General features: G+C 35.5%; 1 protein-coding gene across 1 annotated transcript; it reads right to left on the bottom strand.

The window, feature by feature from the left end:
- Nucleotides 1-19,060: 19,060 nt before the first annotated feature.
- LOC140143981 (uncharacterized) lies at nucleotides 19,061-46,963 on the bottom strand. Its single transcript, XM_072165812.1, has 3 exons — nucleotides 46,890-46,963; nucleotides 20,505-21,246; nucleotides 19,061-19,084 (listed from the first exon to the last, which is right to left on the bottom strand). The coding sequence occupies exons 1-3, from the start codon at nucleotides 46,961-46,963 to the stop codon at nucleotides 19,061-19,063; spliced, it is 840 nt and encodes a 279-aa protein (XP_072021913.1).
- Between the last annotated feature and the right edge of the window lie 25,126 nt (nucleotides 46,964-72,089).

Here is a 72,089-nt window from a genome sequence, read left to right as displayed (position 1 = left end):
GGGCCAACGTAGTGTTGCTATCTGCGTTAATATACATGTATCTAACGAACCTTTTATATGTATGTATACAACGTTGTTTGTCTTGTGAACTGTCTTTTTGATATCTACACCAGATAAAGCAAAGGCTTGGTTTTATGTGACACGTTGTAACTTTATACTGTTATTTTCACCACCACTTTAATCTTGTACGTTTAATCTGTGGTGATATTTAATACGATAATTAAAAATTATTCCTATTACTTTTGTCAAGAATCACTATAAGCGTCTAACTATAACATGGAACAGGTAAGTCAAAATAGGTATTGGCATGGAGATTTTAGATAATATTGGTTTATGAAGAAGACGTACTTAACCATTTTTACAAATTTAAGGCCACTACACCTGAATTCACATACCGATTTTGTTTTTTAAGTCTTGTACTTTATATTATAGCCTACATTTAAATAGAAATGTTTGTGTTACGGTATAATCTTTAGTAAACGATATCTTGGTAACAGCATATGCGTGATTACAAAACAACATAGATATTAGATAGGTCATGTTACATGTATATATTTGTAACAGTATTTTCTTGGGTTGTAAAAAAGGTACACAAAATTAATACAGAGTGTTCCTATTTTATTAAATTTCCGCTAAATAAACAATGTATTCAAAACTAATGCTACTTTATCCGTTTTAAAAATGTATTATTTCGAATATTAATTTTTGTTTCATTTCCCTATACCGTAAACGTTCGCCTAATGGCGCTATTGGATTCTTAGAAAAGTGAGAGCGCCCTCCTTGTAAAATCTCAACAGCATTAAGGATACGTGTATGTTAAATTGAGCAACCTGGACATAATGCCTCAGAAAAAAAAATCGTGACATGACCCAAAACTTTAGGTCACTAAGTTAATTGCTAAAGCAGCAAATGTTTTGGGGGTTTTCAGGTATTCTTTCTCAAAGTGCCATTGGACTTAATTTGTAAATCGATTCATACGTTATACCTAACTCATTTTGGTAAATCTTTCTATAACATTGCAATTTCTTCATATTTTTTTAATATTCTTCAGTTCAAAATTACACCCTTCTGCTGTCTGACCCGTTAGCTCAGTCGGCAGTGGCTGCGCCTTGCATGACGAAGGGAACTGGTTCGAATCTTGCTTACTGCCCCCACTTTTATGTGAAGAAGGGTCAAGAAATGTTTTTGGATTTTGTCCCCATTTTACGAACGAATATTGTGACTTTTTTTTTATAATTTAATTTTAATTTTCTAATTTTTTGAAGATAAATAGGCACTGCGAACAAACGGCAACAAAAACCGCGGACAAAATTTGCTCCACCTGCTACCTATCAATGCGTGATATATTCCACTACATTTAACAGTTAAATGACCTTTGAAAAATAGAACGGCCTCAATGTTTAAAATTGTGTAACTACATTACTTTATTCATTTGCATTATAAATGATCAGCTATTTTTTTTTCTTAAAAGGATCGAACCCAAGAAGATCAGACCATTGATCATATAACTATCAGACCACGAAGCTTGTAGTTACGTAACTCCGTGGTATCAGAACCAAGCACTGTTTGTATGGCGATCATTACGATCACGCTATTTTGGGATGCCTTTTTTGTGTACTTATTGTTTCGATCGTGGTTCATTACTTAAGCGCGTGATCCCGTTGACATAGTAACATTACGTAACTTCGATACTGAATAGTTGTTGAGTGCACATAATATGGAAAGCCATTGGGGTATTGTGTGCCTTCCAAAGCGCCTTATATCATGTTCTCATTGTGTTGTGGAATCCTAGCCAGTATTCAATGAGTGTCAGTCATTTATCTACACAGGCCTTGCATGCGTTTATCGATTGGCTCCAAACAAAGGATTTGAACCGGTTTCTTCCCCGTAATCATGGTGCAGTACAGTCCATTCAATCAAATGTTGTCATCAACCTATTTGATCGTAGTGCATTTTGTTATGTGTGTGAGACCAGAGAAGATGAGAAAAGAGGAGATCGCTCGAACATATAATCCGATTACCCACAGTTAACCTCTATTCACTTTTCTTTGTTTGGGGTACTTAAAACACCACTTGAAACTTCTTTTGTGGTAATCTGTTCATCCGCCACACGCTCGTCTGATTTGGTAGTTCTCTCCAGTGGAGAAAATATTCCACACACAGAAGTACATCGTTAAAGTCCCAATTTTGCAGTCAAATCATGCTTTTTTGTTTAAAAAAATAATACTAACTAGGGTGACCATGATTTTTAAACGAGTGAAGAAGCATTATATATATTGCAACTCCCATTAAAAAATCAAAAAATTGTTAAGTTATGGAAAGTCAAGCATAATTAATTTTCCAGTCAAATTAATATAAGGTCAAAGGAAAAGAAATTTAAATGATAACTATTTGAATATTTGCGGCAGTTTACGGAAACATAAAACCAGTGTAATCAGTAATTCAAACTCGTGTCAGTTTCTCCATATACTCCCGTTTTGTGTCCAAACGTGTCCAAAAATGCTATTTGGATCCAAAATGCGGGTCTTTTTCACAGGGATCTCGGGTCAAACTTAGCAGCCAGTCATGCCAAACAATACAGAAATTATATTTCGCGGTCAACTGACGTAACAAATTGATATCCGGGCATGCGTCGTTTAGAGCTAGACAGTCGTGACTCGCAAAGCCACTTATCGTATTAGTTGATCAATCGGATTAGATCATTGTTTCCATCAATAGGCGGATGCACACATTATTTATTTGATGTGGGCAGCGAGCGACCTCCTCTTTTATCATCTTCTCTGGTGAGACGAACTGTCGCGGTAGATGCAATCATGCTTTTGTTGAATGCATTTGAGCAGTCCGCCATATTTACGGGATGATACGTCATATGCACAACCACTATTGGTCGTTGTATGATTTTGTTCGTTCACTCATTCAAATTGTATTTAGGCCTATATCATTTGAAGACTGAGCCTATTATGATACATCCTCCGTGGAACAGTTTCTAACAAATATAGCTAGGGATTATTGGAGCAGAGGTTATCTTTTGAATCCTCTTAGGTGGCTATTATTTTTTTTCGGAAGGGGGGTCCCAAATTTAGAAAAAGTCTGCGTCAATAAAATTGTGCACCCCCTAAAAAAAAAAAAAAAATTGTATGATCCCCAACCCAAAATTGTATTGAAATCAGTCTTTTTTAATAAAATAAACACACTATCTGTGGTCATCGTGTGACTCCTATTTTTCTTTCCAAGAATTTATGACTCCTGTATATTTGGGACCCCCCCTTTCGAATAAAATGATACACCTCTTATGACCACTGAAGCATAGGCAAGGACACCCGCGCGAATTGAAAGACTTGTCGCTCGCGACAGTTCGTCTCACACACATAACAAATGCACTACGATCAAATAGGTTCATGACAACATTTAATTGAATGGATTGAGTTACTATATACAACGAAAAAGAAACGATAAAACCTATAGAAAAACAAATAATAGAAAAAAAGACACATAAAAGATAAAATAATAAAAATATATAAACAACGTTAAAGATAAAATCAAGAAAATAGAGAATAAAATTTCCTCAAATCAGAAAAAACATTGACAGACATCATAATCTGTCAGAAATTACTGCATGAGATTCGAACCATCAATCTTCTCCACACGTTCTCTTTATCCTCGCACTATAGTCCAATGCTCTGCTCACTGGGCCACAACGTATCAGGTGAATGATTACCGCATTATCATGAACAAGTTTGTTTGATCTTGTTCATAATTGTATGTGTCGATAGGTTTCACCCTTTAACAACACGTATCCTTAATGATCAGTGATAATAGTCGGCTTTTACAGGGATGGCGCTCTCTCATTTCCATGAACTCTATAGCGCCATTAGGCGAACGTTTACGGTATTTGCTGTGGTGTGAGACATAATACTGTCATCCTTAAACTGGCGAAGTAAATGGTGTACACCAGGATACTTCGAATAATCTTCAAGATACACTAGAAGCAACGTCTAACAAACGCTGAACTATATGGAAACCTTCTTAAGATAAGTAAGAACGGATTCGATTTGCCGACCACTGTTCAAGGAATGAAGAGTTGGTATCCAAGCTACTTCACCAAAGTCCAAAACCTGTCAAACTTGCTTAAACTTATGTCTGTCTTCTCAACCAAGATACTGGCCTATATAGAAGCTACAGGAAATGCAGAAAACAAAGCTGTAAATGGCTGGTGTAATTCGAGGACAACATCTGTATTAACCAAACAGGCATAATATATACATCATCATGCATCAAAAGTCTCGGATTCGGTAATCGGTCAGATTTCGGTGTCAGAGCTCTGCTTATAACTTATATTACTTGACAACTATGTAATAAAATGTGATAAACTTCATGTTGTCATCGTACTTCGATTATTACAAAGGGATATTAAAGACCGGGATATGTGATGTGACTTAAGTTTAGTAACATAATTGCCACTCACATTGTACTGTCACGTTATTAGCTCATGAACGCATAAATCACTACAATGAAATTCTACTTAATTTAGTACCCTTTGCTAGATATGAGGCCAAGACCGCTTGTCAAATGCCTTCAACTACTTCAGATCCATTATACTTTAGTTTTAAAACTCTACTTTTGTTTTCATAGGCGCTGTAAGTATGTTTGGAGACCTGTGTACATTTGTATTGTGAAAGGTCTTCTTTACAAATACTACAAGGTTGTATTTACAAGTATCTGTATCTAATGAAAAAGCTAAATTGGTTACATCTTATCAGTTATATATCGTCGACTTTAAGCATACTACTTTACATTGTTTACTTACACATATGTGAGTGGACGCGGCGAATCAGCCGTAAACTCGGCAAATTGTATTTTGAGTTAAAGTGTCAAATGTATGTGAAGGTCGTATTCATAGGTGTATCAATTCGTTGCGACAAGTATCTTATCAAACGCTGTTTAAATCAATCAATAATACTACTGCTGAAGAGGATAATAAGCTTCTACCTATTTCTATAGAATAGTTCTTGTCTTTGTTTGCTTTGGCTAAATCCTGTTCAAGTGGTAGATAACAAAGCATTGTATTTTATCTAGGTATGTATAATCAACAATGAACAATGAGAGGATATTTCTGAGCCTCGTTGACTTGGGTATTATTTGAAATGACCGCCAATTATGACTGTTGGATATTTATTACCAGAAATGTAGAAAAAGAGACACTTGTAGAACCGATAAAAAATACAATTTTGTCGAAGGAACAGAGTTCAACAAATCATAACCCCGCTTTTGGATATCGTTTGAAGTCAAATGATATACCATTTTAAAGCTTATGGTGTATATTTTCTAAACACGAAATAAAACAAAATTGACCGGGGCCGACTTTACGGCTGATTCGCCGCGTCCAGTCACATATTAAAGAGTATCATTTACATCACTCAACTATTTTCCTAAAGAGCACCATCTTAATGTTCACTAGCGTCAAGTCTTTTCTAACACCTAACCTTGTGGTTGTTAGTATTGCACTGCATGCACACAATTCTTTTGTCATGCTTTTATCATACACATCAGTTTATTGTGTGTTACGAGCAGTAATGACTCTAAGCCGATATCACCTTTAACCCACATTCACTTCAGAAAGCACAACTAAATACACTGTTTGATTAAGTTAACAATATCTGAATATGTAATGAAACGTATAATATGATTTACAATGGTTCTTCACATACACAAACATGAATACACTTGATACATTAGTCGTTCTATACTGAATTAGTAAATCTGTAAATTCCCTAGCCGTAATTGCTTATTTCTTTCACTTCTATCTTTTTTAATCTATCAATTGGGGTTTTCCACATCATGCAATACAATGTTCACATTGAGACACGTGGTGATTTCCAATATCTAAGAATAGATATGATTGAATTTATTTTTTTGCTCAACAAATTGTCTTTATACACAAATTCTTGCATGATTATTCCCATCTCTCATACGTGTTATGAAATAGCTTTCAATTGTAAACAAACATAAATGATCGAATCAAATTAACAGTGACTTCTTCGTAAACAGAAATACCACCCTGGAGAAAAATCACTAACTCATGATAAATTATTGAAATATCTTGAACTTGTGACTGAAAATGTAAATACTTTTTTGGAACACCAGTTTTGGCACGATTTTTATCACACATGACAATATTCCAATGTTACAAACTAGTGCGTGTCATTCATGGTGGTTAAAATCAAAATCTGGCAAACCAACCCAAAAATATCTTTCATCCGACATAATTAAGGCGCTTGTGATTACACCCAAATGACTTAGCAAATCGTAGATCCATCCTTTGCACTCATTTTAGTGATACTAACTTTAAAGTCAAAGTCGACCATTAGGAGGAGGTGTTAATTGACTCCCACCATAGGGTTTATGGAGTAAAATCCTTTTGGGAAAGTAATCTAAAGAGGTATGAACTTTGTAGCGGGGTCATAACATTAAGACGCTCTAACGACATAACGTATGTCATGTTTGTACCTATTTGGGTATAATAAGCCCAATCGGCATTGGAAGTTTGCAATGCATTGTAGGACAGTTTTTGCAGTTTTAGGACACTTTGTCCTTTGACCTTTCAGATAATTCAGAAAATATTGGGTTTTTGTACGTACAAAATATAATCTAAAATGTTTTACAATATTTAAAACAAATATGAAAAATATTAATATTTAAAAATTAATTATTTGGTATTTTTAATGATCAAAATTATGACAATAATAAGAAAATTAATAATAATTACGTCAATTTTCCCGACATGTCAGAGGTCAAAGTGTCTCAAAACTGCTCTCAAAAACCGGAAGTTAGAATGGCGATTGGGCTTATTGGAAAGAGAAGTAGGTTAGTCACTCGCTAGCATGATTCTAGGCGATTGGACGAAATTGCACAAATATCGCCTATTTGGGTATAATCAAGTAGAGCTTCGGTCTATTTGACTTTCTACGCTTGGAGGGAGAAAGGTGATCATTACAGTCACCAGTCGCGTGTTTTATCCTTGAAACATTTTCTGACTTTAACTCTATTCCAAAGCTGAATGAAATTTACTTACTTATTTTTGCCAAACTTCTAATTTGGCTATTGATACTCAAAATGTCAGTTAAGACTTTCTTTTACTGACCCGTCGAGATTAGTTTTGCATACGTTTTCTCAAAAACTTTTTTCTTTTAACAAGGGAAGCGAAAAATATTTACTTAGGCAATAAAAAAAGATTAAAAGTAATGAAAACGGGTGTCAAATTTGAGCTACAATCAAAAAGAAAAATATACATTATTAAACTACTGTCTACGTCTGATGCCTCTGGTGCTCCCACTTTCGATGTAAGACTCAATTTAGTGAGGATTACAATTTTAATTGAGTTTGAAAGTATCATATATGTACTTAAAACATACCGCGGTTTTCTTCAAACATAGGACCCGATAAGATATACGAATAGACGAATCAATAATAATGCATGAGCATATAAAACTATCATTATGCATTATATTACCGAGTTGGGTGACTTGCTTAGTGAGTAAAGTAATACTATAGAGTAAGTTTGTGGTTATTTTTCACGCTGAAGTACTCGGGTATAAACGGAGGGCGTATAGAAAACGGGAGGCACAATACCCAAATGCTCGTGGAAAATCTTAATGCATTGCCATATTTTAAAAACAAGCGCTTAGACGCTGTCATCGTTAGCTAGCTAACAGCTACTTACGATAATTAACCTACACGATTTCTTCTAGTTAGCAGTCCACCGACAACCTGTTGTCGTTGGTTGTTGTAAAGTGATAATCGTGTGGTCGAACATCAATGTTAAATGAACAACTTTTGTCAAACTGAGCCAGGTCTGTATATTCTCTAACATTCGATATTAAGCGTCATAGTAAGCAAAAGGTACCAGTAATGTTCACCTCTGTATATCGTAAACAAAGAACAATATGGCAAAATTAAAATAAGCAGCAAATATACAGGGTGTATCAAAATGATTGGTACCCATCAATTTCCATATTATTCTAAACAAGACCTCCACAACAAAATACAACATAGGAGCTACTTTATTTATACATAAATGTTATGAAATGTCATAAAACTATAAATTCTGGGCATTTCAAGAGGTTCCAAGGTTGCTTATTAAAAAAGCAGGCTTGTCAATAAACACCAAAAACTTTGGGTACCAAACATTATAATACAGCCTGTATGTACTCTTAAGCTCTGATTTGGAAGAAACGTTGATCTAAACCATAATTAAGAAATTAAATCAAAAGTTGCACTTTTGTGTTCTAATCAATGAAAGCACGACGTAAGTTTTAACCTGCTAATCAATGGAAGCACGCCGCTAGTTCTCTTGTCCGAGCAAGCTTTATGTGCAAATCAATAGGGCATACAATGGAGCAAACAGTAACTTTTAAATTTGCATCTTCTTGGGGTATTTGGATCGTCGTGGCTCTGTTTCATGAACGATTTAAACTCTTGAGGTGTCAAATTCTTCTTCTTATTTGGGTATTTGGATCGTCGTGGCTTTATTTCTTGAACGATTTCAACAGGTGTCAAATTCGTCTTTGTTTAGGATACACAGGGTGTGAACATAACTGGTACCTTAATTCGTTTGCTTAATGTATATCATATTTATACCGATGGATAGAAATGTGTCTCCTGTATAAAGTACAAATATTTTCCACATAATATCGTTATGTTGTCATAATATGAGCGCCCCACGCAAATTTGGGAAAATCTCGTTATGCCTAATATTCTTGCTTTTAAAGCGCATCAAGGAAGCCAGTGAGGAGAAAGACCTTCTTCTAAGTGCCAAGAAAACTAAAGTAATGGTTATTGATAGGAATGGACCTAGAGAGGGCTTTTTGATACATGGTCAAAGATCGAGAAGGTTAAACAATTTTGAATATGCATTGTGTGTGTTTATGCCTACACACTAAGCTCACACTAGTGGAAATGGTGGGGTATATCAACACCTTTTTCATAACTAAAGGCGCTTATATTTTACACCCAAATGCTTATCGCAGATGCATCATTTGCACCTATTTCAGAGATGAATTCCCAACACCATACCCGGTCATTCATAAGACAAGATAAGCATTTGTTGTTTCATACATACAACTATTTCAATTGGCTTCTCACATTTGACTCACAAATCCTCTGCAAAAAGCCCACAATCATTGCTATTGAACTTCAGGTTAAGGGGGTACTACACCCCTCGATAAATTTGTGTCTATTTTTGCATTTTTCTCAAAAACTAATAGCACACTGGTAACAAAAGTTATGTATATTATAGGGGCAAGGAATCCAATTACTACACTGGAATTTCAGTGACCCAAGACAAGCGGTTCGTTATTTATGATAAGAAATAAGGTACCGCTAGGATGTACCTCATTTCCTATCATATATACTGAACCACTTGTCTTGAAATTTCAGTGTAGTAGTTGGATTCCTTGCCCCAATAATATACATTACTTTTGTTACCAGTATGTGTTATTATTTTTGGAGAAAAATGTAAAAATAGTGACAAATTTACCACAGGGGTGTAGTACCTCTTTAAACACGCATTGAGTTAAAAGTTGAAAATTAAGAACCATTGGGTTTATTGTTCAAAGCAAACACGAATGAGGGAAATAACTTAACTGCGACAGCAGCTAGAGGTATGTACACATTGCTTTAAATAACATATCTAATGAAGAGCATGCATTTAGTTTCCGGGCCTTAAAGCATTGACAAGCGTCGTCTTTATCAACGAGTGGTTATGGCGGTACTCTGCAACAGGAAATGTAAATTTTCCTGCTGGATATCCTCTTTGATAAGGACTCTTTGCAAATCGTTGAATAAATCAACTTATAAAGTGTTGATAACTGTAGATACCTCGATATACAGTTTTCAAATGGGTCAAAATTAACTGTAAAGCTTGTAAGCCCCAACATAAAGTATTTTTTATCATACATGCAACATGGAAATTGATCAAAACCAATTAATTCAGGAGCTTGCACTATGTATCACAGCAATGCATATAATGCTAAAGGTTGATATATGATGCAACATGATTTGCCAAGGGCAACATCGTCTAAAAATTAACTTATATACTATGCGCCAAATGTAACTTCATCAGATTTATGAACTATTTACATTTAAAGTTCATTTACTCCGGGGAAATTTACGATTGGATGGGTATTTGCGAATCGTAGTGTATTTTATTCAGTGCTGGTTTTAAAGAAATTAGGTAATTATATACATATGTTGTGCTCATCTTAAAAGCCATAATGTGTGATTTTGCCCCACAGCGACGCCCTCAATTTTTGTTGAATTGCTACTTTTTGCATAATTGTAATGCCCAATGGTGTACTAAAATACCACGTGAAAGTATAAACCTGAAGATCTTTAATTACAGTAAAGTGTAAGTTTTTATATTAAAACCGGAGATCCCCGGTTCTATTCAGAGTTCACCGAACGAGTGGTGGCTAAACACATCGGGTGCTTGTGAATTGTATGCGACGTATAAACTGTGTGCATATCGCTATTTGTCTTACGTCTTGTTTGTTCGTCCTAGCTGTGTAAAGCCACGCCAATATTCACGATATTAATAATATGAGCGGCGAGCTAATACACGCATTGTAGGCGCTGGAATGAAACAGCAATTTTCTTCGTTTTACCTCATTTGTTTAGCTCAAAATTAAAAGGAGACAATGTGATCAGTGAAACTATCATTTAAATAGGAATATATTCTTTATGCAAATCACACATTATGGCTTTAGTAACTTTATCTCTGCAATAACGCTAAACATAATAGAATCCTATAAAATATTGTGACACTTAATGCTGATTTAGTTCCAAATCGAATTGATTGAATTGGAAATGATATGCAATTAGAACATATTTTTCAGGAATAAGTCAATATATTTACCCAATATGGTTGGTATGAGGCGTGAATGTAAATTAATCGGAACATGAAAGCATTGAGACAATGCAACTATAGCTCCAGGGTTTTTAGACCGTCATAAAAATATAAAAACGTGAATGTGTTCTGATTTTTATGAAGTAGGTTGGCTTTAATAACTGTTCACCATGCTTTGTTTGTCTTGGCGTCCTATTGCTTGGTAGTCTAAATATGATGTATTAATGTTCCAAGAAGTCACAAATCAATATTTTGAAAGTATGTGCTTTTCAACTCAAAACGTACCACAAAATGAAGATAGACCCTCACATAATTCAGAATTTTATATTATGAAAATTTAGTTTTACATTATAGTTCTACACTGCCTTTTCGTTAACGCTTTTGTAGGGGCATTAAGTAAAACTGAGTAAAGAGGGGGGGATATCAACTTGAACGTACAGGCTCTATCAAAATGATTTATACCCATCAGTTTTTGGTGTTTAAAGACAAGCTTGTTTCTTCAATATTCAAGATGGGATTCTCTTGAAATGCCCAGGGTTTACAGATTGATGACATTTTATAACATTCATCTATAAGGAAGGTGCAGTGTTATATCTGTGGCAGTGGCATAATCACAGGAAGCTGATGATAACAAATATTTTGATACCGTTTGATACCGTCTGTTTTCTCGCTATCATCATTTATGAATCAGAATCCAATGGCTCAAAGGCAGTAGAATCGCTAATGGTCTCAAACATTCATTTTTGTTTCGCACCTTCCCCCAGTGATATGGAAATACAAAAATATTCACATTTTTCCCAAAAAAATACATGCCAATTCATTTTCAAATATTGCATTAGAGATTTGTTTTACTTAATGCATTATTGGAGAATCAACAGCTCTGTAAAAGTAAATATTACATATAACCGCCGTTCCTCCACAGTGGCTTAGCGTCATATTGATCTGATTTTTTTAAAAATCCTGAGTGCCGAAAGTGCCGAAAAACGGCTTGTGCCCCCCCTCCGCCCCGGTTCCCCCCCCCCCCCATCATGGTCGGTGCCCCACCCCCAATGTGATGACCCACGCTACGCCACTGCAGGAAGCTACCTCGTCCTACGATTGGTCCTTTAGTTATCTAGGTATTATTTATATCTCTGGTACAACGTACGTCTAGTGCAGGGCAATACATTCAAAAAATAGTACTGAACCATCGCTATGGTAATTAATCGTATTACATCACCATTTCTACAGGAAATTTATTAGCCATGTTCTCACATTGTTTTATCGGCGTGCGTTATTACATCATAAAATCGACCTACATTGCCGGTGTAACAAACAAAACAAAAGTTATAACGGATGTACTAGGCCATTTTCCCTAGGTTTTATGTTTTGTAAATCGCCCAGAGGCTATTTGCGTTGGGCGCTATATTAAATCTCTCATTATTATTATTATTATTATTACTGTGGTTTCTACTCACTTACTCCTTTGTTTTTACTGATTTAATTTCAAATTATTTGCAATTACCTAGATTAAATTATTCTTGCTACATGCTTTATTTACAGATTTTGTTTGCTTAGTGATACTAAGATTTGCAGTTGCTGTTGAATATGGCTTGGTAGTTGCCTCAACTGTGTCAATTATGCCTGTGACGAAAACATTTCCTACTTAAAATAGATCATGTGAATATACCGGAAAATATATCATAACTGCGGTACGTCTTTCTATATATCTTTGACATTTCGCTATATTTTCACCTGTTCATCTTTAACCTTGCATTTCTTCGGCTGTCTATAAGTATAAGACCAAATATAGATATAGCTTATTTAAGCAATATCTGTAGAGTGTTTAGAATAAAGTCCATACTTTGGCCAAATTAAGCATGACAAATTGTTGCTATACATAGGCCTGTCATATGTATGAAAGAACAACTCAAATTCATCCTCTGTGTTTATTGAGCATGTGAAAATAGCATGTGTGAAAGAACCACCCAAGTCCAGATTTGAGTCTTGTAACACATTGATTGAAATCCAGTATGTATAAAAGTCCACTTGTAACACATTCATTGCTGGAGAGTGAAAAAAATGGGTTTAATAAAGGAAAGTGTGTGGTTTATATTACATGGCAGTATGCTTATCAACATTATACATACATGTGTGCTTTATTTTGTATTATCTTACAAGTGGTAATCTCATTCCAACATTGTTGTCTTTGTATTTGATTAAAAAAACCACCGAAGTCCAGCATTTAAAATGAACCCCACGAAGTCCCTGAAATGCTAATCGTCATACCTAATACAGTTTAACCCACTCATGTGCACGTTAAACTTACCATATTGACCAGGTAAATCTAACTGAAGGAATTAAAATGATACACAGCTTTTTTTCTCAAAATCACTTCCCATGGACTTGGGTGGGTTTTGAATTCATGTGTTCATATATAAACTCATCCCAAAAAGAAAGTATCCAGTTTAATTTTGGTCCATAAGTCAAAGAAGGGGTGTTAAATCAAAACATACCAAAAGTATGTTATATATAAATTTATGCCGCACAGTTTGATACCTCATTTGTCCAAATCGATGGTGAGATTAATGACACAATGACTATTTGAATGCAATCACCTCAATTATAAAAGTTGCAGTAATTGATATTGATTTGGTCCTGCTACTCAATATTCATTTTGTTTTACTGAGAGCATGTGCCGCAGATGTCTGGCAGCAGGAGGACATACCAGATATTGACAGTGACGTGTGAAGGGTAAAACATTGAGGAAAGAGTAAAAGAGTATCTGTATTCAATAAAACACATGAAGTGAAGTCGAACAGTCTTAGTCCGTCTCTGTTATGGTGTACCTTTATGAAGAATCTTGAGAGGCAGGAAAGCGACATCAATAGGAATTACTGCAACTTTAAAATCCTGGGTAGGTGCATTCAAAAGGTCATTGTGTCATCAATTCTGCATTGATTTGGACAAACGAGGTATCAAAATGTACGCAATAAGTTTATCTGTAACATACTTTTGGTAGGTCTTGATTTAAGACCCCATCTTTGACTTATGGACCAAAATCAAACTGGATACTTTCTTTTTGGGATGAGTTTATTTGCAATTTATATGCGGTTTATAATTGTTTTGTTTTCTTTATGTACATTATGTGTTTAAGAGACGGGTGTGTGTATGTATCAGACACTGCGTGAACGCGGTAAGCGTGTGTGGGGGTGCGCATGTTAGCGTGTTAGCGTTTCCTACATGTTTGTGGGCCTGTACCTGAAATGAATAGTCCGTTTGACAGCAGTATTATGTAACACGATAGTTTAGCACCGCCATATCATTTCGGTCGCCGTTAGGTTTACATATACCATTCCACTAACAAAATATCAGCAATTCAATCATTTAAAGAGTACGGGTAAAACAAATGAGGAAAAATGAATATCGATCTAGCACATCTGAGATTCAATACCATTCACCATAGACAAGTAAACTGAAAGTGATTTCCTTCAACACGTACAGCTATTAGCAGTATTGGCATTCTCAAATTTGAAAGCAAACTTGAAGATGATGTACTTAATGGAAGCATTGTTTAAAAGAGAAAAATTAAAATAACGAATTTTTGTTAACATATTAGAACTAATTAGTTGATTACTGAAACTCGTGTGTTTGTATTGCGTTATTTGAAAAAAAAAAAAAACATTGCCGGTATTCCCCAAGATAGATTTGTATTCCATTTTAGGATGCCTGCCTTTCTGATTATGGAAAAGTACCCACTAAAGTGGTTAGTGAATTAGACTATGCCATAGTTTTTTATGGTCGAGATGAGGGAATTTAAAATAATCAGATTATTAATATTATAAGAGTCCAGAGTTATGATACTAATTTCTGAAACAAAGTTCGAAGTACTTGGCTTAATTGTTATATTACGGAGAAATAAGTCTTGTTTAATTTGCGCTTTTTTGTTATTTTTAGCTTATTATTTGCATTAGCTTATTTTTTTATTGATCTTCTTGTCGTTGTCTCACTTTATATTCTTACTTTTTTCTCCTTTTTATTTTATTCTTTATTTTTATTTTTTGTTCGTTCTTCTCTCGTTTTTATTCTTATAATGTGACCGTGCATTATACACATTGATGCACTGCTGGAATTTTCCAAAACGTTTGCTCTGATTGTTTCTCGCTATCTAAGAGTCATTGAAACTTTTTCATTTGTCGACAGATCTGTAAAGGTAAAAGTTGATCGAATAATCGGCGAAGAAAGACAGACCGAATTCACCTCAAGAAGTGCAACGGCAAGGACGAATTTAAGCGACAACAAAGGTAAACATAAACCACATCAAGCATAGATACTTCATGTAGACTTTAGTCAATTCATGTTAATTCGAGTGCAGTTAATCCCTAACAACTTTATAAGATACTCTGTCTCCTGTGAACACGGATTCTGTAATTTTGATTCAATACTTTCATGGTTGCAGCAGACAGTCTTGCAATACGGTTTGGTTTTCAATATTTACTCTTGGATGTTGCAAAAACACCATATCCGCAGGTGTTAGTTGAGTTCATGTGTCTGCTTTTAACCCACGTACCTTCATTTTATTTGACAGTTATCTAACCTAAGCACCTTTGATTTAACCGTAATATGTCAAAACAAATTTGGGTTGTTTCCATGGCAATGCCTTTATTTAGATATATCGAATCCACTTTGGAAACATTTTAAATCTTCTCCCATTCTCGCACGGTGTATTCAGCTGTATTCCAATAACTATACACATTTCATTGGAGATGAAGCGCTTCATTATTTTATTTTAGGTGGTTTGTGATACTATTAAACACAATGTACACATAAAAGCATATTAAACTTGGGCTAGCTTCGTGTGCGTTTTGTTCTGGCTCCTAGCATCATATTTTTTCCAATATTTTCTCTTTGTTTTTTATTGCTCAAAGGAACTCAAATAACTCGTATAAAAGGTGCATTGTTATGGTCAATGTGTACATCAAAGCGCATTTGCAACAAAATAACAATACATGTACAGGGTATATCAAAATTAGGTAAACAGATGCCATCAGACTAAAAGTATAATATATTTGGCCAAAATGCTTTAGTTGATATCTTAGTCACCATAATTGTTTGGCAATCGTGTGATTGCTTTGAAGCACAAAGAGAATGGCCTAAGATCTTACATCTCTGGATTGTCTTCTTGTATGCTATCTGTAATCAAAGGTTTTCATAAGTTCTCATGCAGACCTCCAGATACGCAGAATTGCACAAGTTGGCATCCTCATCAGGACGGACGTCTGATAACACTTGGTGTGAATACATGTTCAGTAGAGCATATGCATACATAGGAATAGTATTCCATGCCTGATTGGCCATTTGGAAGACTATTACTGTAAATTACTGTGGTCAAACATGTGATTTTCATGTTGCGTTGATTTTAATTGACTACTTCAAATTCACTATTAATTCCGGCAATTGTTACGCGGTTCGTTTTAGCTTCCATTATAAGCTTACTTGAATCTGAAATGTTGACAAAAACAACACGAAGGTCATTGGACTCTAACAACTATTCTGTTAAGCTGTACGCTTAAGACTTGATATTCTTCGTGTTTTAAGGTAAATGAAATAATTGAATTGAGGTTCACTGAACGCAAAATAATCTAACAAAATATTAATTAGCTTTTCCTTTTCGTTTTTTGCCGCTAGAATACCACGTGTATCGTCTTTCGTTATAGTCTAGACACACAGGCTGAAATTTTATCTAGATTGCTGTCAATGAAGGATTACATTTTGACCAATGAAATCAGCCGTTATTTGCTCTTTCGTTCTTATGATACTTGAAACATTTCATTATTGGATAATACTTTTACCCAATATTATGATTGACAGATAACCGATGTTCCCTGATATATTTTTTCCCGATTTGATTTTTAAACACGATATGGATAAAAATATGGTCACACGTCAAAATAGCTCGTGTTATTTTCACATGAAATCTAGTTTCATGACACGCTTTGGTTATACGTTGCTATCATTCTAGATCATACTTGTTGCTCTTTAGGTACAACAAGTGAGCATTGAAAGAACTTTACAATGTTGGTATTGTTCTCTTGCATGGTTCCTTTAGTGAACGGCCCGTTTCTTCATGAGTGATAAAATGGCATGTGTCTCATTACAAGTGGATATAAACATATATGTGACGTGCCATGTCAAAAGGAGACACTTTTGGGCAGGTTATCAATTTTGAGGTTTTTACATATCTTAAGTATAGAGATATTTTGCTCCACAACGCCATTTTCCCCAATGAAATCGGACATTCCTAAGCAAAGATACTGAGTTCGTAAGTCTTGGTATTATAAAATTGGAAATTGAGATATCGGCCTTTAAAATATTATTAGTAGGAATTACCTTGAAAAATGTCTCAAAAACACAAGATGCCAGTTATATTCCAGTCTGAAACTATCAGACAATATTTTAAACATTAATAACATTACAAATTCGCAACAAACCCAAATTGTGAAAAAAATCACCCCGGGCAGATTTTTGGCTATATCTCCATTTACGATCCTGCCCAAAAGTGTCTCCTTTTGACATGACACGTCACATATATCATACATCCGGATCCAGGGACCTCTGATCATGCTGATACCTATATTTTATCTCTATAACCTTGGCGGATATTAATTTAAAAGCGTGCAAAGTATATTTCCTTAGCAACGACTATAAAAGGAAGAAACGCTATTCACTTTTTGCTAACTATGTTGAGCATGTGTAGCGGTGAACTAAACAACGTCGGATTTTTTAAACTAATAGGTTCTAAACAAATTTGAAACGAGATATTAAATACAGGGGTGGCAATATTTGCTTACGCCTCAAACTTTTATTTTCCCTCACCAGTCAGGTTAAAAAACTTCTGTTTTTTTATCTCTTTTTGTCATATTTTAGATATTATAAAAGTTCCAAGAAGTACTGCTTTCTTTGTTTCAATATTTAAATCTTTATTTTGATCTTTATTTTTTTTTCTACCCTATATGAAAAGATTACTGACCTTCAAAATCAATATACATTACTTTGTTATTCACTTATGGAGGTTTGAATCTTCTTATTCATGTTATAGCTCAATACCACTCGCGCAACTGTGTTACATAACACGACGTTTGCACCTCATTCCGATATGTTCTATTCATTTAATGATCTTTCGGTTTGTACGGAATGCAAGCAACTCCTGTTACACTTGTCCATGTTCAATCAATATTGGTGTTCGATAACATAGATATAGAGGCCAGATACTAGTTAAAGCAATGGATATGGCATACTGCTCTATTTGTGTCAGTTTGTAGCAAGTATCTTTGAAACCTAGTAAATATGAAACTGAATAAACCGTCACTTTCTATACTCTATAGCCAAAGGTACATACTTCTTTACAATTCAGAAAAGATACGGTAACATCGGCGTTAATTTTGAACAAATGCAACTTACTGATACTTCTACAACGAATTTATTAGTCTTCTTCGCACATTGTTTCATCGCCGTGCGTTATTGTATCATCAGTCGACCTACATTACCAGTGAGCTAAACAAAACAAAATTATAACGGATGTAGGCCTACTGTGTTTTCTACTCACTTACTCCTTTGTTTTTACTGATTTAATTTCAAAATATTTGCAATTACCTAGATTAATTTATTCATGTTACATGCTTTATTTACCGATTTTATTTGCTTAGCACTACTTAGATAGTCTATTTGCATGAACGTATGTAACTCTTCACTTTAAGACAAGTACCAATCCGGAAGCTGCATACGATTTTTTTTCAAATCACATTAGATTCGTTCTATGCAGGTTTCCGTTATGTCTGCAATAGTAAGGGTGGTTTTGCACGAGCGATAAAGATAGATCAGCATTTTCAGAAGTCACTATTGGTGCATGAGAGCTCCTAACGTTTTATTATACAATAATTTGAATTTGAAATGACCAATACTTACCCCGGTGTCTAGTAATAGGTTTCAGCACTAGTGTTTTGCATTACAGTTTTTGTTGAATGCGACGTGGTCATTGACTCAACTGTGTTAATTATGCCTGTGACGAAAACATTTCCTACAGAAAATAGATCATGTGAATACACCGGGAAATGTATCATGACTGTGATACTTCTTTCTATATTTTTGACATTTCGCTATATTTTCACCTGTTCATCTTTAACCTTGCATTTCTTCGGCTGTCTACAAGTATAAGGCCAAGCAATATGTGTGATTTAAGAGTGTGTTTAGTGATATATATTTCCGCTTATAAATGGCTTTGTACACAGCTTAAAAAGAAATATTTGGTTTAAAGAATATCATTCCCTTCGTGCATACTTTTTCCTAGTTCTGGGCGCTAACTGATATTTATCATAAAACATAATGGTATAGTTTATAATTATCAGATTATCATTCATATTAGAGTGCAGAGTTTTCATACTAATAGAGGTTATCCACTTTACTAATGTGTGACTTCTAACTAAAGGCGATGGTTCCCCTAGTATTCCGCATTCAAACCAATTCAATGCACGACCTCGGAGTTACCTGCATGACTTTGGCGTACTATTTTGAACAGTCTTTTTTTTTAAACTTCTTTTGAAAGTCCTAAACAAGGTATAGTAGTCGCTGATATGATACGCAGCTTATAGAACACGGATAACCTCTATTATTGCTGAAACAAATTTGGAAGTACTTGGCATGTTATGTTACGGAGAAATAGGTTTTGTTTAATGTGTGTTTTTTTGTTCTTTTTTATTACTTGCATTAGATAGTCCTTTTCTTGATCTTCTTGTCGTTGTCTCACCTTTTTCTTCTTAATTTTTCTATCCTCTTTATTCTCATGAAATAGATGCATTTGTAGGATTGTAAAAATTAAACTTGATTAGATTTTATGATTGACAAATCCAAAAATACTCACTAGTTTTAGACTTTCGCCAGCTTGGCTGATGGCTTCTTCAGAATGACCATTGGGATCCACTTATCCCGCGGGATTGACCGCTGCTTCCGGCGATTTTCCGCGTCCCTCGGTGGCTTAGTTCTTATTAGTGGATCGTATACATGGTCTAGAGAGTAACTCCCGATGTCCCTGCTGACTGTTCCCCCCTCCCCGCCTTCTAACCCAAATTGTTTCTCTGATAAGTCTAGTTTGTTGGTTTCCGTCTTTCTCTAGTAACTTAGGCTCATCCCAATTCGTCGGTCGCAACACATAGTGGCGTAGAGTGATTTTCAAAATTTTCCGTTTCACATAGTGGCGTATAGGTTTAGAGCTAGCTATTATCCTATAATATTTATTCCTTGTTAACTATTAAAGATACAGTTTAATAGTTTGGACCTTAAACTTCAATTACAAATCGAATCGGGCCACTGAGAGATGACCGTGGAGGAGTATTGACTCCGTTACTAGTACCATATCCTTCAAAAAAGTTTTGATCGGAAACATATTTTGTCCTTCACGTACGCCACTATGTGTTGCGACCGACGAATTGATAACATGGTTCTCGATTGCGATGTGCTCAGTTATCGCGGATTTGTTTTGTTTTGAGATTGACATTGTTCTGTTTTTTCTGGTGTATTTTCTGTTTGCAACTTTTTCCGCATCTTTCTGGTGTTCCTTTAGCCTTACTCCGAAAGGACGGCCTGTCTCGCCAATGTATAACTTGTCGCACCCTTTGCAACCAATCTCGTAGACGACCCCACTAGTCTTGATGATGTCGACCTTGTCCTTTGGGTGAACTAATAGTCTTTTAAGTGTATTATCGGGTTTCATTGCGACGGATATTTTGTGTTTGCGAAATATTCTCTGTAGTTTTTCCGACAAACCTTCCACGTATGGGATTACCACCATGCCCTTAGTTTCTGTCTCCTGAGTGGTGTTCTTTTGCTCTTTGTTCTTCTTCACTTCCACTTTACCTTCTACCTGTTGTTTTGCCTTATCAAACGCCCACTTTGGATAACCGCAATTGGTGACTGCCTTTCTGATTCTACTCTCTTCTACCTCCTTATCCTTGTCTTCCGTCACGATGGAATTCATTCTGTCGAGCAATGTCCTTATGACGCCGATCTTTTGATGAAGTGGGTGTTGTGAATCGAACTTTAAGTATTGATCCGTATGAGTTTTCTTTCTGTAGACCAAGAGCTTTACTGTTCCATCTTCCTTTCTCACAATCAGCGGATCTAAGAAAGGGATCTTGCCCTCGCACTCTTCCTCAAAGGTAAACTTTATGTTACCTGTGGTGTCAACGGTGTTCATGTGCTCCGTCAGTTGTTCTGTAGTGCCTTTCTTAATAATCTCCAGAACATCGTCGACGTAACGATGCCATAGCCGGGGTTTACATTCTAGGCGATGGCCTTCTTCTCCAACCACTCTACGAAAAGGTTAACGATTATCGCGCTAACCGGACTACCCATTGCTGCGCCGAATCTTTGTCGCTAGATCACCCCTCTGAATGTGAAGTAGGTAGTTGTTAAGATGAACTCTAGTAAGTCCATGACGTCACTGACAGTTAAATTTGTCCTATTATTATCCTTTTTATTTATTTTTTTGTTCGTCCTCGTTCGTTCTCGTTCTTATTCTTATAATGCGCCAGTGCATTATACTCATAATACACTGAAGGCATTTTCTATAACGTTTGCTCTTATTGGTTCTCGCTATCTATAGCGTGTATGAAATTTGCGATTGTGATTTGTCGAGAGATTCGTAAAGTTAAAAGTTGCAGTACATCGAATAATCGACGAAAGACAGACCAAAATCCACCTCAAGATGTGCAACTGCAAAGACGTATTTAAGCGACAACAAAGTGAAAAATAAATCACACAAGCATAGACAATTCATGTAAACTTCAGTCAATTCATGTTAATTCGAGTGCAGTTAATCCCTGACAACTGTATAAGATACTCTGTCTCATTTGAACACGGATTCTGTAATTTTGATTCAATACTTTCATGGTTGCAGCAGACAGTCTTGCAATACGGTTTGGTTTTCAATATTACTCTTGGATGTTGCAAAAACACCATATCCGCAGGTGTTAGTTGAGTTCATGTGTCTGCTTTTAACCCACGTACCTTCATTTTATTTGACAGTTATCTAACCTAAGCACCTTTGATTTAACCGTAATATGTCAAAACAAATTTGTGTTGTTTCCATGGCAATGGCTTCATTTAGATATATCGAATCCACTTTGGAAATATTTTAAATCTCCTCCCATTCTCGCACGGTTTATCCAGCTGTATGCCAATAACATATAGCGCTCCATAATAGCGCTTCATTATTTTATTTTAGGTTGTTTGTGATACTATTCAAACACCATATAAATATAAAGGTATTTTAAACTTTGGCTAGCTTCTTGTGAGTTTTCGTTATGGCTCCTAGCATCATATTTTTTCTAATATTGTCTCTTTGTTTTTTATTGCTTAAAGGAACTGGAATAACTCGAATAAAAGGTGCATTGTTATGGTCAATGCATATTTGCAACAAAATAACAATAAATGTACAGGGTGTATTTAAATTAGTGAACAGATGCCATCAGACTAAAAGTATAATATATTTAACCAAAATGCTTTAGTTGATATCTTAGTCAACAGAACGCCTTACATAATTGTTTGGCAATCGTGTGATTGCTTTGAAGTACAAAGAGAATGGCCTAAGATCTTACATCTCTGGATTTTATTCTTGTAGGGCTATCTGTAATCAAAGGTTTTCATAAGTTCTCATGCAGACCTCCAGATACGCAGAATTGCACAAGATGGTATCCTCAGTCAGGGCAGACCTAGTACTTTGATAACACTTGGTGTGAATACCATGTTCAGGAGAGCATATATCTGCATACATAGGAATGGTGTCCATGCCTGATTGGCCATTTGGAAGACTATGACTGTAAATTACTCTGGTCAAACATGTGATTTTCATGTTGCGTTGATTTTAATTGACTATGCGCAACTACAATTCTTCAAATTCACTATTAATTCCGGCAATTCTAACATTTATTCTGTTAAGTTGTACGCTTAAAACGTGATATTCTTCGTATTTTAAGGTAAATGAAATAATTGATTTGAGGTTCACTGAACGCAAAATAATCTAACAAAATATTAAATAGCTTTCCCTTTCCGTGTTGTGCTGCTAGAATAGCACGTGTATCGTCTTTCGTCATAGTCTAGACACACAGGCTGAAATTTTATCTAGATTGCTGTCAATGAAGGTTTACATTTTGACCAATAAAATCAGCCGTTATTTGCCCTTTCGTTCTTATAATATGATACTTGAAACATTTCATTATTGTATAATACTTTTACCCAATATTACGATTGACAGATAACCGATGTTCACTGATGTATTTTTTCCCGATTTGATTTTTAAACACGATATGAATAAAAATATGGTCACACGTCAAAACAGCTCGTGTTATTTTCACATGAAATCTAGTTTCATGACACGCTTTGGTTATACGGTGCTATCATTCTAGATGAAACTTGTTGCTCTTTAGGTACAACAAGTGAGTATTGAAAGAACTTTACAATGTTGGTATTGTTCTCTTGCATGGCTCCTATAGTGAACGGCCCGTTTCTTAATGAGTGTCTCATTACAAGTGGATATAAACATATCATACACCCGGGTCCAGGGACCTCTAATCATGCTGATACCTATATTTTATCTCTATAACCTTGGGGGATATTAATTTAAAAGCGTGCAAAGTATATTTCCTTAGCAACGACTATAAAAGGAAGAAACGCTATTCACTTTTTGCTAACTATGTTGAGCATGTGTAGCGGTGAACTAAACAACGTCGGATTTGTTTAAACTAATAGGTTCTAAACAAATTTGAAACGAGATATTAAATACAGGGGGTGGCAATATTTGCTTACGCCTCAAACTTTTATTTTCCCTCACCAGTCAGGTTAAAAAACTTCTGGTTTTTATCTCTTTTTGTACTGCTTTCTTTGTTTCAATATTTAAATCTTTATTTTGATCTTTATTTTTTTCTACCCTATATGAAAAGATTACTGACCTTCAAAATCAATATACAATACTTTGTTATTCACTTATGGAGGTTTGAATCTTCTTATTCATGTTATAGCTCAATACCACTCGCGCAACTGTGTTACATAACACGACGTCTGCACCTCATTCCGATATGTTCTATTCATTTAATGATCTTTCGGTTTGTACGGAATGCAAGCAACTCCTGTTACACTTGTCCGTGTTCAATCAATATTGGTGTTCGGTAACATAGATATAGAAGCCAGATACTACTTAAACCAATGGATATGGCATACTGCTCTATTTGTGTCAGTTTGTAGCAAGTATCTTTGAAACCTAGTAAATATGAACCTGAATAAACCGTCACTTTCTATGGCCAAAGGTACGTAGATACTTCTAATTGCAATTCAGAAAAGAGACGGTAACATCGGCGTTAATTTTGAACAAATGCAACTTACTGACGGAAATTTTCGTGTTATTGTGTTAATGTTTTACTGTTGATATGTGTTTTTTTTCTCTTATAAATCTCGATATGTCCATCAGCATCTTTCCTTTAGGCTTTTTTGTTTAAATATGGTATTCGATGACTATAGAACATAATTTAATGACGTGGATTGGTACTGCCATCGCCCTCGGATCTAAATCTAGAACACTAAGACGCTCGAATTCACCATTAAACGAACTATGGCTACTTATTGACAACTCATTTTGCAAAAAAAACAAATGACATTAACCTTAACTGAACCTCGAAGGTAGTAGGACTTGTTGACCGCATGACAGAATGTTGGTACATATTCAGGTATTATCATTGAATTTACGCCCCCAAAGCTGTGTTCACAGAGGGCTACGTGCCCGGATGTCAGACCGCTAGACTCCACGGTTGTTTGATGTGATCATTTATTAGTTTTTCAAGCAAAATATCATGTACAACCCAATTTTAGGCTTTAACAGCTAAAAGCGGTATCATGCTAATGTATACAGATGCTTCCGAGTCATTTTCAACTTTAATTTCCCCTTATTTACAATATTAATCACTTTCACAGCATTTTTTAATGCTTTTTCGGAGATAAAATGAATCCATTTATGACAAGATTGGTGGCGCTATTTAGTTACTGGACATTACTCTGTCAAGCTTTTAATACAAAAATCCTTTTATTTCGTTTTTTTTGCTTGTTACACCTCCATCTGTTTTAATGGCAGTATTGATTACCTACCCCTTGCAAATTAAGAAATACGATTTTTGATAAATAGCGCCACCTATAGTTTGCATTTTCTTAATAATGAAGCCAATTCTATATACATCAAACAACCATGACTCTGAATGTGAATGTAACCCAACCTACAGCAAATTGTGCAAGCATTTTGTAACAATCGTAAAAATGTTTCACCTGGCTTCATCTTGTTTAAAGTCAATACCGATACAACTGAGTTAAGGGTAAGATTCTTTAAATTCTTATTGCTTTTATTTGTAACAGGTACCCGAGATATGTATGGTGATTGTAAATGACTTTCTGCCACCCACACCGTTACCTTCTTATAACTTACAAACCTCTCACCCGATTCCTACCCGATGTAGGTGCGAACGTTAAATTGTTTACCTTGTGAACTACGTCTTTGATATTTACACCAGATAATCCCGTCGAGAGGAAATGCTTAGTTCTATAACCGTGTTGTAACTGCATGTATACCTTTATTTTCCACTACATTAATCCTGTATGTTATTACGTTGTGATGTCTAAAGCGATGTCAGATCCGTTTCATCCACGTATCCTTTTGTTGTAGTAGTGCTATGAGCGTCTGGCACCAATTCTCTTGACGAAAATCCTAGCAGATATCGAGATAGAGATCTTGGATACTTGGATGGGTCAATAAGAATGAAGGCATACACAATGCAATATATGAAGGTGTTTACAACAAGCTCGTCCAAATATTGAAATTGGTTGCTTACTAGAGTCACGTGAAATAACTCTACTGCATGTGCATAACAAACAACTCTATTAATGGGCAGAATACTGGGATCAAGTCGAGCCTAGATAAAGCATGAATGAAGACTTTAAAATTTTGAAAATTTACCATTTGGTCTTGAAATATAAGCCCCTGTATCCTCTCTTGTGAAATTCAATGAGCTCAAAACTTGCTTGAGTCGAGTCTCCGTGGAAACGTTTGGATTACACACCAATAGAACCAAAACTATTAAGATCATGCAGTACACCTACCAGCAAAGAAAACAATGGCGGGGGAGAGCTTGTCGAGGTGCAGAACTTCAAGTACATTGAGGCCTGACGAAGTGAATCAGCAAAACATATTAAAATATGGGAGGGCAGAGAGTACGCTCACAGAAATCCGTAGCTCAACATCGTATAACTTTCTACAATTGGAGAGTCTGTTCTGTTCACGAAGTGAAGAGCTGGTATCCAGACTATTTCACTGGACACCAAACAGGCAAAATGAATCCTGGAAGACCTGCCTTGTCATACGCTCATATGTCGACATACTGACCTGGAAGCTACAGACCTTAGGATAGAAAACCATGAAAGAAAGCTGTCGCTCAAGGACAACCTATGTATCAAAAATCTCGGAACCGGTATGATGGTGTCTAACCTATGCTGCTTATAACTTACATTACTTCAATCAATGGTAAAATCGTGATAAACGTTATATTTCCATCGTACTTCAATCACAATAAAGATTAAAGACCAGGATATATGCGATCGTAACCTATAAGAGTGGTGACATAATTTCCACACTCATTGTAGTGTCACGTTACTAGCTCATGAGCGCATACATTACCACAATGAATCTAGCAGTAAAGTTAATTGAGCACCTGCGGAGAGATGTCAGGCCAAGAACGCTTCTCAAAATGCCTTTAACTACATCACTTACATTACAGTTTAGTTTTGAAGCTCTATTCTTGTTTTCAAAGATACGAGTATAAGTATGTATGGAGACCCGTGTACAATTTTAAGGGTTAATTTTAAGTGTCTTCTTTCTAAACTGTTCTGTTATACAAGAGTTTAAGTTTCTATATAGTTCACAAACCGGACTGTTTTATAAATCTTATAAACTTTATAGCTCCGCCTTGCCACTTTTAGACTCTGCATCAACTGTTCTACACATGTTCAATGGGGCGGAGTGAAAGAACAAAAAACTTAGATATGATTTTTGTGTAGTGATAAAAACTTGCTTAGACATGAAATAAGTAACCTGGCAAAAAATTGGACAATTTGAAGTATGTCCTCAGGTGGAACAATTCACCTGAAAAATGGGGATTATCTGACCGAAATTACCCAAATTAAAGCATCGTAGCACGAAGGTGCATGTTGAGATGTTAATATTTTCATAAGTACACCCCCTAGAACTATGAAATTTGGTATATGTGGCTACCTGACTCTGCTAATTCCAAAGCTGTAGTCTTAGACAGTGTAGATTGTACCAATTTTAAATGACAAGTGTCCGAAAATGGATGAAAACCCTGCCTGGACCATTATTGGGGTGGTTCGAAAGCGCATGTTGAAATGCTATTATATTCATAAGTACGCCCCATAGACCTATGCAATTTGGTATATATGGCTACCTCACATTGATAATTCCACAAATGTAATCACAAACAGTGAAGCATATACCAATTGTAAATGAGTAGTGTCCGAAAATGGATGAAAACACAGAAACACTGCCTGGACCATATATTATTGGGATGAGGATGTGGGTCAAGTACTGCAAATAGTAGAATATTCTTTTTGACATTAGAAAATAGTAAAACATAATTATTTTATGTTTACAACATCAACTAGTCTGTAGTATAGTAACATGTATAACTAAAATAACCATTTCATGTTCATATCTACTGACGCTGTTGGGATTTAGTGTCAAATTTCTGCATTTTTGATCTTGATTGCAAGCGAGCACGAATGTATCCGTCCCGACTTTCGGGATTACAGATGCAGCTTCTTCTGTAACTAGTTTGATATGTCTTTCAACCGCCTGGTTGTGGCATGGATAACGAGTGAATTCCACTCTCGGAGTCTCGTCTTCCCGGATCATGGTTAACAGCGAGTCGTCGTCAATATCTAATGTTACTGGGGGGTTCTGTGATTGGCGTCCTGCCAATCGATCATCTCTATATATGTGGTACCTTCAAAGTTGAGCACTGGCACACTGAATGATCTCACTGTATTGGTATTTGGCTGTTTTCTTGTTTAAATGATACGTCGCATGGCTAACTCGCGTATAGCTGGTCTTTCATCAGTGGTGAGCATTGTTAACAGTAAGTTTTATGGATGGCTAAATTAGAAAGCGTTGCGTTGAATTACAGGATCGACAACTTTCTTCAGCTCGTCTGTGAGTTCTGGATTGCACTGTAGACATGTCGAGCACCGTCCTTACACGACGGAGCATTCTTAATTTCAAACCACATGGGGGCATAGACCGTTACGATGAAGGAAACGAGCGCCTTGAGTTCATCCGATGGGTTTATTGTTGCAACATACAAACGTAATATACGATTAGCCATTGTTAACCATCTGGATTTGGGTTCCAAGATGGACTCTATAGTGCTGAAGACCTAAAAAGAAGAAAAGCACTAGTCTGGGCAGCTTTATGGAGACTGGAACGTCTTTTGAGAAGCCCATCCCTGCCAATCGAATAAAAAATCAAGCTGTTTGAGACAACTTGTGTTACTGTCTTTCTGTATGGGTGTGAGTCATGGGTAATCACCAAGGACATGGAAAACAAGATCGCTGCCTTTGCAACATCTTGCTACAGAGTCATGTTAAACATCAAGCGTGTGGATCGGATTCCAAATGAATCTGACCAACACCACTCCACTGGTTGCCAGAGTCAAGATTCATCAACTCAAATTTCGCGGCCATATGCGGCGTCTTGAAACGGACGAGCCTCTGAAAGAATATGTCCTTTATATTCAACCACATAGGAAGAGGAAACCGGGTCGGCCGCGCACACTGTACTTACAGTATGTCCAGCACCCAAACAAAATTGTTTCGCTTGCCCAAGATCGCAATAGTTGGAGAAAGCTTGTAGTCGCCTGCTCCGCAGCCGACTGATGATGATGATGATGATGAACCATCTGGAATGATTTATAAGCCCAGGATTGCGAAGTGAAAGATCAACTGGACAGACACCGGTACTAACAGCAGTACTACACATGTCAAACAAGTACTTTTGGTCAGTACTTAAATCGTCAGGATTGATACCTGGCGGTAGAACACAATTTAGCGGTGCAAAATCCACATGGTAGCTTCTCACAATTCGGAAGTGACTCGTGGAGCGGTGGTAGGCCCATCGAGGTGTTGGCACAGATGTCTCAACGGTAACTCGTTGGCATGGAGCTGGCATACGAAACACTGTAGTGGTCTATGTAGGGTCACTTCGAGTAATCTAATTATGCCACCTCGTGTTCCCGTATTGACGGCTGTACCATCACAACCATTTTCGGACACTTATCATTCAAAATTGGTACAAGCTACACGTACTATCTATGATTACAGCTTTGAATTTAGCAGTGTCAGGTAGCCATTCCAAATTTCATAGTTCTAGGGGATGTACTTATTAAAATATTAACATCTCAACATGCGTTTTCGTGCCACGAACCACCCCAATAATGGTCCAGACAGGGTTTTCATCCATTTTCGGTCACTTAATCATTTAAAATTTGTACAAGCTACACTGTCTGTGATTACAGCTTTGGAATCTGCAGTGTCAGGTAGCCATATATACCAATTTTCGTAGTTCTAGGGGGTGTACTTATGATAATATTAACATCTCAACATGCACCTTCGTGCCGCGATGCATAAATTTGGGTAATTTCGGTCAGATAAACCCCATTTTTCAGGTGAATTGTTCCACCTGAGGACATACTTCAAATTGTCCAATTTTTTGCCATGTTACTTATTTCATGTCTAAGCAAGTTTTTATCACTACACAAAAATCATATCTAATTTTTTTGTTTTTTCACTCCACCCTAAATTTGTTCAACATATTATTTAACTGTTAGAATACCGGGTCAAAATGTGATGTCCCCGATTAAAAAATAAATTTGTCCCAACCCTCCAAAAAGCTGGCTATGCTCTGCCAACAAAGGGGTATTTAACAGGCATTGTCTCAGTCGCTTTGAGCCTTTTGGCCTCTATTGTTATAAAGGGAGATTGGACTTGTTTATGCGTGTTTCATTATTGTAAATCCCCTTTTCAACTAACATTGCTCATTCATGGATAACGTAAATTTTGTGTTTAAAACTAGCGCATAATCGTCAAAAACCAGACACGTAAGGAACACATCAATAATGCAGTTCTTCAATTATGATTTACTAATAACACGTACAAGAATATATTGTAAATCAAAATTTTATTTTCGAGATTAAATGCTTAGTCGGTATGAAAATATCAAACTGGTGATAACAGAATGCTTCCGGTTATTGAATAAATCTTATGTATTGTACGTTATGTGATGGAATTGTATAATTCCATAATTCTATCTTTATGAGTTCAGATCAGCACAATACAAAATTGCATCATGAATGTCAATGATTACCAAAATGCAAATCAGATATACTTCTTACATCAATTGTATAATTCGTTAAAATCTATAATAATGTCAGCTCATGTTTGTCAAATTCATACGAATATAAAAATGTGTAACCTATTTAAAACAACACTACAACAAGTTTGCTAATATATAATATTATGTAAAATTCTGTCACGGCCCATTTCTTTAATCCCAATGTATTATAAAACGACATTGGCTTCTGAATGTGTTGGTAACGCTTATATTCTTTCACTTGAGGTCAAAATAAATGATTAAAATGAAGGTCATCGAACGTTGCCATTGGGGATGATATTTTGGCTCATTTTGTGTGCACGTTTATTCTGTCACGTAGTCCAAAGTTTAGAATTGATAAACTTAAACATAAACTAAGATCTCAAAATAATATGCTCATTCATCAGGACACAGTTTTTGAATCCCTATTTGTGTTTACATTCATAGATTGCGCTTTTAGTGTACTGTGTACTACAATTTCTGTTCCATAGTTACTTTTTCAGTCATTATCAATCCACTGCAGGCCTCGATCAGCATTGCGCTTCTGTTTTGTGCTTGTTGGTATCAGTTCACCTCTCCCCAATAATGTTGCACCTCGCTTCCGTTGGCGTCCTCTGTTTCGCTTCCTCCCATAAGGTGTCCAATGTGTGAGTGTTGAGCTCCAACAATTGTCTTATCTGCGGCTTATATACAGGTCCAGTTTCTGCTTTTAATTGTTTCCAAGATGTCTTGAACTTGGGTCTGCTCCCTGGTCCGTTTTGGTTTTTTTTGTTTTGTTTTGTTTTTTTCTGTCCTTGTAGGTGGTGGTTTAATGTGCTTCTTCCCTTCCCATGTCGTGCTGGGCTGCTGTCAGTTTTCCTGTCATTTTTGACGTTAGTGTCCATGATTCTTCTCTTTTAAGGCATTTTGGGAGATTGCAATTCATGATGGTGCTATATATTCCAAAGGCTTGCCACCCGGCTTTAATTCTCCTAAAACTTACACAACCTTCCTGTTATTCGTTATTTCTCTGCACGGTTGAAGACGGGTATTGCCGGGTCGCATTCAGGATGTGTTAAGTCCGCTATGGTGAACTATAATGGTCAAAAGGTTATTAGGTTAAAACGGACCTTCTTTGTAACAGTTTGGAGCAAAATACTTCCTCTCACAGGAGCGGTTTCCTGCGATATTTGCTTTTAGCTTCGAGGGGAATTAAGAGATTGTACGAGGCTAGATTTACGAAACAAGCACGAACGCCCCACACCACTAAACGTAAATATACACTATGCAGCAGCCAAAAAAGAGTCACATTCCCCTACACTCACCAATGCTCACCACAATGAGTATGGCAAACATTATAGTGTAATCAATTATCTGATCAGTAGTTCCGTGTCCCATTTATCGGTAATTCAATATTGTTGTAACCCAGTCTTCTAATTATTGAATTAAGTATACTGAAGACAATATCAGAATCTATCAGTTTCATTAAATTTACTTTTCTAATTAGTCCTAGTAGACGACAAAATAGTCTGGCATTTGTCCCTTTAGGGGAAATGGAGTTGCATCCGGTGCTGGTAAATAAACTAACCAAATAATTAGATTCAAAATATCAAACATTATTAGTGCTTGAAAAACAGGATAGATATTTTGCAACTTGCTCACGTTTAAACATTTGTTTTTCGTATAGTGTTTTCTGTTTTGTTCTTGTATGTATACAGGTTGTGTGTAAATTAAACACACACACATATTTTAACTGTTTCCTTATTAACAACTGCAGTGATTTATCAATGAGTGTGAAATAATGCACATTGTTTGTCACTTACTCCCCATACCCTGACGTATTGGTTATGTTCGAGATAATGGATACAGATTGTTCTCATCAGCTACCATTGACTTGTATAATATCTACATCAATTTTAGGGGGTTTGGGTTATTGGGTTATTGGGTTATGGGCTGCCGATTTAAAATTCAGGATTCATCTAACGTACACTTCCGTCCAATGTGAGTTGTGCCCTTTTAGCGTGATAGGAAGTTCACGTCTGGGAACCCTAGTACGATTTAATAAGCTTTATTGAGCATCTAATGTAGAACATTGTTGGCATTAAGGACTCATGACCTTTAATTATAAAGAAAAAAAGGACATTAACGTTTTTGCATTAAATTAACGCTGACCAAGACATGAACAAAATTGCACTAGAAATGACAAGTATCTGTAAAATGCCTATAGCATTTTTTGATGCTCTTTATATGCCCATGCAAGCGCATTTTTAGAACTCATTAAAGATTGATTATGATAGAGGAACGTCAAAGTACTGAGGGGCAAATGTTATAGTATAGTGTCTAACAAGGTTTAATTTTGCTGTGCAATAAGTATGTACCCAGGACTGGGTAAACTACCGAACGCCTTGCCCATATTGCTCCAATTCCCCAGCAACACATTCCCCAGCAACACCGATTCGAGGCACATGTCTCTCAAACTTTAAATGTTCCAAAATAGCAGCGAGCATGAAAGAGTTGCTTCTTTTAACATTGAAATAGCTCATAATGTGTTCCATTAAAATCGTGCCCACAAATGGTGTGCCAAAATTTGTTTACCTCCAGTTTGGCGGCAACACATTACTGGCCTACCATAAGGTATAAGCAGTCACTCATAATTATCACCTTGTCGTTTCTGCTTGTTTTTCCATATATATGCCTAGATATTTACCATTTGCGTTTACTTGCCGTGACTTTCCATGAATACAATTTGGGAACGAGAATCCGGCGTGCCCAGTTGAGGACAATAAGACTATAAGACGGGTACAGATTTACATTTTCATTCAGCGTCTTAAGATCAGAGCCAACATCAACTTAGCTTAGGTAAACTGTGAATCTGTTGGGTCATTTTGTGTGCACGTTTATCCTGCCACGTCGTCCAAGGCTTTGAATTGGTCAACTTTAACCAAATCCATACACGTGGATTTTAAGTCAGCGTCTTAAGATCGGAAACAACATCAACGTAGCTTATGTAACAGCGAGCCTGTGTTGGGTCATTTTGACTTGTGTCATCTCAATGTATTGGGTACAACAACTTCTGTCAAAGAAGTCAAATTGTTAGCATTAATTGCTTATATTAATAGATGATAATGAACTGTACCATTCGATAAAAGAGGTAATTATGTTGTCAATTCAACATTGTCGCTTGTATTATGTAAAAAAATAAGTTTAAGGGTTTAACAATATATGATACAACTAAGACTATAAATACAGTTAAGTACACACACATTGTTTTCGAATGAAACTAAGGTCTACAGTTTCTTTGATAAAGATTCCGCAAAAATGTCAACAAACGAGTAAAGCAGTTTTCTTTCCTTGGGTTCTTCACCTTGCCTTGTAATTAAAAAATCCAGACCCTTTCCAAACTTAATTTACGCAAGTCCACCTCTTATGCGTTATTTCTCTAGTCGGTTGAAGCAATCTATGTCGGGTTTCTTTTACGATGTGTAAGGTTCGCTATGAGGATGGTTATTATGATAAAGGTTACAACAGGACGTGCCGGTGATACCTTCTCTTGTAATATTTGGATAGAAGAATGATTATTCATCTCACAGGACATTCTTGACGGCGATATTTGCTTTACTGCTTCAATTAAATACCGAGATCTTCCCGTGTATTCGATCCGCATAATTCTAATAATTTAATAGAAAGCATATGTAATATGTGACCGTACACCACGAATGAGCCGTAAAGTCCGCCCGGTCAATTTTGTTTTATTTCGTGTTTAGAAAATATATATCATAAGCTTTAAAATGGTGTATATTTTTTTTTACTTCAAACGATACCCAGAAGCGGGATTATGGTTTGTTGAACTTTGATCCTTCAACAAAATGGTATACCTCTTCCGGTTCTACATGTGTCTCTTTTCCCACATTGCTGGCAATAAATATCAAACAGTCATCATTGGCGGTCATTTCAAATCATATTTATTTTATAGACACGAGTAAAAGCTTATTACCCTCTTCAACAATATCATTATTGATTGGTTTAAAAGGTGTTTGACTAGCGCTATCAAAATGAGATATATGTATCTCAAACTTCCTGGTTGCAGTTTACTTATGAGCTTGTCATACATCTTGTCTAGTTTGTACGTCATCGAGACCAGACAGTGTTACCAGTTCTAGTAACATCTAGAAACACCAGAGTGATCAAGATTCCTGAAATGAAATATTTCTGAGTGAGTATCAGTTTTTGGAACTGAAAAAGAACCATTTTCTAGTGAGTTGAACTATGGACGATCCTGATGAAACCAGAATGGTGTTGTACCATCACCTTAATAGAGCGTGTAATAAAAAAACATGCCTTAGTTATATATAATGGCTTTAATATATTACAGACTGAGGCAAAATGGAGAACCTGATCTGTGGATATCAAAGGTTGAATTCATTTTACAGTCAGCGTCCTATACGGTATGGTTTTCTTAAACTAGTTCATGTTTTTCCAGGTGGTAAAAAATCACCATATTGAGGAAGCGAAAAGGCATATGTACATTGACCGGTCGTATGTTTTGTGGGTCAAACATTTAACATTTCCTGGGGTTAGCGCACGAAAGTTGCATCTGCTTGTGCAGAGGAAGAGTGTTTGTAATCCAATTTGTATACTTACTTATTGCTGATAAAAGTTTCAATTATTCAAATAAAGTTTACTTTTTAAAATCCTTAACGACTCAATATCCACAAAATCACTTACGACTTTCTTTCACTAACCTGTCGATTTGTTTTCCGGTCTTTTATTTTGGTTTTGTTTTTGGTTCTTTTTTTTGTTTGTTTGTTTGTTTGTTTTGTTTTTGTTTGTTTTTTTGTTTTTTTAACAAGAGGAATCTAAAACTGTTTTATATGAACCACTTATAAAATAACCACAACTTGTTAATAGTAAAGGAAACTAGTTTCAAATGTGTTTTATTTAGTCAAAAATCATTAACTAATAATAAACTACAGCCTACGTTTGACGCATTTAGTGCTTTCACATCCGTTATACCATTTAAGCTAGTAAGCATTGCCATATTAATTGAGTTGAAATGTTCCACATCTCTGTTTACAGCATAATACCATGGATTTCTTGGTGCACCCGGTAATGTAATATGAATATAACATTCGATATTAATGCATTGGCATATTAAACAATATATTACCATGTATTGCCAAGTTTGGTGTCTTGTTTTACGGTGAATGTTTCAGGTATAAACGGAGAGCGGATGGAGAACGAGAGACACAATAATTATGCCCAAATGCCCATGAAATCTTAATGCATTGTCATGTTTTAAGGGGGTACTACACCCCTCGATAGATTTGTGTCTATTTTTGAATTTTTCTCGAAAACTAATAACACACTGGTAACAAAAGTTATAATATAGGGGCAAGGAATCCAATTACTATACTGGAATATCAGTGACCAAAGATAAGCGGTTCGTTATTTATGATAAGAAATAAGGTACCGCTAGATGTACCTCGCATATATACTGAACCGCTTGTCTTGAGTCACTGAAATTCCAGTGTAGTAATTGGATTCATTGCCCCAATAATATACATAACTTTTGTTAACAGTGTGTTATTATTTTTTTAGACAAATACAAAAATAGTCATAAATTTACAACAGGGGTGTAGTACCCCCTTAATGTGCATTAGCCGATCGAAGGTAACTTATAGGTAAGATTGAAGTTGGTTTCACCAACTCCTCTCCCCCAAATACGGTTGACTTCAGCCACATTATGCTAAGGGATTAAAACTTCATATTTTGAACTTGTTCGATGAATTTTTAGCCACGAAAATCACTTATGCATGTGCCTTTATACTTTTGTACAAATAATTTGTTTGTAAGGGCGTGTTCACTTTGTGAATATCACAATAGCATAATTTATTATGATGGTCATTATGAAAAAAAACAAGGGGAGCAACAACACTTTTTTTTTCGTGCTAGAGGACTCGGCAACGTTAATAAAGTGGATAAAGTAATCTGATTTAATATTTAACTTTCAGTTGTATCAAATTAATAAGACATTTTTAACTCTGATTGGCCTACCTTGTTTGACTTACAATTCTTCATCATAAACAAACGCATGTTGTCTGTCAAAACGAAATCATAGCTGTTGAACGTTTACTTCCTTACATTTGGAAAAGAAAGTTGAAAAGTAAAATAATGAACCATTGGGTTTATTGTTCCAAGAAAGATCGAGTGGGGATGGAACTGCGGCAACAGCTAGTCCTATATAAGCATTGCTTCAAAATAACACATCTAATGAAGAGTATATATCTAGTTTCTGGGCCTAGTCTTAAAGCATTGACAAGACTGTATCGTCTTTATCATTGCACTGGGATCCACAACATGTTCATCTATCAGGACATAGTGCTTTAACCCCAATACATTTGTACATTATTTGAATGACCTTAGAAAATGTAGGTACAAAAACTCATACTCTGCAACTTGAGGTCAAACTTTGTACTATGAGTGTTTAATTGAGGTTATTGAACAATGCCATTGGGATGAGGCCATTGTGGTCCATAGTGTTGGGTGGTTAAGACGGTACTCTGCAACAGGAAATGTGGGTTTACCAATTGATGAAGCTTCTCGCGGATATAGACTGGCACAACTAGTTGAATAAAATCAACTTATTAAAGTGTTGACACATGGATATACAATGTGGTATTAGATCACAAATGTAAAGTTGTTAAATAAGGTATTTTATCATAAATGCAACATGAAAAAAGATGGAATCAACCCAATTAATTCAAAAGCTTGTACTATGCCTCGTAGCAATAAATACATTGTATGATGAAGGTGATTATGATGCAGCATGATTTGCCTTAGGGCGACATCGTCTAAAGATGATTTTATACTCAATACACCAAAGGCAGATTCGTGCAGCGGGACTCTCTGGAGACGAAAACTAAATTTCTTTAGCAACTCTTAGCAACTTGTTTTCATTGATGGGTTATTTATATTTAAAGTTCATTTACGTGTATTGACTCTAGGGACTTTACGATTGGATGGGTATTTGCGCGTTATGATGCATTTTATTCAGTGTTGGTTTTAAAGACATTAGGTTATTGAATATATCATATTATGTTGTTGCATGATGTGCTCAACTCTTATAACCTCGTCTTTACGGAAAGAAAGCTGAACATAATAAAAAAAAAAAAGTACTTTTAATTAGTATTAAAATACTGACGGAGTTCCCATTTGCCAACTACTGCTTGAACTGGTTGAATTGGAAATTATATGCAATTATAACATATATTTTTAGGAATAACTCAATAATATTTACCCAGTGTGTTATGACGAGTGAATGTAAATTGGAACATAGAAGTATATTGGGACAGTGCAGCTAGCTTCAGGGTTTATGGACCGTCATAAAAGTATAAAAACGTGAGTGCTTTCCTACTTTTATGAAGAGGGTTGGATTGAATAAATGTTTACCGAGTTTTGTTTGTCTTGGTGTTCTATTGCTTGGTAGTCTAAATATGATTTATTAATGTTCCAAGAAGTCACGAACCAATATTTTGAAGATAAGTGCTTCCCAAATCAAGATGTACCACGAAAAGAATCTAGAAACTCAAATAATTTCGAAGTTTAGTGTTATATTCTTTTCTACGCTGCCTAGCATTTCCAGTATCGTTGCAAAGAGAGGAAGAAAGTGACATAGATATGCATAGGTCCTGTTTTTTTAATGATAGCAACTTGAACGTATAGTCCTTATCTTGCTATATCATTAATAAATCTATGAATCGAATATGAATGGCTCAAAGGCAGCTCATCTATAGTTGAAACCTTCTTTTTTGTTTGCTATACAGGCTAATTCAAAATGAAGTCCAGTCTTATAAATGAAGAATTAAACTTTTGTTCATAACACATAGTTGCTCACCTGAAATGTTCGGTTGTTAAGACTACAGCCTTCTTCAGCAGAATGATCCAGTTCGTTGATTGATTGGACGACTCATGCTAAATTGTAGCGTTACCCGTCCTTAATCAAAGAACGCTGGTTGGCCCGGATGTGAATGGCCTCTTTGACTCCTCTTTCGAAGTACCGTGGTTCTCTGTCGAACTTTACGATCCAGTTCTGAAGAGTCTACGATCCAGCTTTGTCTCCACATGTCAAGACTCATCAAATCGATCAATGAACTGGATCATTCTGCTGAAGTAGGTTGTAGTCTAAACAACCAAATATTTCAGGTGAGCAACGTTATGTGTTATTAATTTATTTGATTACCAACACAGATGAACATGGTAGTAATATAAGTGCACTCTTGCTTACAGTGGCGCTTTTTACCAAATCTATAATGAATCGGGCAGTTCAGTTTATTATGCAGGAAGTCTGGATCTCGTGATCTTGAAATCATGATTTTTTTTGTGTTGCTGACTTCATATAGCCAGTTTGAAATTGTAAAGATATAAAATAACAGAATAATTCAGACAACCAAGGTTATCGGGAACTCATGAAATCTGCTCAATTTTTAATGCAAGTCTCAGACCTCGGACCAAACAGCAATCTTTTTATTACGAATTTGTGATTTCCCGAATTAAAGCAGGAACTCAGGATCTCGTGATCACGAATTCATATCTTTCCGACTTTAAGTTAAAAATTCAGGATCTTGTAATCACGAGATCCTAACTTAACGTCGTGGTACCGAGATTATGACTTTTTAAATTAATGTCCAGAAATCACGAGAGCCCGAGTTCCTGAAGTCAAGTTAGGAAGAGAGATACTGTTTGTCTTAACTATTTCTTTATTTTTTTTATCTTTACTTTTCTTTATTTCAAAATGTCTAAGTTAGGAACGTAAGAAGTAAATGATCTTGTGGACCTTAGTTACAAACTGAACCGCATGGCACTTAGTCTCTTCCGTATAATCAAAAAGTTACGCTGACACTCTAAATCAGAAGTCGTGCTGTCAATTGTACTCAAACAGTAGAAAAGAAATTGATTTCCAAAGCACTACATTAAAGCAAATGAATGCCTCAACAACCTACTTGGCTTTTACCAATTTAGGCCAGGTCAAATAAATCATTTAAGTTTGCAACTTGATAACTCTTGGTAACTTTAGAATAGTGTCAATGTGTTACATATAAAATCGCAATATATTTCCCACATCAATCTTGTATAAGAAGAGCTTGGTTGAAAGCCGGATTCGTCCATCGGAATTGAGTTTTTCATAATTCAATTCAATTTTTTGATTAAAGTGTAAATAAAATTGTAATCGAAACATTAAATTATGGAGAACGGGTAAAATCGTTTTAATGCGAACTGAGCGAAGTTGTAATGTTTTTTTTTTTTAATAAAAGAGATAATGAAAAAATAATGAAGAATCAGAATTGCAAGCGACTCATTAGTTTGGTTCCAATTATCATATAGATACCTTAACCCACATACACAAAAAATATATACACGCCTTAATTGCCATTATTAAAAAAACATGTTTTGTTTTCCCAAAAGTTTACATTGTGGAATAAACTCATATGAAACCAAACCCTTATATCGCATGCTTTAATCATATTTTTACAAATTTGAGACCTTTGCATATATCCGTTATTCATCATAGGAGACACCTGCAGTAACATTGTCTAATCCATTTACTCACTCTACATAGGTTAGCCATATCAAAATAATAATTGCCTAAGTAAAAAAATGAAAATTATTTTTTTTTCCATTTTTCTCAAGAGTAGTATTTTGAGATTTCAATCAACTCTTCGTGATAAGAGACACGTGCGGTAACAATGTCTAATCCACGTACTTACACTAAGATTGCTAAATCCAAAGATAATTGACAAAGTCATGTTTGACTTTATCTATCTATCTATCTATCTATCTATCTATCTATCTATCTATCTATCTATCTATCTATCTATCTATCTATCTATCTACGAACATTTATTAAGCGCTCTACAGAGAAAAAGTCTATTTAAAATGAAAAACAAAAATTAAACAATCATAGCACAAAATGGAAGAGAGAGCAACAAAAAACAAAAAATCATCATGGGAAAATTGTTTCCAAGACCCGCTTGAAAAAAAGACACATACTCGATCTGCTCCACGGATCTCGGGTATATTATTCCAGATACGAGGAACACTGAGGACAAAAGAGGAATCATCGGCCTTTTTGTGAGAATGTACCAGAATGGACATGGCCTCATTTTGTGTATCAATAGCATCATATGGATTTCAAATGCATCCAAAGTAGCGATATCGCAAGCTGTGTACATAATTATTCTCTTCAAATTCTTAAATTAATGAATACAATTAAGACCATAAATGCCTTGATGTGCCATCGATATTCTCCTATTCGCTACAGAGTGGAATGCAGCGTGATCACTTCACATCTAACGTTAAGGCTCCATACCACAAGAGATTCAACAAAGTGGAATAAAAGAACAAAGCCATGAAATGACGTCTCATGTTTGTCAGCAAATTGTCGTCATTCTACCTATGAGCTTCTGGGTGCCATGAAATAGTTTTGGTCTTATGATATCGAGCTTGTAAGGGTAGCCTGGAAAATATACCTTCTCATTTTTTATAACTTAACTTAATCACGATTAAGAGCTCCCTGCCAAAATAAACAAAACTGATATTAAATATATGTTATAGAATGTAAAGGAGAGACGAGAAACGTAGCACTTAAATAAAAAATGTGTGTCGCTCAATGCTTTGAACATAATGCTATAGGGATATCATTACTGTTGTGTGCTCACCTGGCCTTATCAAGGTTCTTCTTCCCGCCGCTACACTCTAATACAATACAATCTAAATGGGGAACTATATAGCATAATATATGAAAATAGAATGCCTTCGGGAAGTCCTTTTTTCTGTCCTCTTTCTTTTGACCAAAAAAGCTAACATTATAATGTCGAGGGTTGAACACAAAGTCGACGCCAGGGCACTAAAGAAAATACAGTCCATTAATCATGACAAAATTCAATAGAAATCGAAAAACATTTTGGAGGAAATATTGATTTGTGAAAACCAAAGCAGGGAGCCCACATTATGCTCATTTTGTGAGAGCTGGTCAAAGTGAGTTAAGGCTTTCTGGTTCTGAACCCTCGTTGTGCACAAGTTTGTAATTTTGAACCTTAAAGGTGAAATATGTTTAGTTTCGAAGTTAATTTATGTTAATTGAGCCTTAAACTATATATCTTATAACAAAAATTAAATATAACATAGTAGCACGCGTCTCGCCAAAGCATGCAAGTAAGAAACAGAAATTGTGTTTCAACTATAATTATCTTATATTAATATCAAAGAAAATAACCCTGTATTGACATTCAAAATGCTACAACCCGCTAATTTATGAACAAAACAAGCCAATGAAAACAATAAAGACAAAATCTCTTTTCATAAGGAAGATATAGGGTATGTTGTTTCTATATTCTCTTCGATCAAAATCTCATATAAGAATCGAATTTGTTCTCCTATTTCCTTGAAGAAAGAAATGCACGTCTTCTGCTACAATGTTCTAGGGTATTTAAAGAGAGAACTAACAATAGAGCTCTGGAGATCAGCAGGTGTTCATAGACCCGTCATGGGGACTTAGGGACTACGAGTATAACATTTTACACTCAGGAGTCTGGCATCCATTATATTAACAAGATGTTGTGCTTTTTCAGTAAAAATCGTATGTGGTTTTACGAGTGCCCAACGTGACTAAATTAGGTTGATGTCAGTAATTATAGAATTGAGGCTTTGGTATCATACATTATTCACATCATATGAAATGCTTAAGAGAGTATTTTAATCACTTCTGTCACAGGGCTATCACCATGTCGAAATTCCTTGGTGTGAGATATATTGTCAAACAAGGTCGTAAATGTAACTAATCGTAGATTTTTTTTACCGCAGTAGAACACGTTCATGACAGAGCTCGAATTTTGCATTTTCCAAATGATCGAGAGTTTAAAATTTTCGGAGTGGATGTCCAGTTGTACATGTGAGCCTTTAATTTGAATCTCACATAACTATATATGCTCATTACGTAAATAGTCAAATAAGTTTTTAACTATCCGGCAAGTTCAAATATTTATTGATGATTTGGAAGTGGTATACGAGTGCTGGACGGCGTACGTACTGACCACTGTTTACCATTTGAGTAAGAACTTCTCGTTGAAGTTACATCATATAATAAACAAGATTGGCAGAACTCTTTCTAGAATCAGTCTCAACCTAAACTTCTACTCCAGTTGCTAGCGACAGGAAAATAACATGTGACCTATAAGATGAGCTCTACGTTGTCGCACAAAAACGTACCATCACAAGGATCAGCAAATGTACGCTCGTCACGCGACTTTAAAAATATAAAGTCAACACTAACACGATTTCGGATGGGTCATAATCTAATAGATATAAAGCTCAAGCCAATGTTATCACATTTCTATTGATTATAGGGTATTAGATTTATTGCTATCCTTAATACTAGGTTACTTTCCGCTATTTATAGTATCAAGTTCCCCTTGAAAACAAAAAATGGTAAGTTACGCGATATAAATGCTTTGCGTTTGGAAAACAGATGTGTTTTACTTTATTACTCGGAAACACCTGTGTCACTTTGCTATAAGTTTCGTTTTTCTCTCAATTACAAAGGCGAACGTACTTTACAGGCAGTACATTCTTAACAATGTTGCGTGTATCGCTAAAAACACGAAACATCCAAAAGGTATGATAGGTCTACTTTTCGGAGGATTGGTACTCGAAAATTTGTCAAACTGCAATATTTCACTTTTGGGGGAAATATCATGTAATAAAATATCACGAAAATGTTGTTCTGAAAAACAGCATGGGCATTTCAAACACGAATGCACCAGGAAAAATGTTTTTAGTTTCTAGGTTAGGCACGGATCGAGATGTCTGTATTTTCATACGCTTAAATGATAGGTCAATAGCACCTGATTTTGTGTTTTTTATTATCTTGGCTTTAACTGCCTTATAACCTTGCAAAACCTTTAACAAACATGGTAATATTAATATCACATAGGTTTAGCAGAACATAATGTTTGGTATATTCGCCTGTTTCAAAGATAATACCAGTTTTTAAAAGCCTTATTGCAGTTATCATTTCGCTGTTTTCTCATTGGTATTTTCGAGTATACACGTGTTCTGCATGAGCTGGCTTCGGAACACATTGTGTAATCAATATCATGTTTCAAATATTGATCATTGTGAACAAAAGGTGATTGATAAATGTAAAAATTTTAGTTACCATAATTCAAAGTAAATGATGGGATTTCCATTTATTGCTCTATACCATGATACATGCAAAAGTCAATCATAAAACATTACGACGCAACTGTTATTTCTGCGTCTTAAAAACACTAAGCCAAGATAGTTAGAGAAATATCTTATCATACAAAAACACATGTGTCTCTTCGTCTGACATTGATATGGTAAGATCAAGATGAGCATTAGTAGGTGTATGAGTATGATGAGTAGGAATATTTAAGTTATAGATACATCTAAATTGAGAATATCGAGATAACATAGTTCCTGAATACGTAAACCACTATTCACATTGACTGTAAGAGGTCATATGATACAGTACGACGGAACTTAGTTCAACGAATATTCCGGGTATACCGGGAAGGTTTTATGTCCATTTTTTTGCTGAAATACCAGGGTAAAGTGAAAGGAACGCCACTAGTAATAAATATGATTTTATGTTAAAATTGTTCTGTTGACAACATTACAAATATGCCCAAAAATGAGATTTGGAAAAAAAAATGACCAATGTCATATTTCAGGGAAAGGGTACAAGTTAGTTTAACTGAATAATCCTGATAGTTACCTGTTCCGTTTGCTTCGACTATATTTATAAATACGTATTTATAAATACGCACGTGACCACCCCGCGCTGCCATAACAGCTTGTAGACAGTAAGTCTCGAAGTGATCTTCTACATAGCGGGTGGTCTTCCTGTATATTTGAATGCAAATGCGATAAACAACACGAGACTACGGTGCAGCAAAGTTGTCTATTTTGTTCTATATACTTTGTGATTATATTATAAACATTTTAATAAATATAATATTAGTGATTTTTTTTCTGTCGGCAAATACTTTCAAGATATTGTTTAAGATAACATATTACATATTCACGTTTGCTGGTCTTGGTGTGCCGTGCCCATGGGTCACGTGCGTATTTATAAATACGTATTTATAAATATAGTCGAAGGTAGCTGCTATATATGGATGTAATGTTTCTAGCTTGTAAAGTAGCTGTCCTAGAACTTTGTGTTTGAATGGTGTGGTCATATAAAATGTTAACGTTCATGAAGTCAACACTAACACGATTTCGGATGGGTCATAATCTAATAGATATAAAGCTCAAGCCAATGTTATCACATTTCTATTGATTTCAGGGTATTAGATTTGGAAACAAAAACATCTTTCAGACTTGTGGCTGGCTCAGTTGAATGCCTTTAAATGTGACAAAATAACTCGCGATGATCCAATTTGTTTTGTATCTCTGAGAATTTCGGTTTTTATACATTTCATTGTGGATTCGAAGAAAAGTAATACCCTCTTGCTTGCTGAATGTTCTCAGCCATGCAGTTATTATAACATGAAATTTGGAATTGAATCAAAATACTAATAATCAGGCATCAGGCAACTGAAGGTGACTGCACAAGTTTTAAGGCGGAGATCAACGGGAATCTTTCGGGATCAAATTTGATAAATACTAATTTGTCCTTAAAGTTTTCATGATCTTCATATCCCATTGTTATAATTTACAAAGAGTTTCTCAAATATCTGTAAAAAAACAGATGAATCAAAATTATCAAAAAACAAATCATAACAGTTTATGATAAACAAATATCACCTTGAAGAACAAACCAAATGTGAACTTTTTTCAGAAAATATTCTTAAGGTCATCCTCTTTCCAAATCGCATATAAAATTAGAACATTCATAGTCACCAATTAGGGTTTTGGCATGGGCCATTTTGTGGCGAGGCATTAAAGCGGCATTTAGGATAGAGTAGAATCACCATCACTCAATAAAAGTGACTGTCACATGACCAAACCAGCATCAGTTGTCTGATGAAGTGTGATGGTATCATACGCAACATAGCATTGCTAAAAATAGTAAGTCTAGTATTTTGATTTAATTCCAAATTTCAAAATACCTCCTTCGTTGCATTGTAATCCTTTAGAATATTCTGAAAATCTTTCGTGGTATTCATGTTATCCTGAATTATCGCAATATACAAGTGTTTCGGTGAAGGTTATATAGATTCAGATTTAAGGTGCTATAGCTACTAATAAAACAGAAACAGAAAGAAGAATATCTTCAAGTGATGTAATCAACGTCGAGATGTCTTTACTGGAATGTGCTGAAAGCCCAGGTATAACATCCTATTACGTCGTCAATTAAATAACTGTTGGTTAAGCTGCCGAATGAGTAAACCTATGAGTAATAATTATTAACCTATATTTTCTTTGTCATACATTTTAAGATAAAATATATTAGAAACTGGAATATATAAGCCAAATGCTATATATACCGGTATTACCTCGTGAGCCGCTAGTCAAAAATATTTCATGGCTGTCAAATCCATTTAGTATACAGAAAAGTTAAAATGTGGATTTCGAATATTTATAGATATATATGAATATGTATGGGAATCGATATGAATAGTCATGAAAATTGCATTTTCTGAATCAGTTAGCAGCTCAAATTTTACAGGTATATGACAAGTATATAGCTATACCCTGAGGTCATATTCGATTTCAATTTCCTTATGGACCTTAATAATGCAATCTTAATGCATATTACATTCTCATTACAATTTCTTAACATATGATATTTGAAGACCTGAGCGCAAGAAGACCGTAAGTCCACTTGGCCCCTCAACATGTATACACTAAAGATACGTATAGTTTCTTAGGGTTTTATAATGTTTAATACATGTTCCAGGGTGAAAACATCATGAAAGGTTGTGAAAGATTTGTTTTGGCCCATGAACATGTATAAAACATTACCAAACTATGCGAAACTATACGCAACTTTAGTTTATACATGTTGAGGGGTCATGTGGACTTACGGTCTTCTTGCACTCAGGTCTTCATTTGTCATTTTGCATAACTTATACCGTCCTTAATTATGATATTCAATACAATAAATAAACAGGTGGATACCCTGTCATGCTTGGAAATTATATATGCCAACAAATAAGCTATAAAGTGTTTTATGCTTTAAAGCTCAGAGTTAAAATTATAATAATACTCGATTTTGTGGTTGGGGAGAACTACTAGCCCATTCAAACTTTAAAAAAATGTCATAGGATTCGGATTGATACATTGGTAACCTACTAATGTAAAACACCTGCATAAGCGGCCATTTTGGATGTATGCAAATTAAGCATTGTTCAACTACGTAGACCTGGTAAACAAATATTTACCAATCATAGCACAAAATGAAGAGTGAGCAACAAAAACAAACAAATCAGCATGGGAAAAATGTTTCCAAGACCCGCTTGAAAAAAAGACACATACTCTGCTCCACGGATCTCGGGCATGTTATTCAACATACGAGGAGCATTGAAGACAACGAAGGAATCATTGGCCATTTTGTGAGATCCCAGAATGGACATGGCCTCATTTTGTGTATAAAAAAATCTATCAATAGCATCGTATAGATTTCAAATGCATCCAAAGTAGCAAAATCGCAAGCTCTTCAAATTCTTAAATTAAGGCCATAAATGCCTATAAATATGCCATCTTTATTCACCTATTCGCCACAGAGTGGAATACAGCGTGATCACTTCACATCTAACGTTAAGGTTTCAATGCTCTTACGACAAGAGATTCAACAAAGTGGAATAAGAGAATAAACCCTTAAAATGAAGTCTCATGTTTGCCAGTAAATTGTCGTCATATTATCCTATCTATTGATAATATTAATAGCTAACATTCTACCTATGAGCTTCTAGGTGCCATGGAGTAGTGCTGGTCTTATGATATCGAGCTTGTAAGGGTAGCCTGGAAAATACACCTTCTTATTTTTTTTATAACTTAACCTAATCACGATTAAGAGCTCCCTGCCAAAATAAACAAAAATGATATTAGATATATGCTATAGAATGTAAAGTAGTGACGAGAAACGTAGCACTTCAATAAAAGAATGCTTGTCGCTCAATGCTTTAAGGTTACGCTAAATTTCTATGGTTCTCATCCTAATCTGGGCTGTACGTAGCCACCTAAACCAATTTTTTTCTCCAGAAAATAAACATCGTAGACCTAAAAATCATAGGTCATCTTGAAGCTAACATTCTAAGCATTATTATTAATTATTATTTATTAATCTAGCTCATACACAAATGTACTTTGTCAGTGTTTCAATTCTGTTCACGTCACATGAGCATGAAGATTTTTGTGACAGAGGCCATAAGTTAGTGATGCATGCCCCGATTTTGCTTTTAATTTGGCTACAGATAATAAACAGTTCAACAAAATAATGTCGCTATTCAGCCTGTATAAAGGTTGCGTTAATTTAATTTTATAAGCTTAAGCAATGACAAAATTTGCATGGAATCTGGTACCACTTGTTGTCATTTTTGCAACAATAATATTGTTTTTGTGTATGATATTATCGCCAGAATTCTTAGCTACATTATTTCTATGATACCTTACCATAACATATGTGGTATGCTAGTGTTACCAGGATTCACCAAAATGAAATATCCGGGCGTTTAGGCACACTCCCTGTCATTTTGTGAAGGTTTTCAATTATCGAGTTACGGCCAATCCATTAAATACATGACGACAAAATCGCTCTTTTATCAATATCTTTCATTCTATTGATGTCAAAATGGACATGACGATTAATGAATAGCGTTACATTCTAAATACTAATTAACTTACTTCTTTCCAATTTTGTCCAAAGATGCCAAAATTTCTAAATATTTATCCTCAGGACACTTGATTTGAATTCACATTCAGTTCAGCGTGTGTTGATTTCCGAAGAGAGGTCACAAGGTCACTCACGTTGTTCCTGTGAGGGCCGGCCCTGTGGCAACTCGGCCTTATTTCAATTTGACCCGCTATGTCAAACAACTGTGTCCAATTTTCTTTGCCATTTTCTTCCTCTCCCGCACTCTCCTTCAGTCCCTCTTGCTTTCCCCCTCTATTTCTCTCTCTCCCTCTCTCTTTCTCTCAGAAAATATATAATTAATCCATAGGGCCTACAATATGAAATCTAATAGGGCTAAATAGTATACCGTAAATAAAAAAATAAAATAAAAAAATAAATAGGCCTAAAACCAATCTTTAAAAAAATGTTAAGGGCTGGCATTTTCTTCGGGGGGGGGGTCCAAATATACGGGGGGGTTAGTAAATTTTGGAAAAATAGGGGGTCATAAAATTTTAATGACCAAATGTAGAGAATCTGAGTCACAAGATGACTACAGATAGTGTGTTTATTTCATTTAAAAGGACCGATTTCAATACAATTTTAGCCTGTTAAGGGGTAAGGTGTATCGGTGGTGGCCGGGAAGGGGGGGGGGGCGCAATTTTATTGGCGCTGACTTTTAGTAAATTTGAGACCCCCCTTCCAAAGAAAACTTCACAGCCCCCTAAATACATAAAAGTAATGCACGAGAAAAAAAACACATGAAAACTAGGCCTAATAGGCCTATATACCTAATGGGTTGTGAAATAGGCCTCAATATGGAGAAAAAATTTAATGGCCTTTGTGCATTGCAAAAATACCCCCCGCATGGCAAAAAAAAACATGGAAATTTTAGTAGGCCGAGAGGGCAGTGGCGGATTCAGGAATAGCGCGACCATCGGGAGGGTGTCTGAGGCCCGGGTCTGAGGGGGAATGTGAGCCTCGAAACTTTAGTGAAAATTACGTTTTTGGTCATTGTCCGCAAGTGGAAGAACTTTGACCGCAAATGATCATATGGCATTTGTGGCACCACCCAATGGTCCTAGTGCTCAACTATGGTCAACATAGCAAAAAGCATATGGCTATGATGGCCGATTTTAGATATTTGGTTACATGCCGGAAATGACCCCTAAATGACCTTTGACCCCAATTCTGTGTACAACTTTTAGACACTGGCTATAGATGATGCATGTGTGCAAGTGATGTCACGGTGCTATGCAATATGGGGAATAAGTAGCATTTTAAGTGAAAAACACGTTTGGGGCTATAATGACCTTGAGAAGACATTTGCGCCAGAAATTTTCACATGACATTTGAGGCACCCCCTAATAGTCATAATAACCAAATTTCGTCAAAATTGATAAACGAATATGGCTACGATGGCCCATTATATGATTGGTAGAAGAAAGAAAGAAAGAAAGAATCAGAATCTAAGAAAAAGAGACCCTTAACCAAATGCAATTTGGCTAAGGTAATGAGTACCATTATCGAGCCGAGTCATCCAGTCAGGGTTCTAAGGAATTTTCATTTTAAAATTCGAGATTTTCTCAGATCCGGAAATTTGATATATATAATGCGCAATATAAAAACAACAATTCATCAAATTTTCGACCCCTCATCCTCTTCGGGTATGTGGGAGGGGGCCCACACGGGGAGGGGGGTACTAATGTACATGCAGAATACCCCCCGCCCGCCAAAAATCGCTTGCCCCCCCTTATATCTCGGCCCGCCAAAAATCGTTGCCCCCCCTGCACATGCCAAATTTTTGGGATCTCAATTTACAAACTTTAAATGGTCTTTATACATGTTGCGAGTGCAGCGTGAAGGAAAATTTGCATATTTAAGCTTTTCCGTACGGTTTTCCTAAGCATTTTTAGAGTGTTTTATTTAAAAGGCGTCCCAAGAATATGTGCCAAAAATCACTTGCCCCTCCACTCGGCCGGCCAAAAATTGCTTCCCAACGCCTTTCGGCTCGCCAAAAATTTCTTGCCCCCCTAATTTTACCCTAATTATTGCATGCACAGCCTTTAGATGTCCCCATTTTCTCTGCTAAAACAAACAAAATAAACATGAAACGCCCACCCCAACGAACTAACTAAACAGAGTCCTACAAACAAATACATCTTGAAACGCAAGCCCGTCGGCCGTTCGTGCTATATAAAACATGAATGTAATAGGCCTACCCGAAACGATTCTGTCAATCAAACTCCAGCACAGCCCGTTATTGGCCAGGATTTTAGTGTGATGGATAGATAGGCCGAAAAGACAAATTTTATCCCAATTTGTAAATTTTTTATCTCATTTTTAGTCATTTTAAGGCCCGGTTTTAAGGACTCTTTGCTGTTACCATGTATTCCTGAAAATTATCTGTGGGGGATGTTCCCCCACCGACTCCCCCTGGGTGCCCCACTCCCACCCAATCAATCACAGGCCTCAAAAAATATTGACCGGGCCGGTCGGGGTTTTTTCTGGCTACATTACAACAGGGCAGTGTCTTTTAGGTCGAGTGCGTCTTGGGTCGAGCTTGCAACTGGTGATCAGTTTAATTGCATGAGGCTGACATCTTTATATATATATATATATTAGACTTTATTTCAACACGGAAAGCCCAATTCAACAAAAGTTGTTCTTCCTTGGGGCCGTGCATAAACAAACATACATGTACAAAATAACAAACAATTACAAAAGCTTATTATCTAGGCTTAAACATATTACAATCACAAAATTATTAATTGTCAAAAGCCATTATGATACTCTTATGGTTACTTACCATGCTTACAGGCATGTCATTATGTTTTTTAGATTATTTTTAAAAGTATATAATGTTGGAGAATTTTGGATATTATTTTCTAGTTCATTCCAGCTTACAGCACCTCTATAAGACAGACTGCGCTTTTTGTACTCTGTTCTTGGCAGGGGTATAGTTACATTACTTTGGCTTTGACGGAAATTATAACTGTTGTTCACATGACTGAAAATATGACCCAAATAAGGAGGTGCAAGATGATTTAAGATTTTGTAGGTTAAAATTAAACTATTTGAGTTTTGTCTGTCAATTAAAGGTTTCCAGTTAAGTTCAGCACGAACATCTCTGCTAGGTGTGTCCCATTTTGCACCACAGATAGTTCTTGCAGCCCTGTTTTGAATAACTTGAAGTTTCTTTGAAACAGTAACACCGCAATTTCCCCATACAACATTACAATAATCTAAGTGTGGCAGAACAATAGCATTATACACAGTACATAAAATATCCTTAGGGAGACAATTTGCCCTGCATTGTTTTAGCATGAACATACCTTTTAGGCTCTTTTTACGTACATTATTGATTTGCTCATTCCAAGTTAATGTGTCATCAATAATTACACCCAGATGTTTACATTTATTAACTTTCCTAATAGTTATGTCATTTATGCTGATAGATAATTCTTTAACACTGTCCTTAATTGTATTGAGTCTTTGTCTAGATCCTATTAGCATAAATTCAGTTTTATCAGTATTAAGACTAAGTTTATTACTTTGTAACCAATTATTTATAATTTTTAAATCATTATTAATACATTCCATGATATCATTTGGCGAGTTAGAGGCATAGTACAGCACGGTATCATCAGCATACATATTAACTTTACAATGAGAAACACAATTTGGTAAATCATTTATATAAATAAGAAAAGCGAGTGGTCCGTCAATTGAGCCCTGGGGCATTCCACAAACAGTTTCTTTAAAATCTGAAAGTATCCCATTTACAGATGTACATTGGGTGCGACCAGAAAGATAACTAGTAAACCACTTAATACAATATTCACCTACTTTATACATTTTAAGCTTACTCAAGAAGATATTATGGTTTACGGTGTCAAATGCTTTCTTCAGATCCAGCAGACATAATCCAATTAAATTACCTTTATCAATTTCATTATACCAATCCTCCGTGATGTTTACGAGAGAAGAAGAAGTGGAGTGAGATGGCCGGAAACCAGATTGGTTTATATTAATTAAACAATTTACATTTAAGTACTCGTACAGTTGGTCGAACACAGCCCTTTCAATAATTTTAGAGATAACAACTAGAATTGAAATAGGTCTATAATTGCTAGGATCATTGGGATCACCAGCTTTAAATACAGGAATCACCTTTGCACGTTTCCAGCATGTAGGAAAAGTACATGATGCAAAAAGAATTATTTATTAAATAAGTTACAATTGGTGTGATTACTGGTGATGCTATTTTCAGCAGTCGAGATGGGATGTTATCTAAACCAGTAGCTTTATCATTTGCTAACTTATTGAGTTGATTGAATACATAGTCATTAGTTACATTTACAAATTCAAAGTCTGACTGATCAGTTGGCTGCTTTTCATTGACTTCATAATTACAAAAGTTATTTTTAGGAATCTTACTTGCAAGTTTAGGGCCTATATTAGCAAAAAAAAATTGTTCAATTCATTTGCTTTATCCTTAGGTTCAGTTAGTGCCAGGCCGTTTTCAGAATTAATAACAGAGATTTTTGTATTTTTACCTTTGGATGGAACAATATGCCGTAGATGTTCCCAGCTTTTTTAATATTATTCTTGTGTGCATCAAAACCTTGTTTAAGAAACTCTTTCTTTTTATCTTTTATAAGTTTGTTAGTTTCATTTCTAATTTTACGGAAATTTTCCCAGCATTTGTTATCATTACTTGATTTAATAGCAATTTGTTTAAGTTTGTCACGTTTACGCATCATATTTAGCACATCATCGTTAATCCATGGAGAACACTTTTTACGAATTCTATGCTTTTTGAAAGGTGCATGCCTGTCAATTACTTCAAGAAATAACTTTTCAAATAATTCAGCTGAAATGTTAACATTACCAGTATTAAATACACTATCCCAGTTTGTTTGACACAAATCATTTAAGAAGTCAGTTTCATTGAATTTCTTGTAAGAACGAGATGTTCTGAAGTTATGTTTATCTGCATGCATTTTATCATCATCATCATTTTCATTTGTTGGTTCATTACATATCCTGTGTTTTTTTCCCCATATTGCATATGATATTGAATGGTCACTTAAACCAACATGAATTACTCCAGAATCACATATCTTGGAAGGATTTGTACAATATATAACATCAATGAGTGTTTCACTATTCTTAGTTATCCTTGTTGGTTCCTTAATTAGCTGTACAAGGTTCATATTACCACAAATTTCTTTAAGTCTATTTGTGTAACAATGAGGAGTGCTTGTTAATAGATCACAATTTAGATCACCCATAAGTATATAATCTTTACCTTCTGACTCAACTACTTGAAGAAGATGATTAAGATGATTGAATAGATCAATAGAAGACCCAGGTACTCTATACCATAATATAACTATAATGGGTTTCCTTTAAGAGGCATTAGTTCAATAGTAAGCAGTTCAAGTTGATTTGAAGCTAAATCATCTCTTATTTTGTGAATACAGTCTTTGTTAACATAAAAAGCTACACCCCCACGTCTATTATTAACATAATGTCCATTTAGTACTCTATCATGTCTATACAAAAAATAATTATCAATATCTATAATGTTATCTGATATATGTTCATTTAAGAAAGTTTCACCAAGTCCCATTACATCAATGGGATTATCATTAAGTATATGTTTTAGCTCATCAATATTACCAGTAAGACTGCAAATGTTTAGGTTTGCTAAAACAATATTTTTCCCATGAGTATTAAGAGCTTTGTAAGGATTAAAATTATTCAAGTGATTATAATCATTACTATTACTGTCTTTACTGATTTGGTTTGAATTGTCACTTGATATATTTAGACTACTGTTGCTTTCGATACTCATACAAGCTTCACTAATATCATTTTCAACACTATTTTCATTTAAAATGTGAATGTTATTTGTTAATTCATTTATCACTTTATCACCATTACTGGGCCTACTACTGATATTATTTTTATCTGAGGTCTTGTCAAGATTATTAAAGCAATTAGTGGTATGATTAACATTGTCATTATTAATATCAGTATCATAATCTACACTCTCATTCAAGACAGATAAGTTATTTTTAGCATGAATATTTTCAATTAAAGTAGAATTACCTATGTTTTCATTGATACCAGAATTAATTACACTTACATTTACAGTATCATTATCTTTAAACTTACAACACTTTTTTGTACACTCATTATAGTTACATGTTGTGACTTTATAAACACTTTCCATTTCTTCATTATCAAAGTTATTACCATTGTTTGCAACATCTTGAGACATTTCATTTTCAATAACAGATGTACCTGAAACATCATTACTACATGTACCAGCACTAGGTTTCTGTACAGAGTTCCTAACAATGGCATTAGCATTCTCATGATTGATAACTTCACTTTCATGTTTTAACATACATGTATCATTATTATGATTAGAATATTTCACAGCTCCAACATTTCCATTTACATTATCTATTGCATGTTGAATATTGTTTCTCAAAATTATAGTTTCATTATTAACTCTATTAATTTCTTCATCATCAAAACAGTTTGTAGTATTATATGCACCATCGCAGTCAACATTATCAGAAGTAGTAACAAAATTACTGGTTGGTACATCATTTGCACTACATGCATACAGGTCAATAGAATTCCTAATATGATCAATATGAATGTTATTGTTCGAAACATTCTTGTTACTTCTATTTAATTTCCTATCAACTGATTTACCACTATCAGTAGGATAAAAATAATTGTTTGTTACTTGATGCCTTCCACACGTTGGCTGTGAGGGTAAACAAATTGGTTGATAGCTCTACGTAGATTTGATACTAGTCTACGAAGTCCAAAGTTGTTCAAGTGTACTCTGTCCCAGTATAAGTCCTCGCGGAGTCTTGTGCCTTCCAGAAAGCTTGGGGGATTGTCAACATATGACACACGCGAACTCAACTTAGTGTTCTTCTGGAAAGTTTGATTCAGTTTTTGTGACACGCGATTTCCTCTATCATGATAGAATCTGGGAAGGACACCAGAGATGATGACGTGTGCGTTGGGGAACTTTACTAATGTAGCTTCTATCAGTGTCCTACTTTGTTTTTCACACGTCTCTATAGTTTCTCTGGCTGTGCTATTGGTCCAAGCTTGTAAAATAATACAGTTAACATTGTTACTTCCTTCATAATCAGTTACTAATCTTTGTACATCTGGGATATTCGCGCCGCTCTTCGCTATCACATCAGTCGTTTTTCCTCTGAAAAATCTCCTAGAGTTGATCCTTTTGCAAATAGAGTTGCTGAATATGATAATATCAGGATCAGATGTTGTTCTTGGAGTTGAGACATGTTTATCATCAGGAGTACTACTACATGTAGTACTAGTACTGGTACTAGTAGGGCTTGCCTTTGCTCGGGATACCTTTGGTGTTGATGCCTTTTGTTGATTACTAGGTGGTGTCATTTGTGATAGACTCGGCGCTGTTGGTGTAAGTGGGGGGTCAAATGTTTCCTCAACATTGAGAACACTGAAAGAGTTTGAAAGTGGGATCTGGGATCTGTTTTCAGATGTTCTTTGAGCGTAGGATAGTTCTGATGATTGTTGAGGGAGATTGCTGTGCATTAAACTGTCTACCTGAGCTTGCAGCACTGCATTTCTATTGCTCATTTCATCGTAGGCCTGTGCAAGTTGTGTATGAATTTCTCTCAGTTTAAGGAGTTCTGTTTTCAGTTCCTTGTTGACATTACTAAGGTCATTGCTTGAATTCTTGTAGTTAGCAGCTTGTTCAATTAATTGTTCGTGCGCGTATTTCGGAGTTCCTGTTTGAGAACAAACTGATGCAGTTGTACAAGTTGTCTGACATGCAGTATCCTGAGTTGTGGGTTGACATAGTTGTTCACATATAGATGTCCTGGGGGTGGATGTGAAGGGCAAAGAGGTATCAGTCTCATCACTAACACTATCAAGAGAGTCACAAGAAGATTGCTCCACAGATGATACTGGAGGGTCCATTCTCAGTTCTATTTCAGGTAGTATGGACTCTACCCACTCAGAGTGTTGTCTTCCTTGAACGGATATAGTGTTTGTTGATTTGTAAACAGTGATGGTAGCAGTAGGGTCAACAGATCTAAATATCAGTCCTTTGCTGCCTTTGTTTTCAGGTGATCCATACATTGCTCCAATGTGATATATTACTTCATCAATACAGTCAGGGTCCACAGAAATTGTGGTAGAAAACATTCTTGGAATGAGTTGCCATTTAGCACAAGAATATATTTCAGCATGTGAGAACCCAGAAAAAGACAAGTTCATGTAGGCACTATGCTGGGTGCTTCCTGCTGAGTCCATTGTCCTATTATGGTATGTTGCCATTGTCCAATTAGATGACTATTGTCCGATGAATAGATGATTATTGATCAGATCAAGTGTATTTCCCAGTAGCTAGGTGCATAGAAATCAATAATGGTTTGGCTTATTTAACAGATCCTTGTAGATATTACTAAAAAATCATGCAGAAATTGCAAGATAATTCCAAAATTATATGTCCATACAATATAAAAAGTACTCCTGTAGAATCCTGGTGCTTAGCTGGTTACATCAGTATACAATTTTCATAGTATACTTCGTTGAAGACTGTTAAATTGACAACAATGTTGAGAGCTCCAGAAATGTGTGTGTACATGTGATGAGCAGTTGATCTATCACATAGTATGTTTTATAGAGATAATTGTGTTGCGCATGACAGATGACAAGCTATTGCCTGTCAATCAAATTTGTTACCAAGCATCGGTAAACAAATTTAACAATAGGAGATGACTGAAGGTGACAAAATAAGCTAAAATGGTCATTTTACACTTTTTTAAAAATTTTTAATTTCACATGATTGGTATGCATGTTTTCTTACGTGTAAGATGATAATATATTTTTTGAGCTGACAAAGCCATGACAGATTTTGTATAACCTTAAACATAATGCTATAGGGATATCATTACTGTTGTGTATTCACCTGGTCTTATCACGGTTCTTCTTCCCACCGCTACACTCTAATACAATACAATCTAAATGGGGAACTAAATAGCATAATATATGAAAATAGAATGCCTTCGGGAAGTCCTTTTTCTGTCCTCTTTCTTTTGACCAAAAAAGCTAACATTATAATGTCGAGAGTTGAACACAAAGTCGTCAGGGCACTAAAGAAGACAGAGTCCATTAATCATGACAAAATTCAATAGAAATCGAAAAACATTGTGGAGGAAACATTGATTTTTGAAAACCAAAGCAGTGAGCCCACATTATGCTCATTTTGTGAGAGCTGGTCATAGTGAGTTAAGGCTTTCTGGTTCTGAACCCTCGATGTGTACAAGTTTGTAATTTTGAACCTTAAATCTTATGACAAAAATTAAATATAACATAGTAACACATGGCTCCCCAAAGCATGCAAGTAAGAAACAGAAATTGCGTTTCAACTATAATTATCTTGTGTTCACATCAAAGAAAATAACCCTGTATTGACATTCAAAATGGTACAACCCGCTAATTTATGAACAAAACAAGCCAATGAAAACAATAAAGACAAAATCTCTTTTCATAAGGAAGATATAGGTTATATTGTTTCTATATTCTCTTCGATCAAAATGTCAATAAGAATTGAATTTGTTCTCCTATTTCCTTGAAGAAAGAAGTGCACATCTTCTTCTAGGGTATTTAAAGGGAGTACTAACAATAGAGCTCTCTGGAGATCAGCAGGTGTTCATAGACCCGTCATGGGGACTTAGGGGCTATAACATTTTACACTCAGGAGTCTGGCATCGATTATATTAACAAGATGTTGTGCTTTTTCAGTAAAAATCGTATGTGGTTTTACGAGTGCCCAACGTGACTAAATTAAGTTGATGTCAGTGAGGCTTTGGTATCCTACATTATTTACATCATATGAAATGCTTAAAAGGGTATTTTAATCACTTCTTTGGCAGGTCGATCACCATTTCGGAATTCCTTGGTGTGAGATATATATTTTCAAACTGGAGCGTAAACATTGTTGGCCAACGAATATTGTTATTTGTTGACTGCTTTAACCCTTTTTTTGTTTCCCAGGGCGCTTTCAAATCAATACGGTGGGAGGGGGCATATTGTGACAATGCGTGAGATTGTTTTAGTTTAGCACGTGAGCGTATTGGCGTGTGAGCGTAAGAATGTGCCCAAATGAGTAAAAATGCCCAAATGCATTAAGTTTAGGAACTATTTCAAACTGTTGCGATTTGATAGTTCACAGCATCTTGCGAATGGTAGTGAGCTTTGGCAAAAATTGCATTAACTATTTCATAGCGAGCGTGTAGAAGAATTCAAATATCACAGATATAATTTTGTAGGTCCTGTGGTACTTGACTTGTAAAGAGGGCTGAAACATTAACAACACTTTTCAAAGTTTTCAAAGTAAATGATTTGTAGAATGAACTTTTACACAACATCAAAGTGTTATTTTTCAGTAAGATATTGATTTAGATAATCAAAATCGATCTTTTTTTGGCTGCTTCGACCAACATTACCTATTCTACCCTTTTGTCACGTGACCAATCAGATGCCTGATGAAGTTCGGAGTTACCGGACGCAACTGTCGCATGTAAGTTGCAAATTTTATTTCCAGAATTCGATTTAACCTTACCTTATACTTTTACGGGAATGTCCAAATGCGTGAAAATGGGTACGACTCACGCTGAGTGTGTGAAAACTGACAACGCTCATCGGAATTTACATCTACACAGTTATTGCACCTTTGGTTATTTTCATGATTGCAAAACACTATACATAACACCATCAATACACTGAACGTAGACATAAACAAAAAAACATGATCCGAGGTGTTAGTCGTCAAGATCAAGATGTTTCTGACAAATTTTGATTAATTTCCAATAGTCGCAGTTTACTGTGAAATTTAATATTTTTTGAACTCGGATCAATATTTATTAAAAACACCCGTTATCGTCAGTATACCCTAGACATAAATGAAATGGGAATTACCTTTCCTTTTCTTGAAACTGACAGAGCTGGAATTTTGCATTTTCCAATTGAAGACCTGAGCGCAAGAAGACCGTAAAAGTCCACATGGCCCCTCAACATGTATACACTAAAGTTGCGTATAGTTTGGTAATGTTTATACATGTTCAGGGGCCCAAACAAATCTTTCACAACCTTTCATGATGTTTTCACCATGGAACATGTATTAAACATTATAAAACCCTAAGAAACTATACGTAACTTTAGTGTATACATGTTGAGGGGCCAAGTGGACTTACGGTCTTCTTGCGTTCAGGTCTTCAATTGTTAATCGAGAATAGTCATATAGTGAATAGTCAAATAAGTTTTTACACCTACCAAAGCTATTCAGTAAGTTCAACTATTTGTGGGCAATTTATAAACCAATGAAAGTAGTATACAAGTTGATAAGAAAATCGCGAGTGCTTGACGACGTACGTACTGACCACAGTTTACCATTTGAGTAAGAACTTTTCGTTGACTTACATCATATAATAAACAAGATTGGCAGAACTCTTTCTAAAATCAGTCTCAACGTAAACTTCTACTCCAGTTGCTAGCGACAGGAAAATAACATGTGACCTATAAGATGTGCTCTACGTTGTCGCATAAAAACGTACCATCACAATGATCAGCAAATGTTCTCTCGTCACGCGACTTTAAGTCAACACTAACACGATTTCGGATGGGTTATTATAATCTAATAGATACATAAGCTCAAGTATTATCACATTTCTATTGATTTCAGGGTATTAGATTTATTGCTATCCTTAATACTATGTTACTTTCAGCTATTTTTACTATCAAGTTCCCCTTGAAAACAAAAAATGGTAAGTTACGCGATGTAAATGCTTTGTGTTGGGAAAACAGATGCATTTTACTTTATTACTCGGAAACACCTATGTCACCTTGCTATAAGTTTCGTCTTTCTCTCAATTACAAAGGCGAAAGCCCTTTACTGGGTAAATTCTTTACAACGTTCCAGGTATCGCTGACAAAAGCGAATCATTCAAAGGGTAGGTCTACTTTTCGGAGGATTGGTACTCGAAAATTTGTCAAACTGCAGTATATCACTTTTGGGGGAAATATCACGTTAGAAAATATCACGAAAAGGTTGTTCTGAAAAACGTCATGGGCATATCAAACACGAATGCACAAGGAAAAATGTTTTTAAACATGCTTGAGCATACTACAGACGGCTTCTAGTTTCCAGGTTAGGCACGAATCGAGATGTCTGTATTTTCATACGTTCAAGTGATAGGTCAATAGCACCTGATGTTGTGTTTTTTTTTATTATCTTGGTTTTAACTGCCTTATAACGTTGGATTACATTTAACAAACATGGTAATATCACATAGGTTTAGCAGAATACCATATTAGTTATATTCGCCTGATTCAAAGATAATACCAGTTTTTAAAAGCCTTGTTGCAGCTATCATTTCGCTGTTTTCTCATTGATGCTTTCGAGTATACATTGTGTCCTGCATGAACTGGCTTCGGAACACATTATGCAATCAATATCATGTTTCAAATATTGGTAATTGTTAATACTAATAAAACAGAAACAGAAAGAAGAATGTCTTCAATTGATGTAATCAACGTCGAAATGTCTTTGTTGAAATGTGCTAAAAGCCCAGGTATAACATCCTATTATGACGTCAATTAAGTAACTGTTGGTTAAGTTGCCGAATGAATAAACCTATGAGGGCAAGATTCTTAAAAGTATTATTAATTTTTATTTGTAGCAGATTTTTTTTTATCAGAAATATATATAGTGAGTGTAATTACTTTCTATTTATGGGAATAATTTTTGGGCACATTTCTGCCACCCACACCGTGACCTTCTTATGACTTACGAACCTCTTACTGATTCTTAACCGGTGTTGGTGCGAACGTTACATTGTTTGCCTTGTGAACTACTTCCTACTTCCTTACAACAGATAATCCCGTAGAGTGCAAATGCTTCGTTCTATAACCGTGTAGTTTTTCACTTAAGTTTTTTCACCATGTTATTCCTGTATGTTATACGTTGTGATCTCTAAAGCGATATCAAATCCGTTTCATCCACGTAAATTTTAGATAAAAAAATGCTGTGAGCGTCTAGCACTAATTCTCGAGACGAAAATCCTAGCAGATATCAAGATAGAGATCTTGGATACTATGGGTCAATACGAATGAAGGCATACACAATTCAAATATAAATGTATGAAAATATATGAAGGTGTTTACAACAAGTGTGTCCAAATATTGAAACTAGTTGCTTACTAACGTCAAATAACTCCACTGCATGCATGACATGATGTGCATAACAAACAACGACAAAACCATCATAAGGCGAAAGGCGGGTACTGGGATCATGGGGTGTTGGATTTACATGAATGTATATTTTCATCAATACATGGTGTCCCTGGAAGAAAAAATACCGCTTTTATATGTTTAAAATTGTGAAAATTTACCACTTGGCCTTGAAACATACGAATGCCTGTATGTAAGTGCAAGACTCCTCTCTGATGAAATTCAATAAGCGCAAAACTTTCTGAATTCCCAGTTACTAAGTTTGGATTTTAGACCAATATAACCAAAACTATTAAGTGTATTCAGTACAACCTAACAAGCAAAGGAAACATAAATACCAATGACGGTCAAAGAGCTTGTCGAGGTGCAAAACTTTAATTACATTGTAGCCTGATGAAATGATCAGCAAAATATATTCAAATACGGAAGGCAGCATTATGGAAGGGCAGACAGTACGCTCACAGAAATCCGTAGCTCAACATCGTATAACTTGCTAAAATTGGAGAGTCTGTTCTGTTCATGAGGTGAAGAGCTGGTATTCAAGTTATTTCACTGGACACCAAACCGGCAAAATGAATCCTGGAAGACCTGCCTTGACATACGCTCGTATGTCGATACTGACCTGGAAGCTACAGACCTTGGGACAGAAAACCATGAAAGAAAGCTGTAGCTCAAGGACAACCTATGTATCAAAAATCTCGGAACCGGTATCCGGTGGGCTTGATGGTGTCTATAAAGCTATGCTGCTTATAACTTACATTACTTCAATCAATGGTAAAATCGTGATAAACGTTATATTTCCATCGTACTTCAATCACAATAAATAAAGATTAAAGACCAGGATATATGCGATCGTAACCTATATGAGTGGTGACATAATTTCCACACTCATTGTAGTGTCACGTTACTAGCTCATGAACGCATACATTACCACAATGAATCTAGCAGTAAAGTTAATTGAGCACCTGCGGAGTGATGTCAGGCCAAGACAGCTTCTCAAATGCCTTTAACTACTTCACTTACATTACATTTTAGTTTTGAAACTCTATTCTTGTTTTCAAAGACACGGGTATAAGTATGTATGGAGACTCGTGTACAATTTTAAGGGTTAATTTTAAGTGTCCTCTTTCTAAACTGTTCTGTTATACAAGAGTTTATGTTTCTATTCTCCAAACTGGACTGTTTTATAAATCTAATGAACTTTATAGCTCCGCCTTGCCACTTTTAGACTCTGCATCAACTGGTCTACACATGTTCAACATATTATTTAAATGTTAGAATACCGGGTCAAAATGTGATGCAACAGAGAAATTGTTTTTGCCTTAAATTTTGCCCACCCCTCCAAAAAAGCTGGCTACACTGTGTCTTTGCCAACAAAGGGGTATTTAACAGGCAGTGTCTCAGTCGCTTTGAGCCTTTTGGCCTTTATTGTTATAAAGGGAGATTGGACTTGTTTATGCGTGTTTCATTATTGTAAATCCCCCTTTTCAACTAACATTGTTCATTCACGGATAACAAAAATTGTGTTTTTAAAAAAACTAGAGCATAATCGTCGAAAACCAGACACGTAAGGAACAAATCAATAATGCAGTTCTTCAATATTATGATTTACTAATAACACGTACAAGAATATATTTGTAAATCAAAATTATATTTTCGAGATTAAATGCTTAGTCAGTATGAAAATATCAAACTGGTAATTCACAGCATGCTTCCGGTTATTGAATAAGTCTTACGATTTTAAGTATTGTACGTTATGTGATGGGATTGTATAATTGCATAACATCTATCTGTATGAGTTCAGATCAACAAAATACGAAATTGCATCATGAATGCCAATGATTTATACCAAAATGCAAATCAGATACTTCTTACAATAATTGTATAATTCGTCAAAATCTGTAATAATGTCAGCTCGTGTTTGTCAAATTCGTAAGAGTATAAATATGTGTAACCTATTAAAAACAACACTACAACAAGTTTGCTAATATATAATATTATGTAATATTCTGTCACGGCACATTTCTTTAATCCCAATGTATTATAAAACGACATTGGCCTCTGAATGTGTTGGTAACGCTCATATTCTTTCACTTGAGGTCAAAATAAATGATTATAGAATGAAGGTCATAGAACGTTGCCATTGGGGATGATATTTTGGCTCATTTTGTGTGCACGTTTATTCTGTCACGTAGTCCAAAGTTTAGAATTTAACATAAAACATACACTAACATATCAAACATGTTCATTCGCTAGGACACAGTTTTCGAACCCCCCTTTGTTTCATTCACAGAATGACCTTTTAGTGTACTGGGTACTACAATTTCTGTTCCATAGTTACTTTTTCGGTCATTATCAATCCACTGCAGGCCTCGATCAGCACGTGCTTCTGTTTAATGCTTCTTGGTACAGTTCTCCCCAATAATGTTGCAGCTCAACCCGCTCGATTTTACTTCAACATAACACGAAGGCAAACTATAAATGATAATTGTTTATATTAATTACTGGATATGAGGCTATTTTGCGCATGACAATAGCTATGTTAGCAAACTAACATGATCTTAAGTACTCATTATGTACAGATACAAGTTTATACAAATACAACTTATACAAATACTATTTTCCCATGAAATAATATTTGACACTTGTTTTATATGAAGAACAAAAAACACGCGATACATTTCGCAGGCATAACATTCCGCTAAAAGGCCCAATACCAACCCTGTCCAAACCTAACAAGCCGTCCTGTTATTCGTTATTTCTCTACACGTTGAAGACGGGTATGCCGGGGGTCTCATTCAGGATGTGTTAAGTCCACTATGGTGAACTATTATGGTCAAAGGTTATTAGGTTAAAACGGACCTTCTTTGTAACAGTTGTGTAGAAAAATACTTCTTCAACTCACAGGAGAGGCTTTCTGCAAGCAATATTTGCTTTTAGCTTCGAGGGGATTTCAAAGATTGTAAGAGGCCAGAGATAATTTACGAAACAAACACAAACGCCTCACACCACTAAACGTAAATATACAATATGCAGAGGCCAAAAAAGAGCCACATTCCCCTACACTCACCAATGCTCACCACACTGAGTATGACAGGTAGACAAGTCATATTGTATCAAACATTACATTGTAATCAATGATCTGATCAGTAGTTCCCCGAAGGGGTCACTCCCATTGTGGCCTGTACACCATCCGCGATAATCAACTTTTGAAAAGCACCTAAACAAGGATTTAACCCTTGGCTAAAAAGATACCCTAAACAGGGATTTTATTCCTTGCATCAAATTTCATACCCTAAATTTAATTTCCGCGTATTAGCAATTGCAATTTTGGTACCCTTTTTCCAATTTTTCATGTTTTTGACACCCTAAACACGATACGAGCGTATCGTGCATACCCACGAAAAACTACCCTTTTTACGTGTTTTCATTATCGCGGATGGTGTCCAGGCCACAATGGGAGTGACTGACCCCCCCAGGGTAGTTCCGTGTCCCATTTATCGATAATTCAATATTGTTGTAACCCAGTCTTCTAATTGAATATATGAATACAAAAGCCACCTAAGTCCATACTTTGGCCAAATTGAGTTAAGCATGGGAAATTGTTGCTATACATAGGCCTGTCATATGCATGAAAGAACAACACAAATTCATCCTCTGTGTCTATTGGGCATGTGAAAAATAGCATGTATGAAAGAATCACCCAATTCCATGATTTGAGTGTTGTAACACATTGATTGAAATCCAGTATGTATAAAAGTCCACTTGTGACACATTCATTGCTAGAGAATGACTTTTGAACAAAAAAATGGGTTTAATAAAGGAAAGTGTGTGGTTTATATTACATGGCAGAATGCTTATCAACATTATACATACCTGTGTGCTTTATTTTGTATTATCTTACTAGTGGTAATCTCATTCTAACATTGTTGTCTTTGTATATGATTCAAAAACCACCTAAGTCCAAAATTTAAAATGAACCCCACGAAGTCCCTGAAATGCTAATCGTCATACCTAATACAGGTTAATCCACTCATTTGCACGTAAAACTTACCATATTGACCAGGTAAATCTAACTGAAGGAATTAAAATGATACACGGGTTTTTCTCTCAAAATAACTTCGCATGGACTTAGGTGGCTTTTGTATTCATGTATTCAATTATTTAATTAAATATACTGAAGGCAACATCAGAATCTATCAGTTTCATTAAATTTACCTTTATTAGTCGTAGTAAACGACAATAAAGTCTGGCATTTGTCCCTTTAGGGGCAACGGAGTCGCATCTGGCATTGGTAAATAAACTAACCAAATAATTAGATTCAAAATATCAAAAATTATTAGTAATTACTTTCAGTACTTGAAAAATAGCATAGATATTTTGCAACTTGCTCACGTTTAAACATTTGTTTTTCGTATTGTGTTTTCTTTTTTGTTCTTGCATGTTAAATTAAGAAAAACACCGTTTAACTGTTTTCCCTATTACCAACTGCATTGATTTATCAGCGAGGGTGAAATAATGCGCATTGATTGTCCTTTACTCCCACTACCCTGACGTATTGGTTATGTTCGAGATAATGGACAAAGATTGTTCTCAGCTACCATTGACTTGTATTATCTACATCACTATTAGGGGGGCGGGATATTGGGTTATGGGCTGCGGATTTAAAATTCAGGATTAATCTAACGTACACTTCCGTCCAATGTGAGTTGTGCCCTTTTAGCGTGATAGGAAGTTCACGTCAGGGAACCCTAGTACGATTTAATAAGCTTTATTGAGCATCTAATATAGAACATTGTTGGCATTAAGGACTCATGACCTTTAACTATAAAGAAAAATAAGGACATTAACTTGTTTGCATTAAATTAACGGTGACCAAGACATGAACAAAATTGCACTAGAAATGACAAGTATCTGTAAAATGCCTATAGCATTTTGTTGATGCTCTTCATATGCCCATGCAATCGCATTTTTAAAACCCATTACAGATTAATTATGATAGAGGAACGTCAAAGTACTGAGGGGCAAAGGCAATGTTATAGTATATTGTCTAACAAGGTTTAATTGTGCAGTGCAATAAGTATGTACCCAGGAGAGGGTAAACTACCGAACGCCTTGGCCACATTGCTCCAATTCCCCAGCAACACATTCCCCAGGAACACAGATTCGAGGCACCTATCTCTTAAACTTTAAATGTTCCAAAATAGCAGCGAGCATGAAAGAGTTGCTTCATTTAACATTGAAATAGTCTCATAATGTGTACCATTAAAATCGTGCTCACAAATGGTGTGCCAACATTTGTTTACCTCCAGTTTGACGGCAACACATTACTGGTCTACCATAAGGTATAAACAGTCACTCATAATTATCACCTTGGCGTTCTGCTTGTTTTTCCATATATATGCCTAGATATTTACCATTTCTGTTTACTTGCCGTGACTTTCCATGAATACAATTTGGGAATGAGAATCCGCCGTGCCCAGCTATAAGATAAGACGGGTGCAGATTTACATTTTCATTCAGCGTCTTCAGATCAGAGCCAACATCATTTTAGCTTAGGCAAACTGTGATCCTGTTAGGTCATTTTGTGTGCTCGTTTATCCTGGCACGTCGTCCAATGCTTTGAATTGGTAAACTTTAACCAAAACCATACACTTAGATTTTAAGTCAGCGTCTTAAGATCAGAGACAACATCAACGTAGCATATGTAACTGCGAGCCTGTGATGGGCCATGTTGACCTTTGGCATTTGAGTGTATTGGGTACAACAATTTCTGTCAAAGAAGTCAAATTATTAGCATTAATTGCTTATATTAATAGATGATAATGAACTGTACCATTCGATAAAAGAAGCAATTATGTTGTCAATTTAACATTGTCGCTATTTAAAAATATAAGTTTGACCTATTAAGGGTTTAGCAATATCTGATACAACTAAAACTATAAATACTTGTAAATAAAATAATATCTGTCTCTTGTCTTGTGTACAAAAAAGTACACACACATTGTTTTCGAATAAAAGGTTTCATTACAGTTTCTTTGAATAAGATTCTAGAAATAGTTAACAGACGAATAAATCAGTTTCCTTTTCTTGGGTTCTTCACCTTGCCTTATAATTACAAAATCCCGACCCTTTCAAAACTTAATTTACGCAAGTCCTCCTCACCATGCTCTCATCCGTTATTTCTCTAGTCGGTTGAAGCAATGTATGTCGGGTTTCTTTAAGGATGTGTAAGGTCCGCTATGAGAATGGTTATTGTGATAAAAGTTAAAACAGGACATGCCAGTGATACCTTCTTTTGTAACAGTTGGGTAGAAGAATACTTATAATATTCATCTCACAGGACATGTTTGACGGCGATATTTGCTTTTCTGCTCCAATTAAATACCGATATCTTCCCATGTATTCGATCTGCATATGTCTAACAATAATTTAATAGAAAGCAAAGTGTAATATGTGACCGTACACCACGAATGAGCCGTAAAGTCCGCCCGGTCAATTTTGTTTTATTTCGTGTTGAGAAAATATATGTCATAAGCTTTAAAATGGTATAATATTTGGCTTTAAAAGATGCCCAGAAGCGGGATTATGATTTGTTGAACTTTGATCCTTCAACAAAATGGTATACCTTTTTCGGTTCTACATGTGTCTCTTTTCCCACATTGCTGGCAATAAATATCAAACAGTCATAATTGGCGGTCATTTCAAATCATATTTATTCTATAGACATAAGTAGAAGCTTATTATCTTCTTCAACAATAGCATTATTGATTGGGGTCAAGATGAATGTCAAAACTATGAAACTGTTCACACAAAATATTGTAAAAATGTTCTTGGTATCCCGTACTCTACTGCAAACAACAGCACAAGAGCCGAATTAGGTCGATTTCCATTATGGATTAAGGTTTATAAGAGAATGATTTCTTACTGGTTAAAAATCACCAGTATGGACCCAAATCGTATCCCACTTTTTCTCAAACGTTTGGATGAAAACGGTATTGATTGTAATTGGGTCTCAAAAATTCGTAAAATTCTTAATTATCATGGTTTTGGATACGTTTGGTTGAATCAAGGTGTTGCAAATCATTTTAATTTTTTGAGTGTTTTTGAACAGAGATGTAAAGATGTTTATGGTCAAGACTGGAGAGCTATAACAGACTCAGAACACTGCCGCTTTTATTTGAAAATTAAAACTGGTTTCGATATTGAAGAATACATCAAGCATGTAACTGTTTTCAAACACAGGCGGTGTATTACACTCTTAAGGACATCCTCTCATAATTTGAATTTTAACAAAAGATGTAAAGACCAAATAAGTGGACTTTGCCAGATGTGTGATTTAAACGATCTTGAGGATGAATTTCATTTTTGTCTCGTTTGTCCTGCCTATAAGGCTCAAAGAGAAATCCTCTTGCCATCACACTTCTGGCAAAGTCCAAACCGCAATAAATTATACTCGCTTTTCACAAATGTAAAAATCTCAGTTAATTTAGCCAAATTCTTGTATATTGCATTTTGTATAAAGTCCTCCAAGGACAACACTGTATAATTGTGTGTTTTCTCCATGGGCCGGTGGCCTAAAGAGTTTGTTTAATAAACCTCACTGAGCATGTTTTGCTCAGCAAATGTATTATTGATTGGTTTAAAAGGTGTTTGACTAGCGCTATCAAAATGAGATACATGTATCTCAAACTTCCTGGTTGTCGTTTATTTATGAGCTGGTAATACATCTTGTCTGGTTTGTACATCATCAATGTTGCCGGTTCTAGTAACATCTAGATTCACCAGAGTGATCAAGATTCCTGATAGGAAATGAAATATTTCTGAGTGAATATCAGTTTTTAGATCTGAAAAAGAACCTTTTTTCTGGTGATTTGAACTATGAACGATCGAGAAGGGTGTTGTACCATCACCTTAGTAGAGCGTATAATAAAAAAGATGCCTTAATAATACATAAGGGCTTTAATATAATAGAGACTGAGGCAAAATGGAGAACCTGATCTGGTGATATCAAAGGTTGAATTCATTTTACCCTCAGCTTCATACGCGGTGTAGTTTTCTTAAACTAGTTCATGTTTTTCCAGGTGGTTAAAATCACCATATTGAGGAAGCGAAAAGGCATGTGTACATTGACCGGTCGTATGTTTTGTGAATCAAACATTTCCTGGGGTTAGCGCAAGAAAGCTGATTGTAGCTGAAGAGTATTTTGCTTACTTACTTAATGTTGATAAAAGTTTCAATTATTCAATTCCAGTTTACTTTCTAAAATCCTTAGCTCCCTATAGACACTACTTGTTATCTACTCGTAACAGCATTTCTGATTGGTTGATACCTTGAGTTGCTCATTTCAATTGCCAACTATGACTAGGCTTTAAACTATCTATGGTCAAACTTGCATTTGCAGATGATCGTATTAATGCCCTCCTTGATTGGTTAATAATTACACACAAAAATCATTTTGGCCAATCGGCAGGTAGTTCTCATTGGTTAACGACTCGATATCCACAAAATCAGTTATGACTTTCTTTCACTGACATGTCGATTTATTTTCCGTAACAAAAGTAAACTAAAATTGTATTTAGTACCCACTTATAAACTTACGACAACTTATAGTTGGTTTCAAATTTGTTTTATTTAATCAAAAAACATTAACTAACAATAAACTACAGCATACGTTTGACGCATTTGGTGCTCTCACATCCGTTATACCACTCAAGTTAGTAAGGATTGCCATATTAATTCATTTGAAATGTTCCACATCTCTGCTTACAGCATAATACCATGGATTTCTTTCAACATGCACCCGGTAATGTAATATGAATATAACATTCGGTATCAATGCATTGGCATATTAAACAATGCATTACTATGAATTGCCAAGTTTGATGTCTTGTTTTACGCTGAAAGTTTCAGGTATAAACGGAGAGCGAATGGAGAATAATTATGCCCAATTGCCCATGAAATCTTAATGCATTGTCATGTTTTAATATGCATTAGCCGATCGTAGGTAACTTATAGGTAATATCGTAGTTGGTTTCACCAGTACCCCTCCCCAACTAGTCGTTATAATCTTGTATTATGATATGGTTGACTTCAGCCACATTATTCTAAGGGATTAAAACTTCATATTTTGAACTTGTTCGATGAATTTTTAGTTACGAAAATTACTTATGCCTGTGCCTTTATATTTTTGTACAAAGAATTTGTTTGTAAGGGCGTGTTCCATTTGATGTTTGTACTTAATGTGGCAACACTGAACAGGGAATATCATAATAGTATAATTATAATGTTCATTATGGAAAAATATAGGGAGTTGCAACAACAACACGTTTTAGTTCGTGCTAAGAAATGTGGTAACGTTAATAAAATGGACAAAATAATTTGAGTGAATATCTACCGTTCAGTTGTATCAAATTAATAAGACATTTCTAATTTTATACAAAAAAAAAATCTGATTAGCCTACCCTATTTGACTTACAATTCTTCATGACATAAAACCGCGTGTTGTCTGTTAAAATAAAATCATATCTCTTGAACGTTTATTTCCATACATTTTGAAAAGGAAGTTGAAAAAATAAATTGAAATAATGAACCATTGGGTTTATTATTCCAAGAAAAAATCGAGTGGGGATGGAACTGCGGCAGCAACTAGTCCTATATAAGCATTACTTCAAAATAACACATCTAATGAAGAGTATATATTTAGTTTCAGGGCCTAGTCTTGACAAGCCTGTATCGTCTTTATCATTGCACTAGAATCCACAACATGTTCATATATCAGGGCACATTTCTTTAACCCCAATATATTTGTACATTCATTGAATGACCTTAGAAAATGTAGGTACAAAAACTCATACTCTGCAATTTGAGGTCAAACTTTGCACTATGCGTGTTTAATTGAGGTTATTGAACAATGCCATTGGGATGAGGCCATCGTGGTCCATAGTGTTGGGTGGTTAAGACGGTACTCTGCAACAGGAAATGTGGGTTTACCAATTGATGAAGCTCCTCGCAGATATAGACTGGCACAACTAGTTGAATAAAATCAACTTATTAAAGTGTTGACACATGGATATACAATTTGGAATTAGATCACAAATGTAAAGTTGTTAAATAAGGTATTTTATCATAAATGAAACTTGAAAAATGATGGATCCAAACCAATTAATTCAAAAGCTTGTACTATGCCTCATAGCAATAAATACATTGCATGATAAAGGTGATTATGATGCAGCATGATTTGCCGTAGGGCGACATCGTCTAAAGATGATTTTATACTCAATAGCACTGTACACCAAAGGCAGATTCGTGCAGCGGGACTCTCTGGAGACGAAAGCTAAATTTCTTTAGCAACTCCTAGCAACTTCTTTTCATTGATGGGTTATTTATATTTAAAGTTCATTTACGTGTATTGACTCTAGGGATTTTACGATTGGATGGGTATTTGCGCGTTATCATTTATTTTATTCAGTGCTGGTTTTAAAGACATTAGGTTATTGAATATATCATATTATGTT

Source organism: Amphiura filiformis, unplaced genomic scaffold (genome assembly GCF_039555335.1).
Source record: "Amphiura filiformis unplaced genomic scaffold, Afil_fr2py scaffold_35, whole genome shotgun sequence".
NCBI classification, from domain to species: domain Eukaryota; kingdom Metazoa; phylum Echinodermata; class Ophiuroidea; order Amphilepidida; family Amphiuridae; genus Amphiura; species Amphiura filiformis.
This window is presented reverse-complemented; position numbering and strand designations above follow the sequence as displayed.

Coding starts and splice junctions, on each gene's coding strand:
- LOC140143981 (XM_072165812.1), bottom strand. CDS start 46,963: ATGGCCAATGATTCCTTCGTTGTCTTCAATGCTCCTCGTATGTTGAAT. Junction 21,247..46,889: donor CCCGAGATCCGTGGAGCAGA/GTATGTGTCTTT, acceptor ACCTTTTCGTAG/AGTGGTTGGAGAAGAAGGCC. Junction 19,085..20,504: donor AGACAGGCCGTCCTTTCGGA/GTAAGGCTAAAG, acceptor TTATACTTGTAG/ACAGCCGAAGAAATGCAAGG.